Here is a 72,089-nt window from a genome sequence, read left to right on the forward strand (position 1 = left end):
AGGGAGATGCACTGATTGCAGATGGGGTATCTTAGCGAGCTGCACTGATTGTAGATGGGGTATCTTAGGGAGCTGCACTGATTGCATGCAGATGGGGTATCTTAGGGAGCTTTACTGATTGCTTACAGATGGGGTATCATAGGGAGTAGCACTGATTGCATGCAGATAGGGTGTCTTAGGGAGCTGCACTGATTACATGCAGGTGGAGTTATCCTGGGGAGCTGCACTGATTGCATGCAAATGGGGAATCTTAGGGAGCTGCACTGATTGTATGCAAATTGGGTATCTTAGGGAGCTGCACTGATTGCAGATGGGGTATCGTAGGGAGCTGCACTGATTGCATGCAGATGGGGTATCTTAGGGAGTTGCACTGATTTCATGCAGATGGAGTATCCTTTGAAACCAAACTAAGTGCCCGAATGTTGCTTTTAAACTGATAGAAATCTCCAGCATTTATGATACTCAGTAGATTCATTTTAGCATTGAGATATTAGGTTTACTGGTTCTTTTGCCAGTTGTCTTTGCTAATCCAATCAGTTGGTCCCTTGCATGAGTGGCAGACACCGTGCTGTTCATAGGTTGATACTAGGCTATTGGCCCTAGGGCCTATCCTCTGTGCAAACCTCTAACATTTGTGTGGAAAGTAAAATAAATAATGACCACACTATCCCTAGCAGGACCAGCCTTTGGTCAGCTGGTGCCCCAGGCAAAAGGTCTCCACAGTGCCCCAGAACACTAGCCTGTGCCCCCATCCTGGTCTACCTACACTATCCAGATTACTGTTCCTATGTATATGCCTAAGGCTGGCTAAGATCCCTAGGACAACAACAGCTATACAGACCTGTGCACACCTGTGAGGTTTGGGAAGAAAATCAAAGAAATTAGGACATCATCCCTAGCACTGTACACAAACTACAATGAACTCCTGTGCACACCTCTGAGAAGGACTGCTTTTAGATTAGATGGGATTCAGGACAGAGGCCACTACTAAGCCTGTGCCAAATTCTAGTTAAATCCTTGAAGTGTTGGTACCACCATGCCCTCAGAAGCTGTGAAGGTTTGAATATTCCACAATACGTTTTATGCTTTATTTCTTCAAAGATTATTTAAATTGAGCAAATCAGAAGAGGGTCACTTACTATCACCCAGACAGTTATAGCTTCAGACATCTGATTGTGATGGGATTACCATGTAATGTAGTTCATCTTTTCTCCACAGTATAGCAAGTATTAGACATTGCTTCACACATTTCAGATTAGTTCTGCAAAGACAAAATAATGATAAAACAACAGCAGGCAGCTATTCATTTTCCTCTACAGACATCCCCAACTGCTTTAGTTACTCGGCCTGTGCATATCTCGTATGCCAAGTTAAGTAGTCCATCTTCCTTTATATAAATACACAGTAATCCTGAAAGCCAAATATGTGGCTGTTTAAACTGAGGAAAGGACAAGAGGTCAGTTTACTTTCAGACAGCTCCAACTGTCTCTTTACATTTATAGCTACTTATGTTATACACGTCAGATGATTGCAATAAGATAATGATTGGCCATGTATTGTATTTCAGCTCTGTGAACTTCCATAGAAACAACAGCCATACAATAAGGTATCCCAAGTTGGTTCACATAAATCATATTAATCCTGCAAATGCACATTAGTCCTGCAAAGTTATATAATGACTCTGTAACCTGAGAAAAACAAGAATATGTCAGTTACATTCTACAGAAAGTTCCTCCTCCCCAGCAGTTAAAGCTAAACATAACAGCAGTGTATTGTGTTTCAGCTTTGTTCCAGAGAAACAGAAGGCAAATATTAAAGTATTCCACATTGCTTTTCATAAATTACTGTAATCTTGCAAATGCACAATAGTCCTGTAAAGCCAGATAGTGACTCCTAAAATTAAGAAAACAATAAGAGCAGCATTTAGTTTCTACAAACAGCTCCCCTCACACCCAGCAGTTATAGATAAAAGTGATAGCCATGGACTGTATATCAGCTTTGTTCCATGGAAAAAGTAGCCACACATTAAAGTATTCCAAGTTACTTCAGAAAAACCACAGTAATCCTGCAAAATCTGAAGAATAATGAGCAAAATTAGTCATACCCCCACAGACAGGCAAGCAATTTTATGTTCCTTGAATTCGTTTACTTAGTATAATAACATATTTTGTATTGACAAACATATTCTGAAGAAAATGAAATGCGGAACTCCAATGTCTACTCTACCATTTATGACTATGTATAATCCTCAGTGATTTACCAATAAATAAAAAAAATAAGAGGACCACTTCATAAGTCTTAGCACAAGAAATCTGGACAAAGTAAAAATTAGTGGGGGAACAAAAGCACAAAATCAGGTTCAGATTTTAAATATTGCTTAGAAAGCTGAGTTGCTAGAATAACAGATTGTATGTTAGTATGCATTTTCTGAATCATTTGAAGTCTGAAATTCAAATGTTTGTCAGTATTTAGTGAACTCATTCATCGATGATTTGCCCAAAAGTTTTATGTGGAACAGAGCAAAACTATGAGGTAAAATGTATACATTCTATGAAAAATGGTACAGCTAAGAGGTATGATGCGTGTTAGACAAGATCAGGCACTTTCTGCAAAATTAGGGACAGCTGAGGACTAACCAGCTACCAGTCATCCAAAATATGTGGTCATCCACCTGTACCAATATTAAAAATATAAATGAATAAATTGAAACAAAAGCTTACCACATGGGATGACTGAACTTTCTCTTTGGGCCAGACTCGCACAGTTTTGAATTTGTTGACTTCTTGCTCTGTCCCAACCATGATCTACTCATTTCATTTTTTACAGTACCCCCCACCCACATTCAGCAGTTATAGCTAAAAGCAATAGCCATGGATACTTTGTTCCATGAAAAAGTAGCCACACATTAAAGTATTGTTTAATTCCTTCACAAAATAACCACAGTAACCCTGCAAAGTCAGAATAATGAACCAAATGGGGTGGGAGAATCAGAAGGACAACACATCAAATTGCCATGTCCACAGGACTTTTTCACTAGGGTATCACTGTTGCTCAGGACTTCCTCCATAGGGTGCAACTCTTGCTGCTCTGTTAAGGGTGCTTTCCCATTATTTGTTAATGTTTACAGTAAAGAAACACACAGTTTCCTTCATATAAAAGCAAAATAAATATCTGAAAAGTGCTTCCTCTCACAATAGCAAGAGCAGTGCCCTAATTGGCCAACTAGTTGGTATTTCTAAGGACAGACATGTTCTTAATATTCACCAAATGACAAGTGATCCCTCTTGGTCAAAAAATGGTAGGTGTAGTAATTGAAACTTTAAGAGATACTATAATTCACACTGCAGTTATATTTCTTCAGCTGTAGTGCTGTGTGACTTGTTGTTCTCTGCCTCATAATCATTGATCTCTGTCTGCAGTTGACTATTGCTGATCTCTGCATTTCATTTTTGGATTGGAATTATTTATTTGAGGTTTAGTTGCATCCATTTTGTTTATCCTTACTCTTGTATTGCATTTCATTTTTTTTCTATGTTTTTCTTCTTTTTGGACTTTTAATAGGTCTTGGCTAGGGTTAATTAGAAAATTATTATTTTGCAGACAGCAAATAAAATGCAGATAATTAATGGGAGGCACTGAGAAATAGCATTCCTCATTTAATGCAAGTATTTAGTGACATATTTAATTGTAGTGCTGTGTGACTTGCTGTTCCTTACCTTACTATTGCTGATCTCTGTCTGCATTTGATTTTGGATTGGAGTTATTCTTTTAAAGTTTGGTTACTTCCGTTTTTCTATCTTTATTTGCATATTGCATTTTGTTTTGCTTTAGTGTTTTATTCGTTTTGGAGTGTTAAGAGGTCTTGGATAGGGTCAGTTAGAAAAAAATTATTTTTGCAGACAGTGATAAAAATCCAGTTAAATAGTGGGAGGAGCTGAAAAATAGCATTCCACATTTAACTACAAGTATTTAGTGACATTCTATTTAGTTGTAGTGCTGTGTGACTTGCTATTCTCTGCCTGACAATTGCTGATCTCTGTAGTGTAATAAAGGGGAGTAGAAATGTGATATACATGCTAATTAAATGCTATCTTGAGATAACATTTAGTAAGGGCAGAAGATACTGTAAGGGATGAATGCATAGAATGCATTTATTGTATATAAGGATACAGGGATTATTGTACAGGGAATTTATATATGCAAGCTAACACCATTGTTGTATTATCCATCTCACCGTATATACACAGGAGCAAAAGGACCTTACAACTGTAATGTCAGGTTATACATAAATGGACATGTTTGTGTAAAGAAATGACAGTGGCACCAACAGGAAAGGAATTTATCACCTACGAGCATGTACTAGACAAGCAAGTATCATATGTCTATGTAAATGCTACACGCTAATCTAATAACAAACAACATACATAAGTGACAAATGACAACATAAACCAGATTGCAGGAGTCCAGTTTTGCCATCACTGATTTGCAAACATCTCTGACATAGTAATACTGGACATGCTGACTTGCAGTTAAAGAGAACAGTAACATAACAGCAATTCAACAGCAGCAATAGAATTGAAAGTGTAGTAACAGAGGAATTTTTCGAATGGTCTCGCAGCATGCCATACAGTCAGAAAAGTTTATGGAATGATACATATGCAGTTAAGCTGTATAGTGTGATGAAAGAAACTGCAGTATTAAACACATTTCTAGAGGAAGACATGCAATACAGAGCATAATTATCTTGTGAATAGGTAATTCATATAAGTAAGAAATGACTTAAGAAACATTTGCAACATGTCACTTTCAGACAGATGCTCGACCAGATATCAGACAGATGCATAACTATAAACAGGAGCACCACAGACAAAACATATCAGTCATGTACGGAAGAACACTCTTGAAGAGTTACAGCACTACAATAGCATATAAGGTATGTTGATGACATAACTGCTATGAAAATGCCTGAAAAGCTGGCCTTTTGAGTGTATGCAAGCCACTATTATCTGACAGACAGATGTTACCAGATTCAGCCTCCTGCCTTTTATACAAGGCTCTCTGCAGACCTCTGTATTGACTTCCTGTGCCACATCAGATGGCAAAGGAGGATATCACAAGTAACTGAACTGAATATGTGTGTTAACACAGGAGGTATGAATATAATATGAACACTCAGACATATTCACAATGCTGGAAAGGAGCGTCACGTTACTTTCCACACAGCACTGATTATGATATGCCTTTTTCTTTAACAAGGAAGCTGTTTCCATGTAGGATACACAATGTTCCAGAATTGAACCACAGTTTATCTGCAGATGTATGCTATAAAAGACACTACTCAATGCACATGCCACAGCATGACATGGCTAGAATAAATATGTCACTTCCATGCAATCACAACCTGTAATGATATATCATTGTCTGACATAAAATGGATATGAATAACTAGATACAGTGGTGTTTGTGTAACATCAGTACATTCATATAATGTTGCCCCTTTCAGGAACTGATCAGCAAGTGATGAGACTTTACTGAATATTGCCATCTGAATGAACCACAAGCACCACAGTTGAATTTGTGCAACTAGTGTAACAATCCACCTATGTTAAATTATTACATCAGATGTATGTGTGGTAAACAATTTCTGAGATGGAAAGGACTGTGGTGGACTCTCACATTGTAAATGGACATTATATATGTACTACGTGTCATTCATGCACTGCAATATACAACACTGAAATGCTAATAGGCACTGGATGCAGATGCTGAGCACATGAGCATTTGACAACAGACAATACATGATCTTTGACATGATGAACCCACCATGGTATAAATGTCATTATAATTGTGACATATGTGGTTATGTGAAGAAATTACATCATGTTATTTCTGCAAAGGATATGTGTGCCTGTAATTGCTATAGTATGTCAACTACAGACATCACGTTGGGATAATTGCATCCATACTTACACTATGTGCATTGGCAAGGCAAACATGCAACTCATACATAGGACAGTACACTGCAGGATAACAGTGATGGATTATGTGAGAATAGGTTAACCAAGCTGGTAACACAGTGTAAGTGTAAGCACTGTATAGCAGACATACACAGTGAATGAATTAAATTAGCCAACATCATTCTGAAATCAAAACCACCTGCTGACAAATGTAAGACAGACATACTAACATTGAGCAACATAAAACTATAATTATTTGATTTTCTCTCTTTTTTCTTATATTCTTTGAGTACAGTGCTGCTAAGCTGATTTGCACTGCTGATGGCAAAGTGTTAGGTCATGGGTAATCATGTCTTGATGTGCTGAACTTAGCAGTACAATATGGTGCTCTGGGCCGAGTTGCACACAAAGATGTTTCCAAGACAGCCTTCACAGTAGGTAGCAAGTACATTGATGTAGGAGTGGATAATAATAGATTATGTAAAGCTTTAAAAACTATAAATGTTCCACCTCATAGATAAAGCCAGTTGTACAAAGTTTAAAGTAAATGTACAAGAAAAAGTAAAAGCACCATGGCACTCGATAAAACAAAGAAACTTTATTGACTTATTGTTGCAAAGCACATTATTATCAAGAACTATCCTACTACGTACACAGATGGCATTAATTTCAGTTGCAGAATATAGTGCTTTAGACATTATAAATTCATGTAGGTGATTTATTCCTATTTCATTAGTTATACAGGTAAGTAGGGCATCCATGTCTAGGGTGACAAAGTAACAATAAATCATATAATTTATTTTTGTCCATAAGTACAAATGCTCTAAAAATTCTGAACTGTCCTTAACAATTATAGTAGAGGGAATAAGATCAGATTTAAACTTGATTTCAAGATAATAGGAAATGGGCTCTGTAATCCATCCTCTAGATGAAACCATAGGCCTTAGCGGAGGATCTGTTAGTGACATGAAGTTTTTGTATACCATATGTTGTAGGGGTGATTGGAGTTGGTACATGAAAAAATTCTAAGGCATCAAGTGGTAATTCTTCATTAAGATGCATATTATTAAACATGCAGTTAACCTGTCTAATAATACTGTTAACTTAATTCTTATCAATGGCTAAATATTAATTTGTATTCAACATATCATACATTTTTAAATCATAGAATTGTCTATCAAGTATCAACACCTCCACCTTTATCTGCTGGTTTGATGACAGTTTCTGTATTGGGAGAAAGTGTTTGTATTGTTGCATGTTACTCAGTTGTAAGATTGTAAAAATGACATTTCTGATGATCAAACAATTGATAAGTATCCTTTTCTACTGCTTACTTAAAGGCTGCAATAATAAGATTATTTATCGGTATAAAAGTACTGCTTATTTTAAGTATGTTATTCTCTTTTGAATTATAAAGACCAAATAACTCCTTTAAGTTGGCATTCCTAGTAAATAATCTAAAATCTGTAATAATGTCTGAAATATCATTAAAATGGGTGGGGATAAAAGTAAGCCCCTTGTTAAGTAATGCAACATCATTTAGTTTGTATTTCGATAAGTTAAACACAAGGTCAATTAACTTCCTGTTTGGTTCCTGATCTGCATTCTCTGTTCTGTGTGTCTTTGTCCACTGTAGCCTAGGTTGTTGGAAAGAATACATTTCTCCTTTGGTAAAGGGTATGGTTGATTCAGTTGTAGTGTTCTTCTAAAGGGTCCAATGAAGATACAATATTTGCATCCACCAGAATTTGTTCTCTTGTCTGTCTGCTCATTAGTTCTACTGCTTGCACTATGGTAGATGTAATGGTGATTACATTCTGTTGAATGCTACACTTAGTTGTTTGAGTGTTTATGTGTTGTACTTCCTTGCGAACAGGCTGGTTTGAACAAGGAGGCACATGCTGTTTCATTGACGTATCAGATGACTAGGAATGTTGTGAAGCATTTGAAATATGTTTCTGTTGCTTCCTCATCTTTACATAGTTTGGTTCAGAGCTAATCTACATAGATTGGACCATAAAAACACATGACCTGTTCTGAAGTCATGAAAATCTCTAGTTATTTTATGCTTTTTAGTTTCTATGAAATGTTTTTCAAAAGCAGTCATGTTTTCTGTAGTTTGAGTGGGTCTATATCACTTCAGCGAATGCTCACTTCAATGAATGGCATTTCATCAGAAATGGCATTCATTGAATTCCCCTCATTTGGGGGGCTGTGCCTGCCACACCCCCCCATTAATTATATATACCAACTCCGAGATGGCACTACAGTAGGGGAAAGGGCAAATTTACCAGTCCTCACTCTACTGCGATCTCCGTATAATCAGTTTGACAAACAGTGGCATGCTCGATGTAATTGCATTGAAAATGTCATTCACTGAAGTGATTTTTGCTGAACTGATAGGGACCCATTTGAGCTAATAAAGCTGTGTGACTGTTACTTTTGATTTGTGTTATGGGTTCATTAGGGTCTATATCAGCATATCGAATGCTGAAAATGCTGAATGCAATTTCATCGAACTGAAATGTTTGAAATCTCAAAAGAGCGAACTGACGGAACACTGATTTCTTTCCCAGGGAAAGAAATCGATGTTGCGTGCAAAAAAAAATGTTAATACTTTAAACACTGACAGAAGTGGGGAGCTTTGCCACCCATACTTCCCCTACTTAAATATACCAACTCCGAGATGTTCCGCCAGTTCGCCCTTCTGAGATTTCGAACATTTCAGTTCGATGAAATGAAATTCAGCGTTTTCAACATTCGAAATGCTGATAGGAACCCGGTTCATTATAGTCTTGTATCAGTCCTGCTTTAAGTTCTGACTCAGTTGTTCGAAAAAAAATGGTAAATTAACAGCATATATTGAATTGAGCTATTTAAATTAATATTTTGCCATTTTGTAACAATATTGGATATCTATCCCTACAGTTAGGCATTTTTAAGATGCTTAAACCCCTTGGTGTTAGTTTATATTTAAGGTATACCTCAAATGAAAGCCACAGCCATTGGAGCTTTTTAAAGTATTGTACTTTGGTTTTAAAAGCATTTGGCTTAGCTGAATAGTTGTCAATAAACTCTTGACTGTTTGGAGCTGTTTTTCCTTCATCAGCTGTTGCTTCTTGCATAAATGGGTTTGATGAAATATGCAGCACTTTATTTATTCATTTTATTTATTTATTTTACATTTGGTTACCGGGAAAGTCTGACTGGACACATGTCCTTTTTCAGTGGAGGCCCAGGGAGAAAATCTTCACAGTTAAGACACATTACATTTGAACATGAGTTTGACAAATACATTTAAACATTATTAAAATACAGAAGGATACATGACAAGGTTTATGAAATTACAACATAAACAATCAATGGCAACATTTATAGTAAATAATTTTGTAATAGACCAGAATCAATTAAAAGTAGGACACTTAAAGATAGAGAAACTGTTTGCAGTTTTGCTGAAATATTCAGACAGACGTAGTGATGCTCATATGATATTAGCTATAATAGAAAGAAGTAAGATAGCAATAGGTTTATGGAGGGGAGATGGGCATTGATCTAGCCAGGGCTGCCACAGTTACAGAGAGTGAACTTTTGAAGTATTCTAAGGAGTTATTAGTTGCCATGTTGATTGGTAGGGAATTCCATTTTTGGCACTGTAATAAGAGAGGAGAGATGCTCCTGCTGTATTGTTTGCTTTAGTTACTTTGACAAGGAGTTTATTACTTGATCACAGTACCCTGTTGCTAGTATAGAGTTGTATTAGATTTTGAAGTGACAGAGTTTTATCTGGATAGTATATCATTTGGTGGGTTAATGTAAGTTGTAAGCATTTGATGTGCATCTGGCATAGAAAATTGCGGAGCAGTGCATATTGAAAGAACTGGATTGTTTAGTAGACGGACTGGAGTGTAGTTGGAATTGGAGGGAGTTTGCAAAAGGTGAATCTAAATGAAGTAAAATTTTATAAAAGAAGAGTGGTAGATTGACCTAGTATCACCTCTGGAATGTAAGAAACAGAGAGGTATTAAAGGCTAGATTATTATGATGTAGTCAAATAAAAAAAATGAGGACTTATATGGGAAAAGAAAAGAATACAATGTGGAATAGATAGCTGCTATTAGGGAGGGTGTGATTATAAATGGATATAGTGCAAAGCAGTATAGGAGGGAGAAAGATAGTTGGGAATGGGGATAAAATTTTAAAAGAGAAAAAGACGGATAAAAAAAGTGTTTGTATAGAAGTAGTAAGGTGATTTGGGGAGTGCTTTGGAAAAAGAGTCACAAGTGAAATGTGTATGTAGGAAGGAGAATATCCAAGTAAGAGGTGGTGTGTGGGAATTAGGGGTAGGATAGGGGAGCAAAGTGAAGCCAAACATAGTGGGCCTTCTACCCTCAGGTCAAGTTATAAATCAATATATAACTGAGAACAATCACTTTATATAACCAGAGCATGGCAATTAACACAGAGATGCAAGTAAAACATGTTTTCTGTGATTTCCCAAGACTAAATACCTGCCAAATGTAGGATAGCCTACTGGTCAAGCAAAAGGAGACCATGGCCAACATAGTAAGGGTAGAGCAGAGCAGGCATGTATTTAACTGATTAAAGTTAATAAGTAGCAATGGTCTTCATGATAAATATGTGTACATGAAACAATGAAAATTCTCAGTAAACTTGTAGGTGTAGGGCTTTGTGACAGAGCTCCTGCAGTATCAGGGTCAGATGTAATGACCACATACTATGAAAGCTTGACAAAAGTCTCAGTAAACTTGTAGGTGTAGGGCTTTGTGACAGAGCTCCTACAATATGGTCAAATGTAGTGACCAAAGGCTATGAAAGATTGACAAAAGTCTCAAAATTGTAGGTGTAGGGTTTTATGATGGAGCTCCTGCAATATCAGGGTCAGATATAGTGACCACAGGCTAAAAATGATTGACAAAAGTCTGAGTAAACTTGTAAGTGAAGGGCAATGTGACAGAGCTCCTACAATATCAGGGTCAGATGTAGTGACCACAGGCTGTGAAAGATTGACAAAGGTTTCAGCAAACTTTTAGGTCTAGGGCTTTGTGACAGAACTCCTACAATACTGGGTCAGATATAGTGACTGAGTGTAAGAAGGGACAATACTAAAGGGATATTTAGCAATACATTCTACTATAGAGACAACCCCACCCTCAGGTCAATTCATAGGGCCAAATAAATAAATCAACAATATTTCCATATGTAATTAATAGTTCAAAAAGAAGTGACTTACAAACTGTTGCATGAAATCAGGTGAAGCATTAGATGATTTTGAAGAAAAATGACTTTGCTATTTGCACACTAAGTTGTACTTCTAGAGAGAAATTCACTATTTAAATTGATATTTCTACAATTAAGCATATGTTTTCACATTTAGTAAACATCTCAATAGTCATGCACTGCTAGAGGAATTTCTTTTTGTCATGTGAAAGCTTATGTCTGTTTAACAAAAACAAATTGACAATATATTAAGTTGTGTAGTTCCCAAGATATGATAGTTTGTGAAAGTTTTAGCAAAAAATATAATTTAGGGTATGTGTGGATTATAATATATTATTGGATTTGTGCAAAATATTAAAAATGCACTATTATCACTGTAAAGAATACTTTGTACTGATAGCATTGCTATAATTATAATATCTTTCACTGTTCACAAAATATTTACATTTGTTTATCTTTTTCTTTTTAAGTTTATTTTCCAGAAAATTATCTGGAATGCAAGATGTGTGTATGCTGCCAGAGGTGTGACATTCCACACCACATAGGTGTTAATGAGATACTGTTGTATGGCCAATTGGAACAAATCAATTGTATCAGGATTGTACATAGACAAAGTGGAGAGCTATGTATGGAGTGTATTTTTTGTGGGATAGATGCCCATTTTTTTCAGAAATGCTAGAAAAGGTGCTTAAGAATAAAAGAGTCAGGTAGGTAGGGTAGGTTAATAAGCATTCACAGACATACAGGACATACAAGACAGACAGAGTTGGTGATGGAGATAAAAGGTTGGGGACACCATGATAGGGGATAGGTAAGGGACATTAGAGGTGCACTCACTTCCAGGATGTGAACATTGAGAATCTAGGCCTCACCCTCAGAACCATCATCACGGTCTCAACAGCTCCTTCGGTCAGTGCTGAATTTGGCATCATCGTTACAATGCAACACAGGACATTTTCAACCATGTTGATATATACACTGAGGCCCCTCTCCATTATATCCTCCATCAGCTCTGTCAGTCCCTGCCAGGTGAAACAATCACCACATCTACTAGTACTGATCCCAGAAAGCACCAGTGCTCCAGGAGACAGGGCAGAGCTACCTGACATACTTGGAGTAAGTGGGAAAGAGTTGTGGAGGTAACACTGACAGGTTGTGACCCTGAAAGGCTGGGTGTCTGTGCTTCCAACTGTGGAGTTATGGCAGGCTGAGCCTCAGTGCTTGGTGTACCTCTCTGTGCTTTTGATGATTGATTTTTAGCAGCAAGTTATGCAAAGAGCAGATTGTTAATAAATTATAACTCACTTTAATAAAATAAAATAAAAAAATAGAGATAAAGGGAGAGGGAGACAAAAGAATGTATAATTACATACATAGCATGTCAAATTACTGTATACTTTAAATAAACTTGGTTTGGCAATACATAAACAATTATAATAATTTACTCAGAAATATGAGGGATGTTGCGAAGTGAGCTTAAACAATCTCAGAAATGAACCTGTCAGAAAATGCAAGCGATCAACAAATGTTAAGACTCCACAGATTTATTGTTAAAGAAACAAACTATGGATAAGCGCTTTCACTACAAATAGCTTCATCAGATCCTTTTCATAGTAACTAAAGCAGTACCTTACACATATATAGCAAATAAACCAATTAAAACAATTAACATCATTATAATTAAAGAAAAGTATTGTATTTAAAGTAATATGTTTAAAAAAGCGCATAAATTTATCCTAGGCACTTTTAAAAATATTACATAGAATAATTTAACAAACTGGATAAAAACTATACTTATAAAATATATGTATAGTAACTATACAAAAATATATATGCTAAAACAATTGTACTCAGTAGGTACAATGTATAGATATGCATGTCTAAGTATTACATATATGCATATAGTCTTATATGTATTATGCATGCAAACTTAGATATTACTATATTATGTATAAGGCATGAAAGCCATTTCACATTCCTCCGCTGTCTTAATTTGGGTTTTATGGAGGCTATTTCATTGAGCCCAGACCCTTTATCAGCTCTTAACATAACTATCCATTCACTTTCCTTACTTTCTGTGAGGTTCCTGATATCTCCACCCCTATTACTGGGAGTCACAACCTCAAGAATTCTAAACAAAAAACTGTGTGATTCCCCAAATAATGTTATGTGCTTGGCCAATGCATTGTGGCTCGATCTTTTCCTGATGTGATATAAATGCTCACGTATCCTGTCTCTGAAGGTACGATTCATCTTACCCACATAAAAAGACAGGCATACCTGGCATACTGCTAAATACACCACATTCATGCTCATACAATCAGCATCTGCATTGGTTCTAAATATAGTTTTTAAATCAGGGTGAAAAAAAGTTGTATTAGTGTCTATGAAGGAGCAGAAACTACAATGGCCACAAGGCTTGGTATGTCCATATCCCCTAGCTCCAATTTCAGATTTAGTGGAACATAATATTCTCTTCAAGTTCTTCTTATTCCTGAATAAAAAATGTGGCTTATCACCCACTATCTTTTTCAGGTCACTATCAACCTGCAGGATATCCCAATGTTTTGTGATAATCCCCCTTATTTCAAGATAATCCGAACAGAAGGGTGTTGTAAATTTGACATATCTATCAAAGTTATTCTCTTTAGTTATCCCATTAATACTATGGGGTCCAAAATAAGGTGTAGCTATAGATGAACGTAATTCATTGGCTTCTGCCAAATGTACCATTATTTCATTTGTATGGTATCCTCTAGCTATCAACCTTCCCTTCAGGTCATCCATTTCTGACATAAAACCTTCATCAGTGGGATTCAACCTGCTATTTGCTATATATGTGTAAGGTCCTGCTTTAGTTACTATGAAAAGGATCTGATGAAGCTATTTGTAGTGAAAGCGCTTATCCAAAGTTTGTTTCTGGAACAATAAATCTGTGGAGTCTTAACATTTATGGATCGCTTGCGCTTTGTGACAGGTTCATTTCTGAGACTGTTTAAGCTCGCTTCACAACATCCCTCATATTTCTGAGTGCTTTATTTATTACTTATTGGGACAGTTGCGTTTACCAGATTCAACGGTGGTGTATTTTCCTTGTGTTATTTCAATTTTTTCTACCACTGTTATCCGGAGCGAGTTACATTATATTACAGACTTATTTTTGCTATGGCTGACATAGAATTAGTTTATACCCCGATAGGTGAAGACTAAGGGAATAGCGTGCTTCAGAAAAGGTTTAAACAATATCTCATGGACTCTGAATTTGCCACGCTACATTTTGAGAGCTTGTCTGCTATTGATGATGTCACTAATACGACTGACGACATGGAGAGGCTGCATAAGCTATTTGAGGAGATGGAGAAGGACTTTTTAAAATTGAAATGTCTTCAGGCACAGAGAATTCATTTCCAGTTCTGTCTGGATAAGAAAATTATTCCTCGTGGGTTACGAGTCTTTAATATGCCCAGTCAAGGACGGGAATATCCTGAATTGCTTGTGAAGTGGCAAAAACTTAATATAGAGGTAAGCCGTAAATATTTACAGCTCCTCGTAGACTTTTTTTTACCAGAAGAGGCTGTTTTAACTACCAACATGAATAGAGTGCAACGAATAATCTATAAGGAATTTCCTGTTACTCTTGTTGAACCTCTTTTTGAAAATCTTCTGGATGGCATTTCTGCCTTTGAGCGTAAACTTTTACAACAAAAGAGACACAAAGCTGTCAGGGACATTAACGATTTTAAATTAGGTCACGTTTTCATGTGGCCTAGAAATGGACAAAATATGTTGAATATTGACACTAAGAATGTTAATGAAACTGTTGTTGAAAGGCTACCTGTTCCACGACAGGTTGATAGAAATACTAGATTTGAAGAGGTTTTAACTACCTCTAGTGATGATATAATCGATGATAGTATGCATAACAGTGTTGTTACTCTAGCATCGAATCTTGAGCAATTACATTTGAATCAGGCTAGACAGAGTCCAGTACCTGATAAGTCTATAGGGAATGAGCTCAGTAAGAGCAATTCTGCTCAGTCAGCTTGTTTAAATACAGATTCTACTGACGTTATACATTTGATGCATCCCTGCATGGAATCTAATAGTAATTTATATCCTGAGATACAGATAATTAAAAGCAAACCTGACATAACTAAACAAGGCTCTGAGACAGTAGTCAGACCAAAAACAATGAAAGGTCACCCAGATAAATTGAATAACACTGATACTTCTTTTCCCCTCCCAATTCGATTAGAGAAGGGACCACGGAGAACGCGGTCCATGAGCAGGAGGAGGCAGAACAGGAAATACTCAGGGGAACCACAACCCCATCACACTCTAAAGAAAATGTGGAACAGCAAAAATTAGTTTATAATCTATCTAGTGTTACGCTGACTTCAGATGATATTAATTTATTGAGTAAAGGACTTAACTTTATACCTAGGAGCAAGAGTAGACTGGCTGACACTGTTATAGATTTAAAAATATTCTGTAGGAATGTAATGTTGAAGTATTTGCATAAAGGAGAGAATAATGGGACAGATAATACAAGAGAGTTTCCTTTTAAAATCCTAAGTGATTTTGTACCCATACAACACCCACTCATAGAGGCATTCTCGAAATGAACAGAGGATGAGATACATAAATATCATGGTAATGGTAACACCAAAAATAGGGCTAGAATGAAGGACAATCTGACATACAAGGAAAGAATTAGTCTCATGAAACTACAGAATGATACAACCATCACCATCAGACCAGCCGACAAGGGTGGTTGAGTAGTTGTGATGGACACTGAGAGTTATAAGACGTCTATGGAGTGCATGCTTAATGACATCTATTATGAACCCATTTCTACAGAGGCAGTACAGGATATAATTAGATACGTCAAGGATACTTTACTTGATATCCATAAGAGCAGACTAATAGATAAAGATCTGTCTGATTATCTAGTCATTAAAATACCTGTGATTCCCATTATAAATGGTCTACCTAAAATACACAAGGACGCTCATAACCCACCCATAGACCAATAGTTTCAGGCCGTGAGTGGGTTACTGAGCATTTATCTGTTTATACGGAGAAATATCTAAGAAGGGTATAGAACAACAATAAATTTGTATTAAAAGACTCAAAACAGTTTCTAGTTGAGTTATGAGAACATCAAGCAATTTGACAGCACTGATACATTTTTGTTTGCCACCTTTGATGTACAATCATTATTTACGGTTATTCCCAACAACCTAGGACTTGCTTATATAACTGATTATTTAAAAGAACACAGTGATTATACCACAGTATCCATAGACCTTATAGTTCATTTCTTAGAACTTGTTTTGGAGAATAATTTATTTATGTTCAAGGATGTCACATATAGACAACTAGATGGCGTAGCAATGGGCACGCCTTGTGCTAATAGCTACGCCAATATGGTTTTAGCCCATTGGGAAGAACATGTTCTCTTTTCTGAAACCCTGTTTAGGAAGCATGTTGTTTTTTATCGACGTTTTGTCGATGATTTGTTTATTCTTTGGAATGGGAGTATAGATGAACTATAATCAATGTTCCTTGTAATGAATAACTTGACAAATTGCTTCAAATTCACAATGCAATTTTCTACTCATAAAATAGAATTTTTGGATATATTTGTGGAGAGACTAGCTAATGGTTTTATAAATACTGGTGTATACCGCAAAGCTTGTTACAGTAATTCTTTACTCTTGAGATCGAGTATGCACCCACCTTTTGTTTTCAAGAATGTTATGAAAGGTCAAGCAATCAGAGCTTCCAGGTTGAATCCCACTGATGAAGGTTTTATGTCAGAAATGGATGACCTGAAGGGAAGGTTGATAGATAGAGGATACCATACAAATGAAATAATGGTACATTTGGCAGAAGCCAATGAATTACGTTCATCTATAGCTACACCTTATTTTGGACCCCATGGTATTAATGGGATAACTAAAGAGAATAACTTTGATAGATATGTCAAATTTACAACACCCTTCTGTTCGGATTATCTTGAAATAAGGGGGAGTATCACAAAACATTGGGATATCCTGCAGGTTGATAGTGACCTGAAAGAGATAGTGGGTGATAGGCCACGTTTTTTATTCAGGAATAAGAAGAACTTGAATAGAATATTATGTTCCACTAAATCTGAAATTGGAGCTAGGGGATATGGACATACCAAGCCTTGTGGCCATTGTAATTTCTGCTCCTTCATAGACACTAATACAACTTTTTTTCACCCTGATTTAAAAACTATATTTAGAACCAATGCAGATGCTGATTGTATGAGCATCAATGTGGTGTATTTAGCAGTATGCCAGGTATGCCTGTCTTTTTATGTGGGTAAGACGAATCGTACCTTCAGAGACAGGATACGTGAGCATTTATATCACATCAGGAAAAGATCAAGCCACAATGCATTGGCCAAGCACATAACATTATTTGGGGAATCACACAGTTTTTTGTTTAGAATTCTTGAGGTTGTGACTCCCAGTAATAGGGGTGGAGATATCAGGAACCTCACAGAAAGTAAGGAAAGTGAATGGATAGTTATGTTAAGAGCTGATAAAGGGTCTGGGCTCAATGAAATAGCCTCCATAAAACCCAAATTAAGACAGCGGAGGAATGTGAAATGGCTTTCATGCCTTATACATAATATAGTAATATCTAAGTTTGCATGCATAATACATATAAGACTATATGCATATATGTAATACTTAGACATGCATATCTATACATTGTACCTACTGAGTACAATTGTTTTAGCATATATATTTTTGTATAGTTACTATACATATATTTTATAAGTATAGTTTTTATCCAGTTTGTTAAATTATTCTATGTAATATTTTTAAAAGTGCCTAGGATAAATTTATGCGCTTTTTTAAACATATTACTTTAAATAAAATACTTTTCTTTAATTATAATGATGTTAATTGTTTAATTGTTTTAATTGGTTTATTTGCTATATATGTGTAAGGTCCTGCTTTAGTTACTATGAAAAGGATCTGATGAAGCTATTTGTAGTGAAAGTGCTTATCCAAAGTTTGTTTCTGGAACAATAAATCTGTGGAGTCTTAACATTTGTGGATCGCTTGCATTTTGTGACAGGTTCATTTCTGAGACTGTTTAAGCTCGCTTCGCAACATCCCTCATATTTCTGAGTGCTTTATTTATTACTTATTGGGACAGTTGCATTTACCAGATTCAACGGTGGTGTATTTTCCTTGAATTATAATAATTTACTATTGCACACCTTTGCAACATCCACATGTGATGGAAAGGTATTTATGTGTTATTAAATAAACAAACATCACTACCCTGATATAATTTATTTATTTTTATTTATTTTACATTTGTTTACTGGGAAAGTCCAACTGGACAGATGTCCTTTTTCAGCATAGGCATGGGTAAAAAAGTGCCACATTTACTACAGTAGAATTGTACACAGATACAGCATATTACATTAGAGAGTAACAGATAGTTACAGAGTACTACATACTGTGTGTTCCTTATAAATCAGGTTTATGCATAGAGACAAGAAGTTTATATACAGATCAAATAATAACAGAGAGTAAAATGTCTTTCTGCATTCATGTGATACATATATACATACTTTATTCAGAAAGGTAACACAGGTATGTAATGCCATAACACCAGGGGGATTATAATAACATAGAGATAATAGAGCAATTAGTGTCTGAGAAGAGTTACAGAGAGTGTTGGGGGGCAAAAACTGAGTCAGACTAATAATGTGGAAAGGTACCAAGGAAGATAAGAATATAAGAAGAAAGGATAGGTGAGGTAGATGGGGGGGGGAGTTCAGAGAAGGAACTTTGTGAACTTATCCAGGGCTGGTGCATGAGCTTTGTGTTCAACAAGTGGGATTTGAGTCTTTTTTTTAAACTGCGAAGAGTTTGTAGTTGACCTTATATATGTAGGTAATGAGTTCCAGATTTTGGCTAAGCATGTTGAATAAAGGAAATTTCCACAAGGGTAGCTGGTTTTGGTTATGTTTAATTAAGATTTATTACTTGAGTATAAAGTATGGTGACTAGTATAGGGAAGTAAGACGTTTTGCAATGTGGGGTTTTTCTCAGGTTGGTTTAGAAGTGCATGGGCCATAGTAAGTTGGTTATAAGTTAAGAGCTGAGGTAGTTCTGGCCAATTAATTTGTTTGAATGGAAGGCAGTGGTGACATCTAAAGTCAATGTTTGTCACAAACCTTGTGATCTTATTGTAGCAGGCATCTAACTTTGCTAGGTCTGATTTTTTTAGGTTCATGAGAATGGGTGAGGCATAAAGGAGTGTGGAGGCAAGGTGTGTTCTTGCAATGGTGGCCTTTGTGCTATTAGTTATGTACTGCCTATATCAATAGACAGTACCAAGTTTTTTATTTACCTTTTTTACTGTCTGGGCTATGTGACAGTCGAATTTCATGACATTGTCAATAACAACACCCAGAAATTTAGTGTGGGATACATTTGAAATGGTAATATTGTTTGCTTATGCAATCTTATACCATGCGAGGGGATCTACAGCTTTAGTGGGTTGGAAAAGCATGAGTTTGGTCTTGTTATGGTTTAGAATAAGCTGAGCTTCAGATAGCCATGCTTCAACTACAGAGAAGAACTTTTATGTTAGTTGTAGCTGTTGGAGTGATGATGCCGCACATATTAATGTGGAGTCATCTGCATATTGGATTAGGGAGGCATGCAAGGTAGCAGTGTGTAGATTGTTAGTGAAGAGTGTGAAAGGGAGGGGACCTAAATGAAACCTTGTAGGACACTTAAGAGTCCAGCAGTAAAGGAGATATGTTTTTTGCAATTTTACAGCTTTCTGGCACCCTGTTAAGTAATCTTTGAACTAAGCAAGTGCAGACTGACCAAGGATTAGTTCAGAGAGTACTTTAATCAGTATGTTATGCAAGATGGTGTTGAATGCTTTTGATAGATCTAGAAAGATGGAGGATACTATTTTTCCATTGTTTCTGTGTTGATTAATGATGTTAGTAAAGCTCATTAGGGCAGTAGCAGTACTGTGGTAAGGCTGAAATCCATGTTGGGTTTGGATAGAAGGTTATTAGCAAGGAGATACTCTATAATTTGTTAGTGGTTGCATCTTTCAAGAATTTTAGACAGAGGTGACAATATACCTATTCGCCTGTAATTGGACAGTTCTATTGACCTTTCCCCTTTCTGTAGTGGTATAATGCACGAGATTTTCCAGATTTCTGGAACTTTTTGTTCGGAGATGGATCGGTTTATCAAGATGGATATTGGGTAAAGATAGCATTAGCAAACATTTTGAGATATTCAGCTAGTAAACTATCAGCTGCTAGGGCTGTTGGATTGAGTATTTTTGTATGCTTTTTTATAGTGTCTGTTGGGACAGGTTGAAAATTAAAGGTGTTGCTATCTGTACTTGCTGAAGGAGTTTCTGTAATAGTGGTAGAACAGTTATTTGTGAAGGCTAATATGGATTCAGTGAAATATTTATTAAATTTCATAACTATGGAGTCTGAGTTGTTAATAGTTGTAGGGGTGGGGGTACTAGATTTTCCAGGTTGTAGAATTTTGTTAATAGCTGACCTTAACTTCTGTGGGTTGTTCTGGTGTTTAACTGAATATCCTGGTAGTGATTAATATTGTCCTGTTGGAATTGTTTTTTGGGCTTTATTTCTAAGCTCTTGATAAGCCTGTTTGGTCACTTGTGTTTTGCTTTTTTGCCATAAATTCCAAGATTTATCTCACACTTTTAACAGTGATCTGGTTTCTTTGTTTAACCATGGGGCATAGTTAGCTTTTAGTCTTATTGTTCTTGGGGGAGCTAGTCTATTCAGAATGTTCAGCAAATTGAAGTTGAAGTATTCTATAGCTTCCTCTAGAGGGAGATGTTTTAGTGGTGCCCATTTACAGAGTTTAAGGGTGGATATGAAGTTCTGAGTAGTAAAGTTTCTTCTGTTCCTAATTACATGATACATAGCAAGTTTTGCTGGGTTTATTTCTTGCCTAAGTAAAAAAGTTATAAGATGATCACTGAGGCTATCTGGGAGACAACTAGCATCTAAAGACAAAGAAGGTCTGTTTGTTAGTATCCAGTCTAGGATGGATTGTCTATTTGATGCTTTATCAATTCTAGTGGGGGGTTGAATGAACTGGGTGAAGCCATGGAGGTTGATGTGATTTGAAGAGTTTTATTGAGTTACAAGTATTCAAATCTATATTGAAGTCCCCCATAATAATTGTTTCCTGGGAAAGAGATTTTGGGGAGGATATGTTCTAATATGGAAATGTTGTTTCCTGGAGGTATATAGGTACCAACTATGTTTAAACATTTTTGGTGTTGACCTTGAGTTTAGTAAGGATCACATCTGCATTATTGAAACCAGAAGTAGTTTGTTGTAGGACTTCTAGAACATGTTTGTTTTTAAATAGAATGCCTATTCTCCTCCTTTTTTGCCAATTCTGTCTACCCTATGGCTACTGGATCCTGTAGGTAGGATTTAATTATTGTTAATTTCTGATTTTACCCAGGTTTCAGTGATCAGAGCAATGTCAGGAGAGTAGATGAAGAGAGTGGTGTGAAGTTTCTGGGTTTTGTTTACAATACTTCTAATGTTTAAAGCTAGTAATAGATGGTCAGCTCCTTTTTGAGAGAGGTTTAGTATACTATGACTGACATATTGGGGAATTGGTTGGGATAGGTTGATATTGGAGCCAGGGTTTGGGTGGATATCTCCACTAAGGGTTAGTTGTGAGGTAGTGTGTGTTATGGTCTTGAGGAATTTTACTATAACTGTATCATATTTCAGGGAGAAATTAGGACTGTTTTTTGTGGTATTATAGTATAGGTAATTGTATTGCTATAAGCAATTTTGTAGATTGAGGATAATATTTTAATATCTATATGTTTTATCTGTAGTTTTTAGGTGAATGGGGTATTATAGGGGCTGCTGACTCATTTACACTAATATGGTATGAGGTGAGGTTCACTGCTATTGTTAGGATTATTACTACGGTACTATAGTACGGTACCATGCTGCTTTAGTTAAATGTCAGTGATAGAAGTGTTTTTTGGTAAATGTATTGCTGTGTTGTAATAGGTGGGAGATGAATACTAATTAGGAATGATGTAATATAAGTTGCTAGTGTGGCTGGATGATGGGTATTGCGGGAGTGGCTAGTTTAAAATATATCTAGGCATAGCTGTGGTGGGTGGGAAATGGGGGTAGGGGAACAGAGTGAGCCCGAGTGCATCAAGGGTAAATGGAGCGGGTACAGCCAAACAGTGGTGAGCACTAACAGAAATGATTATCAGCTATCTTAGACCAACCAAGTCTGTTTGAATTCAGTTAAACACATTTTCCAGCATAGAAGCACTTGAATGTAAAGATTATTTCTCTTGCTAGTGCTTAGAGCTGTTTACAATAATAAATGTGAGTAACTAAATCTCTAGAGTCTTCCTGCTTAGTGTGGGATTGAGTATAATTTGTTACTATGTAAGTTTTGCAGCAGAGGGATTACATGAGTATACTTATATCTTTGGACTCTCTCTCTCTCTCTCTATATATATATATATGTATATATATATATATATATATATATATATATATATATATATATATATATATATATATATATATGGCTAAATAAAGTTATATTAAGCTAGATAGTGGCCTGGAAAACTTATTTACAGTTGCTGACCCAAGAAATGTGCTCACTAGATTCATATTATGCTTTTTCAGAGTTTTCTTTTGCTTAGTTCAATATAGAATGGTTTAGTGGCTGCCCTACACTATTTTCAGGTGGTTCTCCTTCTTGTCCGTATTTGTCTGTGGTCCTGAATACTTGTTTGGAGAGTGTGGCCGCAGTTAGGGTGTTATAGGGTGGTTTAAGTGTTTCAGAGAATATTGAAATAGATATATTGAAAGCAATAACAGTATTAGAGAGATGTCAACAGATGGGGTATTTTCAGTATACAGCTGACAGAACACAGTACTTGCCAATGCTCAAGATGCACATTCCTTTGTATAAGCAATTAGTACAGCCTGTATGTAAGCAGTAACCCTATTTTCATTAAACAAAATAAATTATCTTATAGCTGCATAGGTGCTTAATAATTGTTTCAGATAATAGCTATAATCATAAGTCACTTATCTCTCCAGTCTTTACCAGTATTAGAATTAACTTTCCTGTACTTGACACTTGCATTGGATATCAGTGATTGCAATAGGCTCTATCATTACATGATGTTTTACCTTTCTACAGGTGTGTGCAGCTTAAAACATTGCTATAATGATTCCCACAGATCAAGCCTTAAAATACACCACTATCTTTTTAAAATACAATACAGTTTCAAATTGCTATGCTGAATCCAACAGTTCAATAATTAAATATGCCAGTATGTTTTAATAGTCTATGCAGTTTAAAATCAGTATCTTATATAAATATATATTCTAATCACCTAATGCAAACAGCAAGAGTTATAGGGGAAGGCATGCATGCTTGAGATGAAGGATGAGGTATGCCTGCTCAAGATGCTAGTGCCTGAAGGTATCAAAGTAACATTACGGCTTAAATTTTTACAGGTTAATGTCTCCTGGTGTGCATCACAGTTTTTAGCTATCTGCTCTGCAGCTATACAGCACATAAATAAAAGAAATATATATGAAAGCATAATGAGTAACTGCGTTGGCTGGCTAGATAATTACTGCCATATCATAGACAGGTTATGGGTCAATATACGTACAAAACTGGGGGTGCTCCCATTGTTTAGGAGGTCCTGCTTGCATTTTTTCAGGTGACTATAGTTGTGACAACATTTTTCCTCACTGAGTGGAATTGCAGTTGCAGTAGAGATAGCCTTGTCTAAGCTATTCCAAGTCTCAGCCTTATACTAAAACCTGGTATAATCCCCTGCAGCAGCGTATGGCTGTAGTGTTCATTACAACTGCCAAAAATATCCTGGACTCCTCACACCCCACCGTTGTGCTCTAAATTCAGCACCATTCTCTCCCTCGTAAACCCTGTCTGCAAAAGTCAAGCTAGGAAAATATGTCTGAACTGGCACATAATTCCTATCTTGTGTGTTACTGGTATTGTGCAAAGAAGCACAGCTTTGCCAACTGTATTTGCCCAATTGAAAGCAGATGGACTCCTTGACAGACACATTGGTACTATTTACAGCACACAGCAGTAAATGTGTGAAACATGGCATTAAGCTCTGCCATGTATGATGCTCCACCCATTATCACAGGTTCCAATGTTCAACAGTGGACTGTTTAATGGTATAGGTTTTATGGGCTGCAGTTTGGAAGGTGAGAGATGCTGAATTCTGACATATTGTCATATTGTATCTTTTACAATGTTAAAATAGTATTGTCTCAACTGAGAATCAAATCCATGGGAAAAAAGATACATAAATTGTAACTTCATTTGTTAAATGAAATTGCCACAGGAGAACTACCTTTCCAGCATGGAAATTTGACATATAGAAAATGCTGAATGAATGGAGGTATACTTCAGAGATACGTATATGTGTGTGTGGCTGCAATTATGTCTTGGAATGCATGCCTATGTAAACATTTTCCTTTCATCTAGTAAATATAGTTCAAATGAATGCAGTTGAATGTGATGATTAATACGAGTTAGTATGTTACATGTATGTGTCATAAGACATAAGGGTCATAAACACATAGTTTGGGTATGTGATGATGATTATAACAAAGTACTATGGCCATCATACATAGCAAGTGAATTTTAAATAAAATATAATTGTCATGTCTGTCATGCCTATAATTGTCATGTCAAAGAAACTTGACACACATTAGGTTGTGTTTATCTGTAAAACATTAAGGATATATGCTAAATAGAACATCTTCAGTATTACTCAAGGGCTATTGTTACACTGCTTGCAAGAAACAGGATTAATATTATCAGTTTTCTTTAATGTTAATGCAATCTATTCAAAATGTTGTGATAAATGGGTATCTTACACCCTTTTTAGAAAGTATCTGGTAGCTGGGTTTGAAGCCTTAATAGGCTGTATTATTTATCTAAAGTCACTGCCCTTGTACCTTGTGTCACAGAGATAGTTCTTTGGCAGATGGAATATCTCTTCTCAGTACTGTCCAGAGTGATGAGGAAAGCACATCACTGGCAGGCATGTTTGCGCTACCTATGGTAGACTGAACTAAATTTTTCACTTTTTTGTTTAAGCAGTGAACCGTGGCTGTGCACTTTTAAGCAGAGAGCAGGTGTAGTTTAACATGAAAAAATATGGAAAGGTAAACACTGTGATTAATGGCAAAGTATCCTGTAAACAGGATTTGACTAACGCTTCATGTGCCTTATTTTGATTCACTATAGTTACATCATATGCAACAGAGAAAGTTACCTAAGTGTATTTTCTTCAGTGATTACTAACCAGAGTACTGTTGGCCACACAATGCTGCCAAGTGTGTTTCAGCTACTGAAGGCAGACTGAATTGTTATTTTTTTCCTTAGGTATTGAACCCTGTTTATGCACTGCCAAGCGGAAAACACATGTGCCTTCAAATAAAAAAAATGGAAAAGTAAATATTGTGATTAATGGCTAAGTGTTCTTTAGATAGGATTTAAACAATGTTTCATGTGTCTTATTTCTCTTGATTTGCTTCACTTACACATTGTACCACAAAATCTGACAACTGTGTGGTGCATTTACTGAAGCAAGGTCTCAATCTGTTGCAGCAGGCCACCCAATGACACCAGGCATGTTTGAGCTACATAATTCAGCCTAACTAAAATGTTCACTTTTTTTAGGTAGTGAAAGTGACCTTCATGATGACAAAAGGTGCACAAATGAAAAAATTACATAAACAATTATTGTAGAGCAAATACTTTACATGTTAACCAAATGAGTTATGTTGCAACAGGGATCTATATGGATGTGAACCTTCAAACAAGGGTAATGTAAACAATCATTTCACACTATTTCCCAGAGTTGCTACAGACAAAGACATATATTAGCAAGGTGATAAGAATTTAGATGTAATGATAATGTGACATTGTATCGTCACATTGAAAGTGCAACACAAACAAGTTATGAAAGTTGTCTTTTCACATTAGATAGTGAATGTTTGATGACTGGGATATTGCCAACAGTTAGCTAATGCTAATGCTAAATAATATTGAACAAAGACTGCAAACACTGCAGGCATATCCTTTTCTTTCTGTCTGTGCCTCCTTTCATTACGTATGCTTTCATAATAGCAACTCTATCTGTGTTTTATTGCCATATGTTATCATTAACAATTCTTAAAGTAATCCCCTTAATATTAACAACATTTTTTATTAAGGGTCAGAAACTGTGGTCATTAAAGCCACCATTTGAATGTTATGACTGTTGAGCTCTTAAATCACTCAGTGCACTTGCAGACTTTTTGTTGTCTCTTCTCTCTGACATACCCTTAGTAGGTGTATATCAAAGAGGGGAAACTGTGAAAGCTGATTGTTCCTTCAGTAAGGTAATCATAGATATCTGCAAGACACAAACAGGGAACACTTCTCAGTGCTTGTCCTTGCATTGCTGGGGTGTGTGCAGGCAATTGTGTAGATTCTTACACCATGTTTACATTCTCTACACTAAGTGTAGCTTTTGGTATTCAGGAGTGCTGATGTTTTCACACCTCATTTGCATACTCACAAGGCTGACTCTACACTATATAAAGGTAATGATATAGCTAATGCACTTGTATTATAGTGGGGAGACCGATTTGAACCATAGAGCTTGACATTGCTAGTTGAACAAGACTTTGGATGATTTATCTATTTTCTATAGTGCTGTAGTGTCAAGGTATATTGCAATTTCTTAAATAATGCTTTTAGTTTAACATTAAAAGGTGAAGTGCAGTGATCATGGAAAATCATTTGCATTATTTTAAATTTATTTACTTTATCCCTTCCTTTTGCCATCCTTTTGTATTTCTACAGTTATGCTACTGAATGCTACATGACAAATGTATTATTTAATTTCCTGTGTCATATTTCCACACTTATTACAGATGATTGTATTGTAAGCAGGGAGATCTGCTATCTATGTTAGCAGAAAAAAGAAAAACATGTTCTGTTTGTGTATTTCTACTGAATCAAACTCCACAGCAGTGGATATAGCAGTTATCACAGTCTGGTGTTACTTTTCTAACACTGCATTTATAATTGTTATTATTAACACAGCCATGTATTTCAAAGTTTAAACCTGTGTTATCTCCATTACAGAAGTGTTATAAGATCTATGCTGACTACTGAGCTTTAAATATACTTCATGTTTTTATTGGGGGGTTGGAGGCCTAACTTGTTTGTAGTCACAGTGAGCACTTAATACGTAAAAATAATTTGTGTGCATGTTGTGCATGTTGGATGCATATAGGCACATTAAAGTGAGCTGACAGCCATCCTGTCTATTTATTATATTTTATTTTGTGTGCCTGTTTTCTGTTTCATCTCATGCTTTGATATGGCACCCAGGAAGACATCTGTAGCCCATAAGCCACCATATAGAGATGCAAAAAATAAGGTAATTATCCAGGTCTTATGTCACCATGGAGTTTTTCTGTTAGGAAGAGATAGAAGTGACCAATCTTCCTGAGACAAGATATGGCAGTAGGTTGTCAATTACCTTAATTCTGTCAGAGGACATGGGAGACCCTACTCACAGATCAAACACTGTGCAGCTGACATGATAACCTCTGCTTGTTGCTATGCTGCTGCAATTGCCCGGGAACAGGTGGCTATGGAAGATGGTCCTGCAACCAAACCACCACTAAATGAAACTGAGGAGTTCCTGTATACTGTCAGAGATCCAGATAACTCGGCAGAGGGTTCCACTAGAATTATTGATGTTGGTGCAGATGTAGATGACAGACTCAGGGTTTCATAAGCAGACCCGATGAACGATACACTGGATAGAGCAGTTTCTGTGATGGAACATCTGTTGGTGGAGGGTGGACATCCATGTGGCTGGAGAGCCACTACATCTTGTGGTGTTAGCAAACATGGCTATGCAAGATTCTGCTGCCAGAGTAACACTACATCCACTACCCCATCAGTGTTTGCAGTGTCCACACTCAAACATGACATGCCACTGAATTCATGGTTCTGTACAGAGTCCTGATGAGAGCTCATCCAGCAGGCATCTCTCACATTCAAGTAGCATCCTGACTTCTAGCCAAGGCCATGGAGGTAGCAGTACAACTCATGGCAGACATGGTTCTCATGGTCAGGGGTAGTCTACCATATATGGCTCACACCTGTCCAAGATCCCAGGACATAGTGCTAGCACATGCTTGATTTTATTCATGCAGACACACACACACACACACACACACACACACACACACACACACACACACACACACACACACACACACACACACACACACACACACACACACACACACTCACACACACACATACACACTAAAAAGAAAATATTATTTGCCCATACCACTTTACACACATGCAAACCAGTACTTTATAGTGCTATACATCTGTTGTTACTGGTCCTGAGCAGTGTATACTCTGACATACATGTGTTTTTTACTTGCACACAGTCATTTCATTAATGTTAGCCGTGCCTTCACTCCACACCCTGTGGAAATGATGATGACTGTGCCCTGCTATTTGTGCAAGTCTTTGTGACTTAGGGTTGCATATAAGTCTGATGCATACAGAGGACAACTGATGCTTGCTTATTCACAAGACTGGATTTATAAATATGCATTGTAGAACTAAAGTTGTTGATTTCTTGTTCCTACTCATTTCCACATCACATTTGTTAGCATTGCCATTACAGCATTGGAGGCATTTGATACTTCAGTCTTGCTTCGTGATATAGTTGTGCAGATGAGGGCATAATTGACTTGTTCCATGTTTTATGGACAGTGGTCATTTCAAATGCTTGATGCACACTATTGTTTCTAAAATGTAACTGTATGTTGCAAACACCTTATGGAGGAGATATTACTGACATAACTGTACACCCCAGACAAAAGGTTTTGCTTAGGGACACGTAGGTACTGGCATACGGGAGCAATCAGTTCTATAACTTTTTTTCTTTACTTATCTTGTCATTACTACAGATAACAAATGTGCCTTTCTGGGTTACCCCTGTCTGATGCTATCAGAAAACAGCCACTACATGGTTAAGTAAAGGCTGTGCTATTTGAAAGGCATCAGATTTCCTGTGTGTATGTGCATGCAATCTTATGCTTTGAGCTAGGTAGTGAATGTGTGTGCTATCCTTTGCCTCTTAGCCAGAGCCAGGACATACTGTGCACGCTCCATCTGCAGCTAGTGGTTCTCCCTCAGAATCCTCTTCTTTACCTGCTGCTGCTGCTGGCTCTGCATGTTGTCCTTGAAACTGTGGTCCTGCCCCTTGTTGTCATTGTTGAAGCTGTTTCCTGGGAATTATATTGTGTAATACAGCACAGACTGTATGTATTTTGGAACAGGTTCCAGGGTCATACTGCATACATCTCCTGATGTGTCTAGACACCATAACCTTGATTTAAGCAAACCAAACACATATTCTATAATATTCCTAATTTGAGCATGGGCCTCATTGTATCCTTGCACAGTGAGGTTGTATGAGGTTCTCATGGGTGTCATGAGCCAAGGCTCCAATGTATAACCTGCATCACCCATTAGATGCCCTTGATGGATGCCACCCCTAGCAATCCGGGTGTACATCTCCCAAGTGTACCATATGTGTGAGTCATGGAAACTGCCTGGGTTACCTGCACAGACATTGTAGATAATTCCTTGGGCACTACAGATAACCTGACAGTTTGTAGAGTGGAAACCTTTTCTGTTGATGTTCCCCAGGTGGGGACTTTATTTCTATATATGAGCTATCTACAACACCCAGTACTTCTGGGAAATGTGCTACTATAAAGAATTCCTGCATAGTTCTCTCCCGTGGTGTGTGTGGGAAAAAGGTGTGCTCCCTTGCATGTAGTAGCATTGCATTCAAACTGATGTAATATTCTTGAGGCTGATGCCAGTGACACCCCAAGTGTATTCCACTGGGATAGGTTCTCCACAGTTTCCCTGTGACCTGAAGTGGTGATGAGTAGTAGGCAATAATATCTTATAATTAAATATTTAAGCACAAACTTTTAGAAACCAGTGCAATGATGTATAGTATATATTTCATGAAGATTCCACCATGAATGTATATTAATAATTTTGTTACAATAAACATTGTTCTAAAAAGAAAGCTTTAAATAAAATAGCTTCCACCTTTCAGCATGAACCTCATTACATCAAGTACATACAAGCCCCCTTCACACCTCATATGTGGCTTTTATACCCCCCATGTATATATTTTCACTCTGAGTTTTTTCCAACCTGGAGAAAGGATGATCATTATTAATGATTTCTCTCTCCACTACCTGTAAGCCTTGGAGAAGAGTGAAATACATGCCTTTCAGCCTTTATGCATCACCACAATAAGTACTGAGTTGGCAGCTGCCAAGGAAACAACAATTCAAGCAATTGCATCTCAAGAATCTCAGTTAGCAATCAGAGCTCAGTAAGTCATGCTAAACCAATCTTCTCTAATATAAATGTGGGAAGTGGGCTGTTGGGAATCATGTAAATTGCTGATTGCATGCAGGATAACATAAGTACATCTATAAAAGATGCCCAGGATTTTTTAAGATGATCTACATAAAACACATACCTCATCCAGTAGTACTGACCTCACCTTCATTGTCAGTAGATATAACATTGAGACTTGGTTGGAGATTCATATGCAGTGCTTTGGGGTTGCACACAGCTAAATTTGTAATAGCCTGTAGTTGGACAGAGCTGTAACTGATCAGATATACATTAGAGGATGTGGTTTGCTGGTACTGTGAAAAAAAGGTATGTGTAGTAAATTCCAGTAGCCATATTATGGGAACAAGTAGCACTAGGAAACAGTAGAAGGATCCCACCACCTTAATGCTTCTGACTGAAGTGTCAGCCAGTCAGACAACCATGAAAGCAGGGCAACATGGCCCAGTGTGCCCAAGGCTTAGCCTACTGAAATGCATAGAAAAACACCAAGACAGTCATTCCAAACTATGTGAGACCTGGCTCCTTGTGGCCTCTGATTCCTCAGAAACAAAAAACTCCAAGTTAATATCCATTACACAGGCATAATTTTATGACTAAACATCAACAAGTCCTAGAACAGGGATAAATCCATCACCCTGCACATCTCTTATGCATGGAATAAGCATCTTATATGTATTAGACACTATAAAAACTAAATAAGATTTCAATTTCATTTAGATCAATGGATGCAATTCTGTCATTTCATCACTGGCTATGAACCTAATGATATAAAACTAAACATTATCACATTTTCCTAATTCCTTCTCTTTTTCTCAATTTTTTTCCAACATCTCCGTATTTTAATTCTTTCTAACATAATCCAAGATGAAAATATTCTAAATAAATCTCTCAAATTATCTCTGCCTCCACCATCACCTTAAATATTATCTCACATTCATACATTCAAAGCTTCATAAGTTCTTAGTTCTTACTAAATGTATGGCCAAGGAGAACATTGAGAAACTCTGCTACATCACCCATTACTTGTGGAATTCAAACAATTCCCCTCATTAAGTATTCTTTCACCACACTTTCCCAGTGAAAATATGCAATCACCTCATTTAACTTCGAGTTTTCTTCTTCTTCAGTGGGATAGTCGATTGACACACCACTGGTTTAGAATACCCTTATCAGCTAGAAACCTGGGAACAATGCACACATTTGTACAAAATAGAAACATGGCTTAATGTCAGTTTTAGGCTGTAGTACATTTTCATATTGACAAATATACTTGTCTACAATTTTACACATTTCCTTTCAAAGGTTAATTCATAGTTTGAAAAGTTGGAATTACTAACCAAACCTCTTAATAGTCCACATTTTTGCTGAATGCCCAGATTTTTGTCCCATATTTTTATGCTGTTCCTCATAAAATCTGTGGTTTTCTTGTAAACTATGGGGTGATCTGAGGATGGAAGACACTCAATAATGAGATACATTTGAGTTTCAGACCTCATATCCTTCAGGAAAATGCATGCCAAGACAAATTTTATTAATTGATTACCGGGAAAGTCCAGCTGTGTAGAAGCCCATTTTCAGCGGAGGCCTGGGGAGAAAACTTCCAAATTATTACAAAACATTTTAAGAACAATTTTACAATCTTGAAAAATAAAACAAAAACATCTGCAGTTTATATAATTGACCCTGTTATTCTAGCAACATTTAAAGTTTATAAAAGCAACATTTTAAATTTGTCCCTATGTTTGCTCCTTTGTCCCTCCATTATGTCAGGCTTTGTCCAGATTTTTTGCACTAAGTGGTTGAGAGGTATGTAATAACTGATATCATCCCTAGAGCTGACCGTCAGGGAGTTTGTGTCATGCTCCCCTTAATTCAAATTATATCTGCTCACACAAGACTTTAAGTAGTTTTAAATGAAGGTAATGTGTGGGCTTCTCTTACTTCTCTGGGTAACCTATTCAAGGCTTCAGATAGTCTGACATAAAACAATTTATTTTTTCAGGCCTGAATGTGCTGCATGGATTTGTAATAGTGAAACCTTATTTCTAGTGTTTACTTCAGCAGCTAATATGTCTATATTAAAATAGAATGTGAAAGCATCATTATGCTGTGTCAGTCTTGGATTAGATCTCCTTGCTTTGGTCTATAATACATGAAATACAAACAACATTCCCAGCCTTTTATGATATGCCAATAACCACAATGAAGTCACCTTCCTAGTACATGTACATCAATCCTGTCCTTTCTAATTCAATTTACATCCTAGACCAAATATGGACAAAAAAGGAGATGTGTTCAATAACAGGGAATTAAACAGAAAAATATGGAATGTGTGAAATGGCATTATTTATAATTAGCTTTATTAGGCACATAGCTTTTCTATAAATATTTTGGGTATGGATGGTAATAGACAAGTCTTCAGATACTGTTACTCTTGCTTTTTATAATGAATCAGGGACTGGATGATTTCTAAATCCAAAGCATATGGATAAGCCATACTGGAACTGTGAAAATGAAGTGCACTGCACTTTTTGATGTTAAAATCTGAATTATTATCTAGTGCTTACAAAACCAACTTATCTGTTATTTATTAATTTGTCTTTGCTTACTGGGAAAGTCCAACTGGGTAATGTCCATTTTTAGCTGAAGCCGGGAGAGAAAAACTCCATTTGTTTATATTGCATTATACTAAGTTCCAGTCAAACACAGAGTAGTTACATTTCTATTTACATTTATACACAAACAGTAGTTACATATATACATTCTAAGATTTTACAGAGGTGGAAGTTACTAAAGAGAAAGCCCACGTGCAGCTTAGTCGATTGTATAGGCAGCAGTTATGTATAAAAATTATATTGTCATTTCAGAGAAAGGCTGAGAGTATTCTGTTTAAGGACAGTATTTGGAGATTATTGTATGGTGAACACAAAGCTGTAACCTTGTGATGACCATGGGTAGGACCAGGATTGGTTAAGATATTGTTTAAGCAGTGGTTTAAAACTATTTGGTTTGTCTGAGTTTTATTTGTGTGAGGATACTATTCCAGAGTTTAGCAGTGTATCGGGAATAGAGCAAGTCTTCTGCAGCATTATTTGACTTATTTTTAAGTAATAAGAATTTGCTGGACTGTAAGGTCTGTAAAGTCCCTTGCTGGACTGTAAGGCAGTAATAAGTTTTGTAGTGCAGGGCATTTTTCTGGATGATTAATGAATTTGTGTGCTTTAGTTAGTTGTGAATATATTAGATAGCTGTGTAATTCAAGCCAGTTTAATTGCTTTAAGTTATGACAATGGTGGATCCTTTGAAGGAGACTGTTGGCAAATTTAACTATTTTATCTTTACAGGAGTCAAGTTTCTTTGTCTGAGTATTAAGTTTGTTTAGATAGGAGTAGTCATCCTAAGGGGGTGAAAGCCACACACATAACTAGCTCTGGCTAATGCCCTAAATGCCGAATAGCTTATAGCCTATATATACCTATATAAGAGAGTTGGCAATATTAGGGTGGTGGCTAGAGTTTTTCTTGCATATCTGTAAGGAATCCATTGATCCTATAAAGGGAGCCTAGTTTCTGGTGTGTAGATTTAAATGTGTGCAGTATATGCTTGTCATATTTGAGACTGTACCAAAAACTAAGAACAGCTGACTTTGAGTTGTCCCTCTGTTTATCACAAAGATGGTGTGCCATTCATATTTGAGGCTGTCATCTATCGTAATATCTATAAGTTTACTATGAGTTACAGTTTCAATGACAGTATTATTTGCTGACTTTGTGATAGAAAATTGCTTTTGATTTTTGGCAACTTGGGGTTGAGTAAGGAGTTTGATTAAGCCAGGTTTCTACAGAGGAGAAAGATTTTTAGGAAATGTCTTGGGGCTTATTTATTGTGAGGCCACACATATTAATGCTGCATCATCTGTATTCTGATCTAAACTAGCATGGTGAATAGAATATTGTGACCTTTCTATTTCTCACACTGGAACAGACACCTTTCAAATTTACTTCAGATTGTTGAACTAGATTGTGTCCTTGTTGTCATAAAAAGAAAAAAATAAATAAAGCCTTAATAGCTAGCCCCATGACACACCTCAGAAAATATTCATAGGGTTGGGTGGGCTATTTCCAAATTTACTGAAAATGATTGCTTATTTCACCAAGGTGTTACTGTTATTCATTAACAAAAAGTACTGATGTTACTCGACATCTTTTGATTTGTAATAGTAATAAGAGGAATGATGTTGAAATCCCCAACTAAATCTAGAAAATTGGTATTTGCTGGAAAACCCATACCCAGTCCATCTATTGTTGGAGTGAAATAGTGAAGCAAATTAGTTATATATGAGTAACCAACAGTAAAATCATGCTGAAATAAGTCACTTTCTTCAAGTACATTGATATGCATTAACTTCAAAATGATTTTTCTAAACGTTCTCCATACTGCAGTAGCAAGGCTGATAGGTCTATAACAACCAGCATCCATCATTATAATTATATCCCTTGTAAATGGAAATCACAGTTGAACTTTTCCAAATCTGAGGCACAAAACCTGAGTACAGAGAACTGTAAAAAATATAATGACAACAAATTCTGGGGCATGTTTGCTCCTAATCTTTTCATGAAGATATCAGGAATCCCATCACATCCTGGTGCATTGTTGATTTTAAATTATTCAGATCATCTTATGTATTTCTTCCATAATCTAAGAACAGTCATGCCCAAAGGTGCTAGGTGTTTAAAAGACTTAAGTGACACTGTGTTACCCTGTATTTCCTAAATAACTTAGTAAGTGTATGTATAACCTTCTTTAGCTAGACTGGTGTCCCCATGCTCTGACTCATGAGGTGGTCATTCAGTCATTGCTGAGTTTTTTTGCTTAATTAAAAAGATTTATTATACATGATATTAGTGACAAGTATTTTTCATATCTAGATTTTGCTACATGTATATAATAAGATTATATTTTCATTGCAGGAATAAGTTTGACTTTCAGGCCTACAGTTTGATGTACTGTAAGCAATCTCTACAAACATATATTTTTGGAGTATTTCTTGGAGACCGACTTATTCTCCACCCATAGTGTTTACTGCTAACAGACTTTTTTATTTGAGCTGCATGAACACTGGCATTTATAGTTTCATTAATGTGCTTACAGAGTTTGACTGTAACTTCTGGGCACGGTTTCCTAGTTTAGTTTTAAATTGCTTTTGAATCGTGGTGAGAAATTTGGTTAGAGTCTGTCTTACAAAATTTCTTTTTAGATTTCTCCAGAAAGTTTGTAATATGAAAAGTAATGTAATCTGTATAAAATGCCTTTGTATTCTAATTCCCAAGAGACAAGACTAGTTATATGCTTAGGGAATTTTATGTCTGAATGAGCTATATCTAAAATGTTGGAATCACTGGAGGGAAAGGTGACATTTTGGTTATGAAATAAAATGAAAAATAGTTAATAACTACTTTGAAAAAGCATGTAAGTGCCCAATTAATGTGGGGTTGGGGTAGCATTCAGATCACCTGTCAAGATATAGTAATTGCTTTTCATGGCCTTAGTTAAAGCAGTTATAAATTCAGCAGTACATTCCTGGATCAAGTTATAACTTTTTAGAAGCCCAGTATCTTAATGGTACATGTACCTACTAAAATATACACCAATAAATGTACAATGGCCATTATTAACTAAAATATCTGACATAAATATTTTATTTTACACAGACACTCTAGCCACAGTAGTAGTGTTTTACTGAAAAGGTAACTACAGAGTAGCTTCTCTTACATTCATTTTTTTTAAAACTTAGTTTTTTTAATGATGCAGTTTTAGCACAGCTAGTTTAGTTTCATATATTCTACATTTAAAAAAAGCAGTAATATTTTCCCAGTTTGTTACATTTTTCTTCACAAATAGTACAGATAACATTTGCCAAGCAGAAAGAGCTTCTAAATTAGCAGTTGTTGTCCTCATCCTAAATTGTGAAGTTAACAGCTACCACTCTATCAGTTTGTCAGGTCTGTTAGTCAAAGCATTGGGAAGAACATTGCTGTTTTTTCCTTCCAGCCTTTTACAACAGCTGACTTGATATTACCCTATAAGGGCTCACCCATGCTTAAGTAATTTACACTAATGTTGGAGACTCATTTGAGTTAGATCTTCCAGATGATGTTACGTAGTTTGATGTCATGAAGGCTTTTGATAGTGTGCCTTATTACATAATCTGGAAACTCATGAAGTCATTAAAAATTAACAAATATATTACAAACTGGACTGTAAACTTGCTGTCTAATAGGATATATAAGGAGAGGGCTGGTCATACTTTCTTTGATGAAAATATTGTTAATATCAGAGTCCCTAGGGTTCTGTATTGTATGTCTTCTTATTAAGCTTGTATATGACTACAATACTGAAATATAATATTGCATGAATAGAAAGTTTACAGATGTTACTAAGCTTGAAATGGTAATTAGAAATCTGACTGAATATATTCTACAAAATTATGCAGGCTTACTTCTTAATTCTGCTCAGGGTAATAAGGTATCTTTCATTAAAAAAAATAATACATATTGCAGAAGAATAAGAAATATTGCTATGTAATAGATCAGGGTATCATTTCTGAGGCCAGTTTTGTTAATGACCTTTCAGATCATAATAGATGACAACCTGAGATGTAAAGCTCATTGTGAAACAATTGCGAGGAAATGATGTAATTTCATGAATGATCAATCACCAGCAGAAATTGGATAGTATTGCATTCATTATATGTCACACTAATAAGACCTTACACTGAATATGGTGGGTATGCCTGTATATATACAATAAAATTACTATCAAGAAGCTAGAAAATATACAGAAAATGTGCAATACTCAGATCCCAAAAATTCATTATTTGTCTCTAAGGAAATGTTTATAGATTTCAGATTTTATTCCATGGCATGTAAACATATTGAGGAGATATTATCTTGATCTATAAAACTTTTAAAAACAAAATTTTGTAAATTACCTTTTGGTTAATATTCATATCACACTGTATGTGTGGGTTCACAGGATAAGGTTGCTGGTGAACGTTTTGTCTCATTACTCTTAATATATTTGTCTCTCAGAGATTTTTAGGGTCATGTCAAAAAGGAGTCAATTGCTGTGAGCCTAAGGTAGTTCTTACCCCACTTAATATAAAGTTACCTTAATATATGCCTCAGTACATAAAAATACAGTTTAAATAAATATACACTGCTTGATAAAATATAACTTATCTTTGCTTATGTTGTCTTTTAACTAAACTGTGCATTTTTTATTTCATTCATTTACTGTCACTTTGTAGGACAGTACTAGGTACTGAAATTAATCAGACATCTTAAAACAAAACTGGAAAAGCTGGCTAGCATTTTTAAAGTACAGTTGGGAGGCAGAACTCTGTGAAAGGGAGGGCAACTGATGTTTAATTAGTTTAGGAGGTATGTTTTCACATCACAGTCTTTCAGTGATTATTAGTATGAGCAAATCATATATGAGTAGGAGGGGCTTTTAAAGTTAGATTTATTTAAGAGGTGGACAAATCAAGAGCATCATCACTAAACAGCACAACAGAGACAGAGTAACTGAAGTGTGAATATCAGAAGCACTCTGGTAGTAGTAGTAGTATCTTCTAGTATCTGGCTCAAGAAAAGATTGACCTGTTATCCTTACCTTAAATAAAAATGCAATGCTCCATCTCCTCACACATTTTACAAGTAGTCAGTTACATTAGCCTCAGAGAAGAAAATACAAGGCCCCAGATTCAGCAAGCTCTCCACGGAGTGCAGGGAATAGTACAAGAGCTGCTGTATGCAATATGGCAGACAAGTGATCCAGGAACGAGCTCCCGGGATGTGCATGAGCACTCCTACACTATTCCTGCACGGATACCACTGCTATATGCTAATTACAACATTTGCTGGTTAAAAACCATGCAAATTAGGTGAATTAGTGATCTAGGAAGCAGGCAGGCATCTGTGCAGGAATAGTGTAACTTGCAGAAATGTATTTGGTTACTAACCGAATACATTTCTGCAAATTACAAAATAGAGGCATGACAGCTCGAAAGAAAGCATGTATTCAATGTAGTAGGCATGCCAATGGCCAAATATATGGCCATTGGCATGAAAAATAGTTGCAATTTTATAAAAAACAAGTTTATTTGTTTTGGCCGATCTTGGCCTTTTAAGCATAGGGCTTCCACAGGATCGCCACAAAAATAAGAAAAAAAGGGGGGAAATAAGCTTTTATACCCAAATCAGCATTTTGCCATAATAGTCAATGGCATGCATAATACAACAATACCAGGGAATAGTGGTTGCTAAGGGGCAAGGTTCAGTGTGAGTGTGGTAACTATGAATTAGCATTCTGGTTTATGTAAATGAGGGGACTGATACTGAATCACAGATTTCCTCTCAGTGTTAGCTTGCATCCAACCGTGTAGGTGCAGCAACACCATTGTATAACTCTAAGAGGTGGATGACCTCATGAGGGGGAGTGTCATGCATGTTGTAAGCTTATTGGAGCTGTGTGGCCTGTGTTTACCCTTAGCTAAGCAAAGCTAAGGAAGTGGGTGTGTCTCACATTGTTGAGCACTGTTTTCCCTGCTTAAATTAGTATCCACATTGTGCACTGGGTTTTAAACAAAAAAAAAATAAAAAGGAAATAGCAGCTTTTTTCACATCTGAACACTGGGTATGCGACGTGCGCCTTGGGACTTAAACAGGAAGGCAATGAGAATTGAAAACAGCAGTAGGAAGGCAATCAAGGAGAACTAGCATAACTTACAGGTGAAATGTAGCAGAATCAGCCAATTACACAGGCAGCAACTCAGCACACTACTATAAACTATGCAAACACCTTTCAGTCTATTTTTCCCACAAACTCTACACCACTAGTGTACACAAAGGGGGAAATTTTACCTGACAAAACTAACAAAATATTAGGGGCTGCTGTCACTCTCATACATCAATATGTGCAAGAGGCTGAGGGTGGTGAGCATGTGAGTGTTGACAACTATCCCACAGTGAGGAGAAGGAGAAAAGTGCACAGAACCAGGGGTAACCTACCAGGGGCTACATGAGCTGGGGATAGTAGAGCACTGCAGGGTAGACAGGAATATTCTACAGCAAATTGTTTTGCTGTGCCGGCCCCACCTCACACAGAGCCAACAGAGGGGAACCCATCCCAGTGGATACCAAGGTATGTGTAGGATTAAGAATACTAGCCACAGGTATCTTCCAAAGGACAACTGGGGATATCATGGGGATCTCAAAGGCATCAGCATCCAGGGTACTCCACCAGTTCCTGGATGCCATGTCAGCACATGCTGGTGAGGACATATATTTCCTCAACACCCATGAGGCATTGACCAGCAGTATGTGTCTCTTCCACCAGATAGCAGAATGCCCTGAGATAGTGGGTGTTATAGACTGCACATACGTACACATCAAAGCACCACCTGGTGAGAAGGGTAGGGTCTACATAAACCACAAAGGTTTCCCCTCCATCAACTGCCAGGTCATGTGGAAGCTATCATGACTCCCACATCTGGCATATGACACAGGTATACCAGTCATTTGCTATTGGGGACATCCCATATGGCCACCTAGTGGGGGATGCTGGCTACGCACTGGAGCCGTGGCTGATGACACCCCTTAGAAATACGCACACACCTGAATAAAAACTCCATAATGAGGCACACGCACAAACCAGAATCATAATCAAGCATGTGTTTGGGGTGCTCAAGTCAGGGTTCCTCTGCCTGGACATATCTGGTGGAGCCTTGCAGTACTCTCCAGCTACATATACACAAATGTTCATAGTATGTCCCATGCTACATAATGTGATCCTGCAGAAACAGCTGCAGCAGGAACAGCACGGGGCAAGGCCACACAGCCCCCCACCATTGCCAAAGCCATCACAAGCACAGAGTGGCTCAGAGAAGGAACTACCTGAACCTGCCCATGTAGGCAGAAGGAGGTGTGCCCAGTATGCCCAGGCCTTGGCAAAGTGGCAATGCATAGCACATACACTGACATGGTAGGGACCCAGGGAATGACACCTCTCTCTGACTCGCACATACAGTAAAAGGGATGCCAAACATGACACTACCTGTGCTTTACCATGTATAGGTAGTATACTATGTGCATCCAATATAGTCATCCCTCCAGTACCGTCCTCAGTACTGGCCCAGCCACAAGGTAAGTCATTCTTCCTATCAATTACTGAATGGAGTAGTATGTTCTGATAGTTGTATCTATGGTATGGATGTGAGCATGCAAGGGAATTGGATGGTTGAATGGGATGGCAGCAGATAGTGGACACATATATGGGCAGCATGAAATCCATAACAAATACTCGAGTCAACATACTAGGCAGTACTAGACAAAGTGACAAATCCCACTGCAGTTCATGTGGTGGCCCAAATGGTGTCCATAGGACACACACATGGATGTCAGTGAGGCTCACATACCCACCACCAGCCTCAGCTAGCAGAACAGGTGTAGATGACCATAAAGAAAGGCTGGTCTAACGCCTCCAATTGATGGCAATGGTGAACAGCCCCCCTCCAGACCTACACAGACTACAACAGGTGTGGCAGCTGTATGTTAGCTCTGAAGGGTAAGAAGTCTGAAACTGAAATGTAGGTCAATAAAACCTAAGATCTGTACACTACTGACATGTCTCTCTACATGATAGGTCAGAATACAATATGAAATGGAAGCCAACAGAGTACCTGGAATACCAATACAGTCATAGCAAATGTTTAAAGTCGTGAGGTGTGCCCCCCCCCCACTATCCTATGTAGAAATGCAGTGGCATGTAAGTGTGAGGAGTAATATCAGTGGAGCACAGATTACCCAGGCTGGCCCAATCTACAGGATAGATTGTTGCATGTGTACAATAAGCAGGGGTCTGTGTGTTAGGTTATTGTGTGTTTAATATTATCTGGAAGTGGTCAGCATGTAGCATGGAGGGTTGTGTCTTGGTGGTCTATGGGCAGTACTGTGGTTAACAGGGCCATGTTCCGACAACTGCAGGGCCAACCACAATGCTTCTCAGCAATACCCATGTTAGCAGTCATCCATACTCACTGTCCAGATGTCAATATCTGTCACTATCTGAAAGATGGACATGCCATGAATGTGGGTCCATACATACACACAGTACACAGGTAGACGTACCCTAGAAAGAGTGCATAAAATGTAACTCTCAAATGCACACACCTTTGGAATTGTACATACAGGTTAGCAGCACATTAGTTGTCTGTGTAGTATGGAATACTGATGTAGTCTGGCCAAACACTGGCAGACCACAAAAGGCACAGTTATGAAGTAATGAGAGAATGCGTATGTCCCTGCACAAGGCAGCATAAGTGGAATGTCCCAGGTATATTTGTGAGTCAGCTGCAAGTAGCTTCCATACCACACATGCACTCAGATCACCCCACCATCAGCCACAGGTTTATCACAGGTCATATTCATGCTGTTGGGAATGAGTACAGTATGACCCCCACTTCTGTATGGCAATACCCACAGAATGCAGCATGCTGAAGAGGTGTCCTATGTAGGTGTGTCCTAGCTGTAAGCAGCACCCTGCCTGCTTCCAGACCAATGGATCAATATGGACAGGAACTATTGCCATTAACACCTCACACACTTACCCTGTCACCCCAGGGGAACCCACCAGGTCACAGCCTGGGAATGTAGGAGTGACAGAATGCACTAGCCTGCTACAGATGGTCTGCATCACTACCAGATGGCCTACAGTCCTCTGTCAAATGCCTGTGCCTCACCCGTAATGCTAATGTATGGTATCTCATGCAGTCCCAACTAACAATTTAACACAGTCAACAGAACACAAATGCAAGGCCATGTTGACAAATCCCAGTAACATGCCCCCCCCCATGTCCTACTGCATGAACTGTGGACCAATCCATAAATACCACTGGGATGAAGGGCCAACTATAGGGATACTTCTCAGATATCGCTCGCATAATGTTAGGAAGAGGATAGAATAACAGAGTGGGGAGGTGTAGAAGCATGGACGTCATGGAGTGTGTGAAGTCTGAAACTCTTATGTATGCCCATACAACCCCTGCCTGCAAACCCAGTAATGGGTGGCTACAAACCTGCTCGTAAACCACAATGTGAAGGGGAACTGACCAGATATACGAGCCCTGCCTCAGGGTAACCTGGGTGAACCTGTACAGCTGAGAGGTATGGACACAGCAGGATATGGCCATTCTGTTAAGTCAATATATGTACAAGAAGGAGATCCTTAGCCACCATACTACCAAGGTGCTGGAACATTTACACAGACCCATCGGCAAGTGTCTGTAGCTACCCCTCCAGAATGGCAGGACTGTGCAAGAATGTGTAGGCTGTGGCCCCCAATACTGGATTCAGCTTCATTCATCTTGTATTTCCTGGTAAATAACTGTGAGCAAATAATTATATCTGTCAGTAGTTAATGACATAATACATTGCAGTGTAAAACAGTACATATGTCTGAATATCTCTGCTAACACCAACCATGTAACACAAGCAGCACAGACAGCAATAGTTACAGTATCCCCCTAACTGTCAGCCATTGTGATTCCATATTGTCACCCTATCTACAGATATCCTGCAGAAACAGGTTGCTAGCTGTAGGTGTAGAACACCAAACCGTGGACTGGAGTACAACCCTACCTGGAATGGATTCACACACTCAATACAGAAGGTCATACTGGGCATGCTCATACACTTAGAGAAATGAAGGCCATGTAAAACACAGTAGACTATACATATCTGTCATTTGCAGATGTCTGTGCACACACGCCAAATTGTACACCATTTATGCTTCACACACATATTGGATAGGAATACTCATATATATCTAAGGCCAACAGACTATAATATGTTAAACATACACATACAGAGATGTGGGGAAGAGAGAGACACAGACGGTGACAGAGGGAATTCCATTATGATGCCTGTCCCACCCACTACACATCTAATTGGCCTATATCACATGATGTGCTTATGTCAATCACTGTGGATATTCCTTTTGGTAGCCCTCAGCTCTATAGTGCCTGTGGTGCTTATGATAACTGTGTAACACAGTAGTACAAATAAGTATTCATGTAGCACTTGTAAACTCAGTCCTGTCAAATGTAAAGTTGTGTGTGACTGAGTGTGTGTGTGTGTGTGTGTGTGTGTGTGTGTGTGTGTGTGTGTGTGTGTGTGTGTGTGTGTGTGTGTGTGTTTCCAGAGGAATGATTCACACACACTGCACTTCCCATTGCCCATGTTAACACTCCTGCTGATGTCAGTCACCTTGAAATAACCCTTTGGGAAATTTCAGTCATATAAACTCCGTGGCACTCACAATAACTGCATAATACTGTAGTGTAGCATACCAGTTAGGTAAAAGTTCTAATCCTAGACGTGGCAACTGTGAAACTGTGCGTGTGAAAGAGTGTGTGTGTCTTCATTGATACATGATCTTGTGGACATTCACACATACTACACTTCCCTTATCCCTCCTTTAGCACTGCTGCTGATGTGACTCACCTTCAAAGACACCTTTGGACAGTTTTCCAACATATAAGCTCTGTGGTGCATGCGATAACTGCGTAACACTATAGTGTAGCAAACTAGTTAGGTAGGAGTTCCACTCCTGATCTTGGCAACTGAGTGAATGTTAGTGTTTGTGTGAGAGAGTGTGTATATCATTGCAGAGACCTGATTTTGTGGTCATTCACACTTACAACACTTCCCTTACCCCTCTTTTACCACTGTTGCTAATGTCACTCACTTTCAAAGATACCTTGGCACAGCTCTCTAACATGTAAGCTCCATGGCACATGTGATAAATGTAGAACAATGTAGTAGCAATAACTACATAGGTATGGGCCTGAATCCCATTCCAGGCAATTGTTTGTGTGTCTACATATGTATGTCCATACCTCAAAGATTTTGGCCCCATTTATACCCAGTACACATCTCAGTGCCTGCTTTAGCAATCCTGCAGATATCATTCACCTTAGAAGTATCTATTACCAACCCTAAACCATGTAATATCAGTAGTGCATGTGGTAAATGCGTAACATAATGGTCTGAAAAGATTGTTAGATAGAGGTTTGAACCTTACCCCTGGCAAATGTGTGTGTAGGGTAAAATATTTTTTGGAATCTCTCACCCACTACATCACCCAATGCCAGTATTTACAAGGGCTAGTGATGTTTCTCACCTTAGAAGTACTTTAGGACAACATCCATCCTCTAAGCTCTGTGACACGTGTAAATGCAGTACAATGTAGTAGCAATACATTGCTAGGTAGGGGGTTGAATCTCAGTACTGGCAAGTGTGTGTGTGTGTGTGTGTGTGTGTGTGTGTGTGTGTGTGTGTGTGTGTGTGTGTGTGTGTGTGTGTGTGCATCTGCCATCAGTATCTTGTGTGGGGGTTGGTGTGATTGTGTAATAACAGGATTCATTGAGAGGGGTGTTTTGCTAAATTATTATGTTGAGGACCTAATATATGTCATAATGTCCACATTACAAGGCCAACAGATCCACAGCCCTTAATGTGACAGTATGGATTAGTGAACAATATAGGCAACCCTTCTATTACTCAGAAACCACTCTCCACTCACGTATCATACACAAACCACTTGGCTAGGCAACAACCACTATATTGGTAGTTCCCCTGCATATTACCTCACAGATAGTACCCACAGTGTGATAGGAATGAACTACATGCCTGTTGACCACAACAGTGCCACGGACATCAGAAAGTACCTTGATGTGTTACATCTCCTGACCGAGTGTGTGTTATCCAGCAAGTAAAAGGACATGGTACCCTGTTCCATCCCCTCAGTAGCCCAATAAATGTGTACAGTGGCCCTTTTGCCATGTTCCCCACCGGGCACCTGCAACAACTGTAAAGTCTACAAATGTACCCCACAAAGGGAATACCATGCCTTATACACATGCCCTGTATGGACAGACACCATTAACTCCAGTGAATACCTATATCATACTGTCAATGTAGGTGCAATCATGACCTCAGTTACATAGCCAGGTGTCACCAAATGAGGTCAGGAATGCTACATCAGAAGATACCAATCTGTCCACACAACATGCCCCAGAGACCTCAAGTACACTTCCACACGTCAAAGAACATGCATGTGAAACATGTGCACAACCCAGACACTGTCCATGCTATGGAATATAGATCACATAGATGGGAAGCAGTGCACATCACTGGCCACCCACAATAGAAACCTGGATATGTGGATGGTGAATACAGTACCCACCCCTGGGGACCACTCCAGTGATGACACCCTTGAGCCACACTGGGGACTATTGTCATGTGGTCTGATGCCAACGTATTCCCTTGGGATTGCATTCAGGCCCAATCACCTACTACACACCTATGAAGCACTGAAGCTATGGATCTCAGTATTGGCAAGTGTGTGCGTGTGTGTGTGTGTGTGTGTGTGTGTGTGTGTGTGTGTGTGTGTGTGTGTGTGTGTATGAATAGTAATCCCAGTGTGTTTGGTTAATGAATATCCCCTGTGGCTGTGGTTATTAGCAATCGGAGGTGTGTCCAAACCAGAGCATGTATCATTCTCCATTCTACAACAGATGTACATCAACATGTACCTATGTACAACCCTCAGCCCTATAATCTGAGGCATATGCAATCACTGTGTTACAGACTGGGAATTACTGTGCACATACTGTACCCTGCCTATGACATGGTGGATGTGTCACCACACTGCCATAGCCTGTGGCCTTTCTGCAGGGTCACATCCTGGTGACACACATATGCCTAGAACAGACATGGGATACAGCATGTGAGAACACATTCACTCAGCACTTCACTTGAAGGGGGAGAGAGGGGTAAAGCTGGCACTGAATGTGTTGCCAAGACTGGGGCCATCTGTTGTCTCAAGATAGGTATTAGTTTTGTGCAGTAGCTCGCATCACTTGTATTTATTGCTGTGGAGGTTGCTGATGTAACTGTCATGACTGTTGTGGCTGTCATCAGTGTCTGCTGCATCTCTGCTGCCATAGATGCCTGTTGGGGATTCCATGAGGGATCCAAATTTGTGTTTGAGGCTAATAAGGGAGTTCAACAGTCATAAGACACCACCTTTCCCTGCAACAGTGTCCTCCTTCTGATGTACACTTCAATAATGGCAGGGGACCATCACATTGACTCCCAGTGTTTGGAGGACAGTGTCTGAGTTCTGTTGGCTCTGGCTAGTACAATACATTTATGAACCTGTTTGTACAGTGCCTATGTGTATGATTCCACAGTCATGCAGCTACATCCCATTGCCATGGGTGCAGTGAAGACATCCACCCCAGTTTTCATGGCTGCAAAGTCAGCTTTTTAGAGTTTTTGCCAGATGGTTATCTTTGTGGGGTGTGTGGCTGACATATTGAGTTTCATGTTGATTATAGCCTGTGTGAATCTCACCATGCAGGGATTGACATCTGGGGATAAGCAATGGTCCCATATTTAAATGGTCAACACAGGTCATAGCTGTTGAATCCTCTACCAATTGTCAGTATGAGCTGGTCAAGGGCAATGGAAATGATGAATCCCAGACGTGTTGGGCCACTGTACTGGTGATTGGCTACATTCACCAGGTGATGGAGGGGCAGTTGAAGACTCGTACTATGCCAGTGTTGCATTGGACCATCAGAGATGGATGAGTGTTGAGTAATGTGCATTGACAGTCTTGAGACATAGATGTGGAGACATAGCAAGCTATGGTCTGGATAGCACCATTACCCCAATGCATTTTGATGGGATGCTAGTCTGGAGGTGTTCCTACTCATAATGAATATGGAGACAACACCACCTGTGGAGGTGTTGTGTGGTCCATGTTTGGGGGCTAACAGCTGTTGAATGCATCATAGCCTGATACTGCAGGTCTGCTGTCTGCTGCTATGAGCCACCTCTCCACTACAGCAGACATGTGTCATCCACTCCAACTGCTATAAGTGACTGCATCCTGACAGTTAGATGTCCACTTTTGAGCAGCATGACCCTCAGATTGCATACATGTGCACCTGTTATGGTGGTAGTAATATTAGGAACACTTCCCAATAAGGCACCGTAGGAGTGGTAAGGCACGTAGCCATTACCTGGCAACCCAGCAGAGACAGATGTAAGACATCTATGGCAAGTCATTGGGTTCTGGCAATCATGCCATCCAAGGCAGAGAGGCTCTGGATCCCCTGAGAATAACATATAACACGTAAGCCAATGTTGCAGTAAACCATTTGTTGATAGTACAGCAGCATCATTCTGGGTGACAGCGGTACACTGCCCAGGGCTACTGTTACACCTGCCTGAACTGAATAGTCAGAGAGTTCAACCATGTATCCTGTCATGTAGTCCAGGGAGGTGTGTCCCAATTCATTCACACCCACATGGATATGGAGTGATACTCGTAGTTGAGGAGTGACATGACTGGCTGTGTCATGTGTTAGATGCTGGCATATGATTGATATTTGGCTGTTACCTGCTCCATATTCAACCTAGTGAGTGGGATGTGTGTGCCTCAGTATTGAGTTACCCATGATCACTGTATTGTGCAAGGTGGTTAGCCTTAGGTGCTTATGTTGGGGCACACTGTAGGTTAAATATGTGTCCCTTGGCATGTGCCATGTCACAGTGTCTGAGTGGGTGTCTGCCTTGCTTGTCTGTGCTGTTTGGGTAGATGTCCATTGAGTACCTCTGGGAAGGTGGGTGTGTGGCTTTTCACTGTACATCATGGCAGTCAAAGTGGCTGTCTTGGTGAGCTACGTGTTCCACATGGTGTGGTGCAGGTGTTGATCTTATCCTCTTGACCTGCTAGTCCATTATTTTCTGGAGAGTGCATATGTCCACATTGGGTGATATATGAGTAACCCTCACAGGTCAAAGTGTTTGGAGTTTATAGGGGAGGGTTGTCTATGTACATGTGGCAATTGTAACAGTGCCCCAGAATGGGCATGTGCACCAGGTCAATGGGTGAAAGCACAGATAACCACCCCTCAAACATGCCAGGAGGGGTGGACATAACTAGAAAGTACTGGTGTGACATCTGTGATGAACGAGTACTGCTGACGGCTCACAGGTGTGCCACACTTCATGATACAATAACCTGGGAAAGTGTCAAGTCATAATGCTTGTTGAAGTGCAAGACAGAAAGAACTAGCATGATGTACGGGTGGAAAAGAAGGCAGACTGTCTGCCACCTGTAATACTTTATCACAGCTGTGGAGTTAGCAGCTTTGGCCATGTGAAATTTCAGTAAGCTCTGTGGCACGTGCAGTAACTGTGTAACACTATAGTAGGAATACCTAGATAGGCAGGAGTTCTAATCCCAATACTGGCAAGTGTGTGTGTATCTGTGTGAATCATGTACTGCCTGGCTCATACCATTTTTGACCTGTGTACTACCCTTTACACTTCCCTTCACTCCAATTTAGTAGACTGTACTACCCTTTACACTTCCCTTCCCTCCAATTTAGTAGACCTATTGATGTCTTCTCAGAAGCACCTTTGGTTGAATTGGAAATGTGTAAGCTCTGTGGTGCATCTCATAACTGTGTAGCACTAAAGTAGAAATAGCTAGATAGGCAGGAGTTATAATCCCAATACTGGCAAGTGTATGTGTGTGTGTGAATCATGTACTATCTGGCTCATACCATTTTTGACCTGTGTACTATCCTTTACACTTTCCTTCACTCTAATGTAGTAGACCTGTTGATGTCATCCACCTTAGAAGTACCTTTGGAAGAGGTGGCAATGTATAAGCTCTGTGGCACATCTGATAACTGTGTAGCACTACAGTAGGAACACTGAGATAGGCAGGAGTTTTAATCCTAATGCTGGCAACTGTTTGTTTGTGTGTGAGGATCATATCATGTGTGGCTTATACCATTTTGATGTGTATAGCATACACAGCTGGTGACCACTTCCCACTGCCATTATTTTATACAGTGTGGTGACAGCATCTGCCTCACATGCAGCAGGTCAAACCATTGTACAGTCCTCTGTACAGACGTGTCTGGAATATCCATATGTTTGAAACCTATATGTGGTTGGAAGTGGTTTGTGTGCCTTAATGCCCATGTATGTGATATTATAGCCAAATAGGCCACAGTGAATGTACAGACACATATGGCAGCATGAGGTATCATACCTGACTGAAACATCATGCTGATAGGACATCTTCCACCCTATTAGATGGCCTGCCTTGTAGGTGCAATACATGAGTACAGATGCTTGGTTTTACAAGTGAACTATACCTGTTATGGGTCACATTAAAGGCTGGAAGAGGTGTGGACTGTCATATTGTGGTCCTAATTAGTATGTAACAGAAACACCTTGCATCTTAAGAGGGGTGTGTACACAATTTCTATCCACTGTATACCAGTAATGTGTCACACGTGACTTTACCTTAGGACGTTTGTCCAGCAAAATTTGGTGGCCTCTGTTCAGACGTCTTGGCACTGACAGTTTGTGAGGTATGTGACAGGAATGTTGAATTCATGTCAGATAAGCCCTAGTGGTGACTACTGTGATGCAATACAGTTAACCCCAGCACAAGTGAACCTGCACAACAAGCAATATAGCTATTACATAAAGCAATATAGCTATTACTGATGGTTGTGTGAATGGTAAATTGCATGCACTTCACATGCCTGCGGTATTGCCAGACAACAACAGAACAATGTAATAACCACCAGCTACAGGCTGCTGTCCCATATACAGACCATAGGGTCCTAGGTAGTTGTGAGAGGGGGTTATTGTTAGCAGATGCACATGTGGCCTTGGTATAGGATGGATGCAACATGTCTGCACATCTACAGTACTAACCGCAGTAATACACAATGTTCTGTCCCCACTATAGTTGTGCAACTCTGTGCATTAGAAAACCCCATCCACAACTGCAATTGGACCTGACACATGCATGTAGGTACAATACAGATACATGTATGTCTGATACATTAGTGTACTAATCCCCACTGGGCCCTTACCTGCATGCTCCTCATCTATTGTTTGTGTGCAACCCACCTCCACAATGCATCCCTCAGCATCATGGCCTGTGCATTCTGAGTATGGGTCAAGTGTGGTGAGGAGCTCTTCGGTGGGTGTCATTGGGGGCTGGATGGCTGGGCCCCCACCTGTGTCTGTTCAGTCCCTTGCTACAGTAGCAGCCCATTGATGGGCATGGCATTTGAGGTTGGTGTTCCGATGCTGCACATGCATGTAAGATCTGCTGTGCAGTCTGGCATCATTTACCCTGTGGACCACACTGTTCCACAGGGCAGTCCTCTCCCGCACATGTTCTGCTCTCCTTCCACATGACAGGGCATAATGTCCAATCACATATTGGGTGATGATGTCTGTTTCCTCACTAGAGAATGCTGGTAGATGAACACTCTGCATGTTACCTGGAAGACATGAACAGGAAAGGGTCACAGGACCTCATACTGTTGTCAAAATGCTCATCAACAGTGGATATTACTTGCAAATAATCCAGACTACCCCAGAAACCTTCAAGTTATCATGGCTATAGCAGCTTGCATTACAAGCCTGTCCCTGAGCTATCTTATTCCCCCCAATGTGGGACACTTGATTGTATAATCTTCTATCCTCCATTCATTTCTGTGTAGAGGGTTGACAGACGTCATCTTCCATGTGGATGGTGTGTGTATGGTGGCAGGTCTGTGTTTGACTGTGGTGTGTGATGGAGCTCCAAGCACATGCCTGAGTTCATGTAGGAGACAGGCACTGATGTTAGTATGCTCCATGGAGATGCGCTGTTGTTGCAATCAGTAGACAATATGTACATGCTCACCATTGCTGTGGGAAGGAGTGCGGTTGATGTGCATATCTCCATGTATGACTGGGGTGGACAAGGTGGCAATGTTCCCACCTAACCTGTGTGATGCAGGTTGTCTATATCCACTGTATGTGTGTATGAGGTGTTCTTTACCCCCAGTACAGGGTGAATTGTGTTGTTTCATCTGAGACTTACAACATATATGGAGACATAGTTGCAATTGATCTTGGCGATGTGGATATGTCCGATTCATAGTCATAGTCAGCCTTACAGGACATCACCTGTGAACGTACCTGTTTTCTTCAATATAGGTGGGCTTCAAAGTTGTTGCCTGCAGCTATGTGTCCCTGTACAGCCAATGTAGCAACCTATTATGTGGTTTGTGTATTGCTGCTGTCCACCAAAGGGAATTACTCTACCGTGGTGGAGGCTTTATAGCTACAGTGGATATAAATGCTACACACCCCTGATACACTGCCTGGTATTTGTGCAATTGGAACATGACACCATAATTACTCATTTCATAACAATAGCCACCTGTAGTGTGACCTGTAGTCTGTATAATTCAATTGAAAACATAACAATCTGGTTTGTGAAAATATATGCAAATAATACTCAATACAATAAGCCAGTTGAATGAGTGTGCATACCCTTAAACTTGTGTATGCACCTCTTGAAATGGTTACAGCATTCATTCGCCTTGGTCTGGACTCTAACATCATGGCACATCTTCACTTCGCAATAGTTGCTCACCTTCCTAGAAACACCTTTGTGTGTTGCAATGGAATAGGACATGTTAGGGGTCACATTCAAGATTAGAAACATTATGAAATGATCTTCTGTGGTCTGATTGTCATACAGCACACAAACCTGGCATTCCAACATGGGTGTGTGCACTTGCAATATCCACTGTATATATGTGTTGATATAGCTGGTAGTGATAGGCATGGACAAAGGCTCATAACACAGGTGGACACTTCTCCGATTAATACCTGATAATCATGCCTACTCCAGTACCCACATGAGTGTCAGGGCAATTTAACCACCAGTAGTTATACACATATGTGTCTGTTGTATGCACTGAAAATGATATAACACATGTGCAACATGCACAACCTATTTACCTTGCTGCTTGAAACCCATGTGATTAGTTTTCTGCCTTTCAGCTGAACATATGCATATATACATACCTAGTATAGATTTCTATTGAAGTATGGAACACTGTATTTACAGTCTTGTTGCTCAATCATACTTCTCAACGTATTATACCAGTATGTCTGGACAATGGCAGACATAAATGGGTGTCAAAGGGGACATCAGTATCGATACTGTACTAATACTGCTGCAGCATACATTAGTACTTTGATTACACAGTAGGGTTTGACATCACTGTGATAACCTGGGAGATGTCCAACAGTCATAAGTAGGCTATTATGTCACAATGCCATTGCTCACTGACCTGCCAGTGGTTTGGGTGACATAACACAGGTATATATGTATGTAACTACAGATATCAGTCACAAATGTGCTTATTGTCCAGCAGAACACTGTACAGTTAAATGTTAAATCAATATATCACATGCAGTTCAACACACATGTCTGCAACAGTACTGTACTATGCACACACCCTCTATAGGTGTCTTAGCTCTACAAGGCAAACATGTGTCATACTCATAATCACAGGTAACATAGATATGGAAAACATCCCATTAACTGGCCTAGCAGTGGCACAGTCACAGCTGTTTGACAGACACCCCTGCAGTTGTCATATATGAGTTGTCCTTTCATAGGTGAGTCAGGCTCATGAGCTGTGTTCCCACCTCACAACCTCTCAGAGCATTACATCTGGACAATGCCTAAAATGATGGGGGGATAAATAGGTACAGACTTTAAATATACCTGCTACAAACATAGGAAGTTCATAGAATGATACATTTAGCATTACAGTGAATATTCTTAAGGATGTGGAGTCTCAAACTCAAGTGTTTGTCATTACCTGATGACTTCAATCCTCAGCTATTTGCCAGTAAAGTAAAGACCTCAGGAGGAATAGACAACAAAATATATGATGGCAATATGTGGACATTCTGTGAGGATCTGTACAGTTGAGAGGTATGTCTGTGATATCTCCCACTGCAGAGAGGTCCAGATGCTAAGGCCATAGCAGCTGTTTAGCAGGACATTAGCACAGCATGTCTTGTTGGGACATATATTCCTCCAAACCATATTTACCATTATTACAGACCAAGTACTACATTCAACTACTTGCTTACATGTTCCACATACCTCTTTTCTTTCTTCTCTTTTCCACTGTATGTCTCATTTATTTCTCTCTCTCTCTTTCTCCTTGTGCACTACAGGGATAGACCTGGTTTGAATAGGTGGCAGCATGGCTTTTGTAGGTGATGCTCATGACCAGGTGATGGCCTGTGGACCTGTTGGGGTTCCCCACTTGCTAACTGCATGCAGAGCAGCTGTGTAGTTCTTCCAATAGCCAATGTCATGGCAACACAGTCCTATAAATGAGTACTCCATGTGGGCATTGGCCCTTTCCCTTACTTGTGAGGAAGACATCTTGGAGTTGTGTGGGCTACTACCTCTTACAACAAGACTTGTGGAGACAAGCCAACTAAATGGTGGGGAAGGTTCAGGACTTAGGAGCAGAATGTGAGCATTGCTGTTGTATGTTTGGAATACTGCTTGTCTGCACATGCTACTTCTGCATAGCTTTCAATATGACAAAGTTCTGACTCTGCATTGCTCTCAACTGTAGAGCCATCCACATACTGGCCACAGGTTAGGCTGTTATGTATGGGCTGTTCCCCAGAGAGGTGTGGTCTTTGACAAATCAGTAGCATACTCTGGTGATTGCATTATGTAGATGGTAACATCCTTTTTTTCTGACTTTATATCCCTCAGAAAAGATATGTTGCAATAAACCCTGTAACACCAGCAACTTTCTCAGTGTAGGACAGCAATATTTAATGTATGGAAGTGTATTTGGGCTTCTGTCTACCAATTATGTCAGGCTTTGTCCAGATGTCATACAGTAGTAGGTGGATAGGTAAACTGGTCTGTCATTATTTACTGCTGTAATTCCTGCTGAGGGGAATGGCTGGGATACCTGTTGAAGTCTGTACATTCAAGAGGTAGGTGTATAGGGAATGCTCTTGGATGGCATTGTAACATATGTTATGTAGAGGAGAGTAACACATGTTTTAAAACTAGGCTGTTAGAACATGTCAGACATATTACTGATAAGAAATATGTCAGTTCTATAGCTGTACATTTGAAAAAAATCACACCATGGGGACAGTAGTGGGTCTCAAGGTACTGTTTCTGAAAACATCTGTTCCTCAGTGTGATGAAACATTCATAAAAGGACAATTGTTATGTACAGACTTCATTGCATTAATATTAACTGTGATACTTTATCCAGTAGGGGGTTACATGATGAGTGTAACTGGAGGCTGTGTATTCAGTTATGTAATTAGGTGTTAATTGCTTATTGGGATTAAGGCATGTATTTCTGGTGGTGTTTACTCCTTGAAGGCTTTGGCCAAGAGATCAGAGTATAATAAAAATGTGTGAATTACTGGCTGGTTGTATTTTTCTTTGCTATATTCAGATATTTTATTTATTTTGCTAAGAGATTGTTGTATGTCTGGCCATTGTGTATGGCCTATCATGATTTTGTAGCAGTGTACTGTTCACACATTTATTTGGACTGTGTGGAGGGGGCAGATGTGAGTGTCATCCCTGCTTTTGTATCCATCTGTGCATGCTGCCCCAGTTGTGGGTGGCCTCTCAGCAGCAGACATGCATGCATATATGTGTGTGTGTGTGTGTGTGTGTATATATATATATATATATATATATATATATATATATATATATATATATATATATATATATATATATATATATATATATATATATATATATAACACAGTATTTATTGTTATTTAATATATCTATATATTGTTGTACACATATATGGATCTGCCTACATATCTCACTCTCTCTCTCTCTCTGTATGTTTCTATTCAGATATATATATATATATATATATATATATATATATATATATATATATATATATTTATACCAGTCCTTCCTAATTGCACACTTCCGTATTGTAAACTGGCTGTAAAGAAGGGTATGTTTCAGAAAACATTTTCAAACAATACAGCTGAGGTGGCTTACCATTAAATTGCATAGGCTATGGTGTGCAAGGTCCTGTGTACAAAACCTGCAAAGGCTGTTTATTTTGTTGTTAGGCAGAAAAAGGACTGTTGGATACAAAGTGATTAAGGCAGTTTTGAGAAGCTTTAAGTGGGTTTGCCCGATGGTAAGTGGTGCTAACGTACGGTTAAACGTATAGTTGCTTACACTGTGTAGGCTTCACTTACCAGTGCTTAAATCTGCTTAGCATTTACATTTAAGCAATGGTTACACCTGCTAAGCATAGCCTAGCCTTGGTAACCAGTGATCACATTCCAGACTGATAAAATTTAAATAATTTTAATTTTAATTTAATTTAATTCCCTGTACATAAAATGCTTCTATGTGCTGTCATTACAGTAGTAAGGGGTGTGAATATACTGTATGAGATGGTATACATTCAAATGTGTGAAGGCACATTTCCGAATGTGCATATCCATGAACTGATTAGCTGAAGTCCGTTACACCAACATCCCTAAACATCATAAAAATATAAAAATTTGACATTCCCGATTGCTCCACTGCCGAAACGAGTGCTACTATGGGTCAAAAAGGGGGGTGAGATTTTATAAATTGACACTTCGGTTTTCACGGTTTTCGAATTTTGCAGTTTGCAGTTCATGGTAGCAGCGTCAAAGATGTGGCCATCGACCTTATGAAAGTATACCATATGGGACACCTGGATATACATGGCTAGTACCACAATCTGTTCTCTTTGGATTTGTTTCATTCATGGGTAGTATCCCAATTTATATGCAGTCACACTTGCATGTTACACCAGCTACAGTGCATTGGTTGGCAGAAATAGTTTAACACATATGGTATCCTTATGTTAGTACTTTTAACAGTGCTTTTTCAAGTAAGAGTAGATTGCAGATTGTAGTACTGGACCCATACACCTCTGCATGCAAAGCTGGTCTCTGAGTACTGAGTATCTTGTTCTACATGTTTGAGCTGTATGTTTATATGTATCTCTTATTGGATATTGAACTGATATGTTGACATTAACTGTAGACTACTATGTTCTTTGGACATGTCATTGGGGACTGCTGTCATGTAGTAATAGCATACCTTTCAGTTTCAGACGTGTATCTTTCAATACATTCATCCTAATGCATAACCTGTGGCTATCTACTTTCAGTCTGTCCTCTGTACAGATGTGCAGATGTCAGATAATGCTACAGCCATACCACTATGTAGGTGCCCAAATTGTATTGTGCTGTGGGCCTGGACACTGCTGCTAGTTCCAACATATGGGACATTCCTTAAGGTGGGCCTTTCCCCATTTCCTTGCCTGTGTGAGGGACATTACAGAGGTGGTGGCCTACAGATTCACATACAGTGGGTGGCAATACATCTCAAGATAGGACAAGTGGAAACAGCCAACCAACATGGAGGACATATCCCCAGATTTGTGAACAGATTCTATGTCATCAGTGGTGTTATACACTTGATGGATTGATAGCTTGACAGGGTTTGTATGGACATGCATTTAGTGTATGTAACATCATGACTCACAATGATATGTCTCTGACATACCTCTCCACTGGCATACTGTCCACAGACTGCCCAGATGTCTGCCTGTCATGTTTTGCGTGTTCACTAGAAAGTTGGATCCTTGGCATATCAGTTGTGGACTCTGGGGAATGCATTCAGTAAATACTCACCTCTATTGGTATTACCAACGTCATATTCCTCCTAAAGGATGATACAAAAAACCCAGTGACATCTGCAACTGTCTCAATGTATGACAACAGTATGTCCAATCTATCCCTGTGTTTGTGCCTCTTTTCCCACCTAGTGATATAGGGGTTGATGCCGAGCTTAGTGAGTGAGGAGTGTTATCAAAGGCTTTGGTAAGATCAGCGTAGGCTGTAGGTGTCACCTTGCCTTCAACCACAGCTCAGGTGACTAATGGCAAGAGGTTGACCAGGTTGAATGAGCAGGTATGACCTACCCTTTACAAATGTAAACTGTGTGGGATCCTGAGTCTGCAGATTCCCATATCCATGTTTATTAGGTGCATGATGATGCATTCCATAGCTTCACATAACAGACTTATCAGGCAGTTGGGGCGGTATTTCCCAGGGTCTGCAGTTACACCTCATTTGTGGGGCGAGATGACTGTAGCAGTGCACAATTCAGTAGAGACAAAGCCTGATGTGAGGCTGTGCTTTAACAGGGCACTCAGGTAAGGTGCCAGGTCACTCTGTCGTTCATGTAGAACACCATCAGGGATATTCTCAGGATCTATAGAGGCTGTATTCTTGGCCTTGGACAGTATTGTAACCTGTGCTGCAGTAATACTGGGTGCCTGGTGGTGTATTGGTATTGGGATTGGTCCTTTGGGGGGTGAGGAGTATTGTTTGCACTCAAGATGCTAACCAATATATTGGCATTATTTGTTGGCTCAGTCTGGGAGGTACCATTGTCTAGTTGCTCAGAACAATTCTTGGTATTGTCATGAAGATTCTTTATATAACTGTATAAGGTCTTGTGGTTGTCTTTACTATGTGTTCTAAGTCTTTTCTCACAGCTAACTTTGTAGTATTTGATGAGGGATCTCAAGTATTCATTGAGCTTGATAAAGGTTTATTTCCTGTCTTGGGACTTCACCTTATTCCACATTGGTTCCCTCCTTCTATTGTACAGTTTCTTTATGGCAGGGCACCACCAGATCAACTTCCTTTTTTTTTGGAGGTGAGGGTCCTGGTTGTACTGGGTAAGGTGGTATCCATGCATTTGTGTACGTGTTTACAGTGCATTGTTGTTTGATTCAGCTGTCATGCAACTAGTCTCCATTTGTATGGCTGACGTGAGGTTAGGCACCTCTGCTTTTATGAGGCCATAGTTAGCTTTGGAAAGACTTTTCATTGTGGTTACCTGTGCAGTGGGGGTAGGATGGCTATGGATTTCCAAAGGTGATTACTTTGTGTTCAGCTATAACAAGTGAGGTGCTAATTATTGATGTAGAGCAACAGTTGCCCATGTTAGGAAGGACCAGGTCAATGTGATGGGCATGTGCATCGGTACATGAGTAGCTTTCACACTTAATGGTGGGGTAGTTGAAGTCAACCAGTATGAGAGTGTTAGGGTGGACACTAATATTCTCTAGGGTGTTTAAGGACATGGAGTGTGAGTCATGGGAACTGTATGGGGACTTATCACAGTCTACAACCTGAACCACTGTCTTACCCAATATCAGTTACACCTGCAGGATCTATAATGCATAATGTTGGTCTACCACTCTGGAGGTGCGTGCATCCTTTATGAATATGAAAATACCACAACCTTTGCAGCTTTGGTCCATGTTCTGTAGCCAAATGTTGTGGAATTACATATAGGCTGATACTGCAGGGGTGCTTCCTGCTGCCTTTATCCAGGTCTCTGTTATAGCACATATGTCATTGTTCCCCATTTTAAGGAATACTTCCAGTAAGTGAGTTTCCAGATGTAGAATTCCAGTGTGCAGCAGCATGACCCTCTGATTGCTATGTCTTTGTAGCTGTTATATATTTATGTATATTTATGTATATATATATATATATATATATATATATATATATATATATATATATATATATATATATATATATATGGGTCTACCTGATATGGTCGACAGCTCATATGATCGAAAACCAAAACACTGACACCAGAACAATGACAGCTCAAAACACTGAAAGCTCATTTGATTTACAGCTCATTTGGTCGACACATGAAACCAAAGGATTACACCCTTTCTCCACTGTAGAGCGACCCTGGAGTAGGAATAAGTTTGGCGGGGTGTGGGGTCGTAACCCCCCACATTATGTACATGAATGTAGTCAACTCAGTTCAATGTATCCATATGTATGTTTACAGTTTATGACATATGTGGGGGGCTTCCTTCCACACCCCCCAATCTGGGGGGCTGTGCCCCCCACACCCCCAAACTTACTATTCCTACTCCAGGGTCACCCTACAGTGGAGAAAGGGCATAATTCTTTGGTTTCATGTGTCGACCAAATGAGCTGTCGATCAAATGAGCATTCAGTGTTTTGAGCTGTTAGTGTTCTGGTGTCAGAGTTTTGGATTTCCATCATATGAGCTTTCAGTCATATCAGGTAGACCCATATATATATATATATATATATATATATATATATATATATATATATATATATATGTATGTATATGTATTTATTAACCTTTCTATCTATATATATGTATGCATATATGTGGATATGAATGTGGATGTATATCTCTCTATGTATATATGTATCATAGATTTGTCTATATATATGCATCTCTATACATATAGACATGTATATATGGACTACCTGACTGATTCTACAGACTCCTTTCCCTGCTGTTGGATAACTGTACTAACTGATATGTTTGGGATGTCATCACTATTTTGTAGGGCTCAGATGGTGTAATGGTACGTTGCTTAGATCATAGTTTACAAGGCCCTGGGTCCAAGACTTGGCAGGCCTTATTATGTTGCTGCATGGCAGAACAGTTCAGCAGTGGGGGATGGGATAAGGGCTCTAATTACAAGAGGTCCCTAGTTTGGGCTTCTTCATCCCCATTTACACAGCCTTTGGTCAGATTTGTTGCAGTAAGAGGTTCAGAGTGTGGAACCAATGCGTGAATGCACTATATATATATATATATATATATATATATATATATATATATATATATATATATATATATATATATATAAGGCCCCGGACTGGCAACTCAACACCATAAAACTCCACTGCCAATCATGAGCGGACAGGTGATCTGCTGTGGTGACCCCTAACCTGGAAAAGCCGAAAGAAGAAGAAGCTAGATATATATATATATATATATATATATATATATATATATATATATATATATATATATGTGTGTGTGTGTGTGTGTGTGTGTGTATAAAAATATATACATATACATATAGGAATACATTTTCCCTACTGTTGAATGACTGTGCTGCATGATATGTTTGAGAAAACATCAAACATATATATAGCCCAGATGACTTAGGGGTAAATTGCTATGGATATTGTGTGCAGGGTCCTGTGTTTGAGACTTGAAAAGGCTGCTTATTTTGTTGCTGGCTAGACCACGGGCTGTTGGATACATTGTGATTAAGGCACTTTTAAGCAGTTGTAAGCAGGTTTGCATGGCAGTAAGCAATGCTAACTTCTGGTTAAATATGCTTACAGACAGCCTTAAAAGTGCTTAATCTGTGTAGGCATTGCTTAGTGCCACACAAACAGGCTTAATCCCAGTTACTACTGTTTAAAGGAGCTTACACCCACTTACCCATGTGCTAATTTCTTTAAAAGAAAAGAAAAAAGGGGTTATAGGAAAGTGGTGAAAAAGGGGGCACGCAGAGGGAAAGACAATAGAGAAAGTAGCTAGGAATGTGCACGATGGGTTCAGGGAAGGTCCATAGCTGTCCATTTCTTCTACAGCAACAGCTGTGCATATATACTGAATTTGGATGTATATTTGGACACTCAAACCCCTGAGAGAGGGAGGTGAGGACAACAATAATGTGTTGTGAAGCCAGTTAGACCAGATTACATGTGTCCAGTGGACACGTGTGTGAAATGGACAGCTATGTATGGGGCAAATTTTTTTTTTGGGAACAGATTGCCCTTTTTTATTTTTTTAAGGTGAGAGTGGGATGTTGGGGAAGGATAGTAGGTATATTTGGGGAGGTAGGTTGGGTAGGTAAACAGACAAGACAGACAAGACAGCATACATGGGGGTATATGACACATGTGGGGTAAACACCTTGGATGGGGAGGGTTGTTTGGAAATTGGAAGCCCATGAGCCCCCAAATGGAAACAATGGGACTGAGGTCCCACCCATGGGCAGTCACCACTGCACCTTCCTGGCCTCGAAGGTGGCTGTGCTGGGGGCTGAGCAGGAGAGGCAGGCTGACCCTCTAATCATGCCACACAGCCCTCAAGCTGGCATAGCAGATCTCCAAATTACTTCCGGAGCTCGCTACACACCAATCCCCGGATCTGGCTTCAGGTGACAGTATCCTGTCTCTGCCCACTCCTGGGGGGTGAGCCCCATCCTCTGAAGTGGTTCCACCTGAAGGTGGTGCAGGACCAGTGGATGAGGAGGTCCCGGGGTGGGTCCCAGATGTTCTGGCATCCGGTGCCATGGCCAGATGAGGTGGGAGAGGTGAGTCTGCTGGGACTGGCCCTCCCAAATTTGCTATGGTGTTGCAGTTTTAAAACATATGTGGGTTGGTAATAGTCAACACAATCCAGGATTAGTTATAACAGCATGCATAGATATTCCTATTAACCCAAAACAACAGATTTGGAACAGTTGCATAGCAAAAGGAACACATCCATATATGAAACCACAGTGGCCGTTACAATGGCATGCTGGTTAAATTGATAGCAACAGGCCACCAATGATAGTATTTCAACATAGAAAATTAATAGAAACACATGTCAATATTTGTTGAACAATAGGACATATGTCCCAACAGTAGGTTTAGTGTAAAACTTACCCATTGATTTGTTTGTTTAGATTATTGTTGCAGATATGGTGGGGAGAGAGAGAAATGTCAATTAACATATATATCATTGCAGTACTCACAACTTTAATGATCATTGCTCTAATCATTACCCTACAGGTATTATTACACTACCCTATGACCTTGGTTTGGGCAGGGGTATGTTTGCACACAGTGCATACTTCAACCGTCTTATAGCTACATTCTACTTCTCTTACCTGTTAGACCTGTGGAGGAAATGTTTATTAACACTACTTGACTGTTTCTACACATATTCCCAGATTCCTAGTTAAAATTATTATGCATACAGCTTACTACCACTCCCGGGATTCGAACCATGGCTGTGTCTGGTAAAAATACAACAATTTGTGTTTCATAAGAGTGATCTATTGAGAAACTGCTGTCACTTTATTCAGTTTTTTTCTATCTAAGTCTCTCTTGGTTGTACAGTCTGACCTTGTAATTACAACATTCTTATACAGACATTTCTAGACATATTTGTTATGTAGCACATTGTTGGTAACATTGGTTGACACAACATTAGTATTCCGATATCAGATCTTGGTGAGTGCAACATGTCAAGCCATGCAATATCAGAGTAAACAGAACCAGACCAGGATTTAGAACTTTATTGCCAGGCAGTTACACTTTTATTTAAATATAACCTATAGGGGACTATTATTGTCATATTGTCTGGTTTATTCAGTAGAAACTATATGCATTTTTATACTGCCAGGTGACATTTTACTCCTTTACATTTATTTGGTATGACTACTGCAAGCAGGATTGTTACTCACCAGCCTCTCAATGCAGCCTTTGCAACCTGCTAGCATGGGCTTGCTGGTTCACAGCCCACTCAGCTGGAGCTGTAATGAAAATAGAGAAACATTTATGCATACCTATCCATCACATACACAGGCTGGATTTGGTAAACAGTTATTGCTATGAATACTTACACACTGCTGGGACATTTCCCCTCCCTCTTGCTTCTTGGACCCACTGTTCGAGTTTCAAGTCAGCATAATGGTGGTGGACCTGCTCACCAGTCCGAGGAATACCAATGGCACTGGTGAGATCATGGGCAAGACTTTCCCAGGCTTCCGCTTTATAATGGGAGCCCTGGTACTGGTCCTGCAGCAGTCTCATGTCATGCTTTTTTACCAGGAGTCCTACCATGACCTTGGACTCCTGTATGCCCCAGCGCTGCACCCAAAAGTGCATGCCCTCTCCAACACCTGCCATATTGCCTACAGTGGCGAGCTGCAACCAGTTATGAGCTGTATTCCTGCCTGCGGGGTTTAAATATGGCTGATTTTCCACCCTTTGACATGATTGGACGGTTTTAAAAATACTGAGCTAAGCTAAGCTAAGGGCAAACCTGCTTAGCTAAGGTTGGCAGTGCTTGAAGGGGCAGGTTCAGCATTGCTTACCAATGGGCAAATCCACTTAGCTGGGCTATTCATTGCTTAGTATTCATATGTACACAATGCTTACACCCGAGCAGCATAGCTGTGCAATGCTTAGCATTGCTTATATTTTATTATATTAGTCTAACACCTGTATGGGACTGATTCATCATTCAGTACATACTATAGATTTTTTTACCTTCCCTGACATCCTCCAATGTGCTGTAAATAATTCAGTCTTGTGTGACTATACTGTATGGGGCACTTGTGTTTATATGTTTATATGGGGGGGGGTTTCACTACTTTATTACACTGACACCTCACATCTGGGCCTAATACACTACTCTGCTTGAGAAAAAATAAGCTACTTCCTACATAAATATACAAATAAATTACAATTGTAATGTTTACACATACAAAATGGAAATGGCTTTGGTGAGGCTCAAACCACGAATGACTACATGCAATGCATACACTCTACCCGTTACACTATTGCACTTATGTTTATGCTGGCTACCTATTGATTTTTAACTTATCCTGCCATTTCAGCAGGGCTAACCTTAGCTAAGCAACAGGTACACCCATGCAGCTATGCATAAATTTTATTGCATATCTCAAAAAAATATTATTTGTTGTGTTTTTTAATTTTCACCCTTCAGAATATCCATGCTAATGCTGAACCTGTTATTCTAGCAACTTTCTGGCTTTGTGGGATGATTGTCCCTTATGGCTTTGACCAGATTACATACTCTGATGGATTAGGAGGTGTGCGCTATGTGCTAATGCTAAACCTCTTATTCTATCAACTTTATGGCTTTGTAGGGACAATTGTCCCTTATGGCTTTGTCCAGATTTCTTACCCTGATGGGTCGGGGGTGTTACGAGCTTTCTCGCTCATTTTAAATTGCCCTATGGGAATTCTGTTGTGCAGGGGGCATGCGTATTGTGAGAGCACTGCTCTTAGACACACCCCCTGCACTTGTACACAGACCTGTGTCCATTTTACATTACTGCTGTGCCTTCATACATATGCATGGCACACTGCCATGCTGAACATCCATGGTCACTTCTGTGCAGGGATAAGTTATTCTTGCATTGACGTTTGCTGAATCTAAATGAAGATTTAAATTCTGAACTAAGCTATAAAGTTTAAGGATTTTGAGTTTAAATTAAAATAACAACATGTTAAAAATAGAGTTTTATATTAAAGCTTTAGGTCCATTCTTGAAAAAGAGAGAGGAACCAAGCAAGTCTAATATGGCATATAGATAAAATGTTAGTTCTTTGTGTTGGGTAAAAAGAATGTTGATTATAAATATGAATGGGTTAATTGTAAAAAAATGTGAATTAGGCTGAATCATACCCACTTTGGTTGTCTGCTTGTTTTAAAAGGGTAATGTTCTGGGTATGTGGTACAGACGTAGGGCTTTCCTTTCATCTGAGAATAGCTCAGAGTGATAGTGTTGGAGTCCCTCTTTTATCAGGTATATACAACAGCTAAAAATAGTTATTGAAAACAACAAAATAACTGTTTATGAAGCCAATAATTAAGTCAAACATATCACAAATGTTTATTCAGGAGTTGGGAAAAGGAGTTCTTGCTGTTGTTAATGTAGAATTTTGATTGTATGGTTTATTATGGTAATAACAGTGTGCTCGTCTATATCAAGTTATTGAATGTTTACTTAATCGAATCAATAAAGGTCAAAATCTTTTTACAGTGATATCCAATGAAGTGGGAATCAATAAAAGAGATTGTTACCTATCTTTACATTCTGGTTTGGACAAGAAGGCCATTGGCCTTTTGATGTCATTCTTGGAAACTGTTCTACACAATAATATTTTTCTATCTGATGACAGTGTGTACATCCAGAATGATGGCGTAGCTATGAGGACATCTTGTGCCAATAGCTACGCCAACATTGTGATGGCCAGCTGGGAGGAAGAACTTTTCATAGGTTCATAGGTTCATACTAGGCTATCTGCCCTGGGGCAATTATAAGCCTAGCCCGATTCTGTATGGCTTACGCCACCCCTTGATTTGAGTATACTGTGCCCTTTTTAAGGTTTAGTTTACTGTGCCTCTGTCTAATAGTGACACGGGAGTAATCCCTGGGACAAACCTACGATCCCCCATCCACTTATCGAGATTCTTCTTGAAGAGATTCAGTGAGGTGCTCTGCCTCACATGAACTGGAATTCTATTCCAGAGTGAAGGGAGCCTCTGGGTTATGAACCTGTCCCTATAGCAAGTTCTATTTATTTCTGTGCTGAGGTTCAAGTCCCTCGAGCGTGTGGCTCTAAGGGATTTAGATTTACTGAGGTGGAGCATGTCCATTAATTCTGGATTTGACATAGCTTTGTATGTCAGGCATAGATTGCCTCGAAGTAGGTGGTATGCAACTGAGTAGAGCTGGAGTTTTTTTAACCGAGCAGCATATGGCATCTGTTTGAGACCCTTGATCCTCTTGGTGAGATACTTTTGGGGTCTTTCTAATTGCTGCAGGTGTCAGGTAAGGTACATCCCAAAAGGGCATTGTATTCTATGATGGGCCCGATGAGGGATGAATAAAGGGGCAAGATTACCTCTCTTGATCTAGATGTGAAACCCTTCGTGATGAGGTGGGCTATGTAGAAGGTCTTTCTAACCACTTTGGCAATGTAGTTTTCAAAGGAGAGATTGCTATCAACTTGGGTCCCCAGGTCTCTAATAACTTTCTCTGTACTTAATGGGTTTCCGCCTATGTGGTAATTTGTGGGCACATTGTTTTTGCCAAAGGATATCACTATACATTTTTTGGCATTAAGCTTTAAACCATGGTGCTGGCACCAGTTATCTGTCTCTGTGAGACCTTTTTGAAGGATGTTTGTGTCAGCTGGAGAGTTGATTATGGCACCCAGTTTGCAGTCGTCTGCGAACTTGGTGAGCCATAGTCCTCCCACGTTTGCCTGTACCTCGGAAAAGTATATACTGAACAAGAGTGGTCCCAGGACAGAACCCTGTGGGATGCCACTTGTGACTGGTTTCGAGTCTGACATGGCTCCAGCAACTCTCACTCTGTGGGTTCTGTCTTTGAGCCTGTTTGCGACCCATCTTGTGACATAGGGGTTTATATTTAAGCTGGATAGCTTATCTATGATGCCCGAGTGGGGTATTGTGTCAAATGCCTTTGCAAGGTCCAGATAGGCTGTGCAGACTACCTTCCCTTCATCTATGGCTTTGGTGACTGTGTCAAAGAAGTCAACCAGGTTCAAAAGGCAGGATCTGCCCTTGACAAAGCCGAACTGGGTAGGATCTAGTGTCTGTAGGTCCCCAATGTCTTTGTTTATGAGCTCCATGATGATCCTCTCCATAGCCTTGCAGACTAAGCTAGTCAGGCTTATGGGGCAATAGTTTCCAGGGTCTGTAGAGGCTCCACCTTTGTGGAGTGGGACCACTGTTGCTGTACGCCATTCAGTGGGCACATATCCTGTAGTGAGGCTGAGATTGTATAGCTGTTTTATTTGAGGGATTAGTTCCTCTTGTAGTTCATGTAGCATGCAACCTGGGACGCCATCTGGTCCCATGGAAGCAGTGTTTTTTGCTTTGGAGAGGGCAGCCTTCACCTGAGCATTTGAGATGTTTGGGAGTCAGCCCTCTGCCGGGATAGATACTTGCTCTTTTGGGGGGGGGGGGAGTTTGTACTGAACCTGTCTGCCAGGATATTGGCGTTGTCTGTGGGTTCAGTGCATTTTTTGTCATTTAGAATCAACTCAGAACAAGTCTGGGAGTTGCATCCCAGGTTTCTAACATAACTGAAAAAAGCCTTATGATTGTCTTTGGTATCCTCTGCAATTTTTCTCTCGAAGCTGGCCTTGGAGGATTTTATGAGGGATCGTAATTTTTTGCTAGTACTGATCAGAGATGTCTTCCCTATTAGGGATTTTGCTCTATCATGTAGTAGCTTCCTCCTTCTGTTGTACAGTTTATTTATGGCAGGGGTCCACCAGACTGGACGCCTGCCTTTGGATGATTGGGTCTTGGTTTTGTTTGGGATAGCATGATCCATGCATTCCTGGAGATGTCCGTAGAATGCATTTATATAGGATTCTGCAGTTTTGGACTGTAGTTTCCACTGGCCCTGGGGCCTTGAAGGATTCCACTTCGGTTTTGAGAAGTGAGAAGTTCACTTTTGAGAAGTTTTTCACTGTGGTTTTATGGGCTGGGGGTGGGGTCGGGATGTGGACATCCAGTGAAATTAATTTATGGTCTGATCTTACCAATGAGGGATATACTTCTGGTGTGGAGCATAGAGTCCCCATGTTGGTAATCATCAGGTCTAGTATGTTGTCCCCTCTTGTGGGAGTGGTGACTAGTTGTTCCATAGCATTTGAGTTTATAATTTCCAGGAATCTTTGGGCTAAGGTGCTGGGGCTTGAGTAGTGCTTCCAGTCAATGTTTGGGTAGTTGAAGTCGCCCAATATAATGGTGTTCGGCGAGATCTTCATGTTCTCCAATGTTTTCAGGAAAGCCGAATGGGATTCCTGACTTTGAGAGGGTGGTCTGCAAGATGCTATAAACTGAAAAGCAGTCTTGCCCACTGTTAGTTGCACATGGATGGTCTCCGATACTTTGTGCAATGCCACTAACCTGGAGGTGTAGATATCCTTGATAAATATGGAAACTCCCCTTCCTTTTGTGGTTCGGTCCGGGTTTTGGGGGCGAAAAGTATGATATGAGGTATAGCCTGGTAGTGCTGGGGTGCTCTCTGGAGCCTTGAACCAGGTTTCTGTCACTGCACAGATATCGATGTTCTCCATACTGAGGAGAACTTCGAGTGCGTGCATCTTGAGGTTAAGACTTCTGGTGTTTAGCAGCATTACCCTTAGTTTCTTGTTCCTTGTGCTGTCTATGGGGGTGGGTTTGACTTTTGAGCCTTGCCTAAAAAAGGCACTATGGGGGTGGCAAGAGCCTTTGCCAATATCCAAAAGCCCAGTGGTGACAGGTGCAAGCTGTCCCTAGCGAAGCAACGTGGCTTGTCGAGCATGTCATCCCAGGCTGACAGACACTGGATCCCCTTTGAATGACACCAAAATTTTAGCCAATTGTTAAAATCGATCATTTTGTCTTTGTACTGTGGCATCATTCTAGGTGAGGGTAAGATGCTGCTCAAGGTCAGGGTCATACCAGCCTGGGCTACATGATCAGAGAGCTCCTCTATGTCTCTTTTCATGTAGTCCAGGGAGGTACATCTCAGGTCATTCACACCAGCATGTACAATGACTGAGTCATATTTGTATTTGCTTTGGAGTGACCTGAGTGCTTGCATTATGTGTCGGATCCTAGCACCCGACAGGCAGCTCACTGTGACCTTCTCTTTATTCAGCCTGGTGAGTGGGACGTCAGTGTGTTTGACAATAGAGTTACCTATAACAAGAGTATCAGGTGTGTTATTCAGCCTTAAGGGCTGTGGCTGCTTGGCACACTGACTTTGTGGGTTATGTGTTGTGTGTGTTTTGTTTTGAGGTAGCATTTGCTTGGATGTCTGCTTTGGAGGTCTCTGTTGCTTAGGTAGATTTTTATTTAGAGCCTCCAAGTATGTTTTTCTGTATTTATGTGTTTGGTTCGCTGATGTGGTGGGACTATGTGATACTGGAATTGTGTTGTGTGAGGTTACCTTCTCCTCCTGACTGGTTACACCAGTTTTGAGATGAGAGAGCTCAGCCTCCAGTTTGGCTAAATAGTTGCATCTCTCACATATATTTGAACCTGTTTGGAGGAGGAGAGGGTTGTCCATGTACATGAGACAGTTGTAACATTGCCTCAAAATTCCCAGATTCACCAGCTGTACTGGAGAGGAAACCATTGACTGACCTTTGGACATGCTAGAGTAATAGGGAAACTGAATTTAAGATGGACCAATAGAGGACAGGGTAATCGTAGAGAGTATAAGAGTAAGTAGTGCTTATGGTTTAATAGTGCTAACTTGTAGGATTACTTAATTGGACCAGTGAAGGGCCTTAGAATGAGAATATGGTGTTTAAATTGAGAGATAGAGCAGTTCTAAGGGAAAAAGTGAAGAGCAGACTTTGTGGAGCCAGGAATAGTTTAAACCCAATTTTAAACCCAATTAGGCGGCGCTGCCCGCTGTTGCGCTATGCTCAAAAATGCGCAAAACCGCACAAAAGAGGGTTTTAAGAGAGGAAGATGAAGGAGTTTTGGAATTGACCCAAAATGGCCAATAAAACTACAGTTTCAAGTCAGTAACCACTCCCACAGGGGCAGGCAAGCTGCTCAATGTTTTTCACTGCCACTGATCAACAGAGAGACTTTCCTTTAGCCCAAGCAAAAAATGGCCTCACAGAAACTTACAAACAGTTCAAGAACAGCAAGCCTGTAACTGAACTTTTTTAAATCTCAGAAAAGTGGGAAAAAAGCAAGATTTTTTTTGTTTTTTTGTTTTTTCAGAGATAGCAGAGGTTAACAAGTTATCAACAAGTTATAACAGTGCAGTAAATGACCCCACACAAGAGTGCTAGGCCAAAGACAGATAAAATGCAAGTTTTGAGAAAAAAACGATTTTAAAAATAAGTGCAAACAGGAAATTCAGTAAACAGCTCTAGGTTGTGCTCTAAATACAGTTACTAATGCAGAAATCAAATTTAACAAGCCAGAAAATGCTCAAAATAGGCGGCTATGCAGAAAAACCTAGCAAATAAACAGAGGAAAAATACTTAAAGTCTCAAAAGTGGCTCCTTTCTTCTCTCAGCATTTTCTCCTCTTGGTGGGTGCTTCACCAACAGCCAACAAGCCTGAAAAGATGCCAAAACCACGAGGCAACCAGGTTTTAAGAGAGGAAGATGAAGGAGTTTTGGAATTGACCCAGAATTCATACGAATGCCTTATGAATTTTGTTTCCTTGGAGGTTTTTCACCAGAATGTTGGGTTTTATAGACGTTTTGTTGACGACCTCTTTCTAATTTAGAAAGGGGATGAAGCTGGCCTTATGAATTTTGTTTCTATCATGAATAATCTGACTGATTTTCTCAGTTTTACTGTTGGTTTTTCCAGATGTAATATTTCTTTTTTAGATATCAATATTGAAAGGCTTGGGAATAGATTGTTGAATACATCCACTCATAGGAAAACTTGTTACAGAAACTCATTACTACACAGGAATAGTATGCACCCCTTTTATGTCTTTGGCAATGTAGTCAAAGGCCAGGTTATGAGAGCCTCCCGACTTAACCCCACCGATGAAGGCTATGAGCAGGAATTGGTTGATCTTAGGGCTAGACTTTTGGACAGGCATTATAGCCATTCTGAAGTAGATAAAGTGATTATGGAGGTCAATCAACTGAGGACATCCAGAGCGCATCCTTACTTCTCTGATCCTGGTGATATGGTGAATAATGTGCAACACAGAAGAACTAGTGAACTCCAAATACCGATGTTTTTCACTTCAGATATAGGTAGGATTAAGGAAATTGTTGAGAGACATTGGGATACTCTTCTTCTTGATGAAGATTTAAGAGATATAGTAGGACAGAGACCTAAGTTTCTATATAAAAATAGAAAGAATCTGAAACAAATTTTGTGTCGTTACCCTCTGACCAGATTTGACACTGACCCTGTCTTAGACATTAGTAATACGAAACCATGTAATCATTGTAAACAGTGTCAATACATTGATACTAGTTGTACATTCACACAGCCCATTAGTGGGCATGAGTTTTCTTTCCATATAAGAACTAATTGCTAGAGTATGAATGTCATTTATCTTGCCAGATGCTTCTTGTGAAGCATTCTAGATTGGTAAGACTAACAGGAAGCTTAGAGAATGTATTAGGGAGCATGTCTATCATCTACGTATAGGCTCAGAGTTTAATGCCCTGGCCAGACATAGAATACAGCAAGGGGTGACACATACATTTAAGTTTTCTGTTATGCAGATCATCCTACCCAGTTTGCGGGGGGATGACTTGGAGAATTTTACTGAAGAATGTGAATTACGATGGATCATTCGATGCAGAGCAGATAGAACACCTGGATTAAATGATAAAGTCCCTATAAGACCTATTCTTCGAAACAAAAGGCTGACTAAGCCTAAATAAAGGGACTTTTAATACTCATGCCATTGTACACACTGCCTTAGGTTTTTTCCTCTCTTCCTTCTTTGACTTTGTCAGTGTGTTCTAGGTGCAAATATTTTTATCTATATACATTTATATATATACATGCATATTATTTTTTATATATTGCACATACATTCATTATTTGATATATATAGGCTCTTTGTGTGT

Source organism: Protopterus annectens, chromosome 7.part0 (assembly GCF_019279795.1).
Source record: "Protopterus annectens isolate FY-2018-M chromosome 7.part0, PAN1.0, whole genome shotgun sequence".
Classification (NCBI taxonomy): Eukaryota; Metazoa; Chordata; order Ceratodontiformes; family Protopteridae; genus Protopterus; species Protopterus annectens.